At 37.7% G+C, this 72089-nt stretch overlaps 3 protein-coding genes and 2 pseudogenes across 3 annotated transcripts; all 5 read left to right on the top strand.

Annotated features, from left to right (window-relative positions):
• Positions 1-10915: 10915 nt before the first annotated feature.
• On the top strand, positions 10916-11485 carry LOC109689888 (interferon alpha-17-like). The gene has a single exon (XM_020168996.1). It carries the CDS (start codon positions 10916-10918, stop codon positions 11483-11485), a length of 570 nt encoding a protein of 189 aa, XP_020024585.1.
• Positions 11486-30064: 18579 nt separating this feature from the next.
• Positions 30065-34510, top strand: LOC109691136 (interferon alpha-21-like; annotated as a pseudogene).
• A 5515-nt stretch (positions 34511-40025) lies between these two features.
• On the top strand, positions 40026-49907 carry LOC141415643 (uncharacterized). The gene is made up of 2 exons (XM_074052640.1): positions 40026-40183; positions 45530-49907. The coding sequence occupies exon 2, from the start codon at positions 46419-46421 to the stop codon at positions 47373-47375; it is 957 nt and encodes a 318-aa protein (XP_073908741.1). The 5' UTR covers positions 40026-40183; positions 45530-46418; the 3' UTR covers positions 47376-49907.
• Positions 49908-66626: 16719 nt separating this feature from the next.
• LOC109689981 (interferon alpha-4-like) lies at positions 66627-67157 on the top strand. Its single transcript, XM_020169107.1, has one exon. The coding sequence runs from the start codon at positions 66627-66629 to the stop codon at positions 67155-67157; it is 531 nt and encodes a 176-aa protein (XP_020024696.1).
• Positions 67158-69683: 2526 nt separating this feature from the next.
• Positions 69684-70277, top strand: LOC109690055 (interferon alpha-8-like; annotated as a pseudogene).
• Positions 70278-72089: the final 1812 nt, after the last annotated feature.

The raw sequence follows: 72089 nt of genomic DNA, 5'->3' as shown, positions 1-72089 counted from the left end.
GCCCTTGTAACAATGACGTAATAGTAACTGTGACAAAAAAGGAAACAGAAAGCAGGATTCATTTTACCTGTAGGCTACTAAAATATTTACAGAAGATGAGAGCCACCTAGTGGACAAGATAGACAGGATGGGTAGCAAGTCTAGACAGTGGACTTGTCTGTTGTGTGCAGAATTCTGTCCCCTGGCAGATTTTTCTCCAGAGTTAAAATGGACTCTCTGGGGGGTAGGGGAAGAACAGACACTAATATTGGAAGAATTCAATTTCCTTAGCTCTGTATCTTACACATGAAAAATTCAGCCTTAAGCATAACATGCCCTCTTTCAACATAGGCAGCTATGTAGACAGAAAGGGTCAAAAATGGGTTCCTGGCCTCCGGCCCCTTGAGTCATCCCCTTTACATACTGTCCGTATACTAGAAGGTCAGTAAAACTTGTGAATCTGTGAGCCAACCTGCAGGAAAAATCTTGTGTCTGATAGTATATTCGCTTTTAAGGATAAGTTGCCAGTTTTACAAATCAATTCCTACTATCAGATGTGCTCAACTTTATAATCAGGAAAACGTTCTCACTTTACTTTGAATAATGACCTTGCATCTCTTCCAACTTTATCAATGAGAAAATCCACAGAGGCATATGTAAAAGAATAGCAGAGAATACAACAATTGCTAACTCATAGCTGTAGAATATCTATTAGAGACAGAGGTACTAATGTAATATATCTATAATATTGTAATTGAAGAAATAGTTAATCAGGAAGTGTGAATATATGAGACTCACTCAGGTATGAATTGGCTTCAATTTAAGAAGTATCCCTCAAATCTTTCCCTTAGGTAAAAGAAATCCCACTTTTAGATTGCTTTTCTTCAAATATAGAAGTCAGGAGATTAATTTTTATGTTGAATGATTTTTGCTCCTTTCCTCTTCTTCCTATTCCATCATGATGAACCAGTTTGGAAACAGGGAATCAAACATTTTGGTACTCACCTGTCTCTCTTTATCTCTTTCTGTGATTGCCTAAAACTTATATTCTTTGATTGCTGCTTTTTAAACATAACTTTACTTTTTATTATTTTTCATTCTAGTTTCAGGTTTTATATTTCTGTGATATAACCTTGTTCTGAAAAATCTCTATAGCCATATTCTGTGCCATACCCCAGAGTTATTAACCTGAAAAAGTGTTGAAGAACCAGTGTCAGTGCCCTGGATACCAGGAGATAGGTGGAAGAAATGATCCCTGTACCACTAACCAGATCATACAGGTCCCAAAGCATGACAGAACTAGACATCCACAGAGGCTCTCGTGGTCCACTAAAGAAGGTTAGTTCAGGAAGGCAGGAATTGGCACCCAGGTGCTGATGGATGAGCTGTGAGATAATCATGTAGCATCAATTGAAAGGAGCTGAGGTTTACCAGAGTCAGTAGTGAAACCGTATACAAAGCCAAGCCTCAAACTTTCCTGCTTGCCAAGCTCCAAATTTCATATTGTAGTGGTTGAGACTATCTTAGTAGTCTTAGAAACACAGTAAATAAACAAAGCCATGCCTATATGACTTCACCCTCTGAACTGGTAAAGATTCCATGAGCTCATTTGTGTATCTGTTTAGATGCGTCTGTGTTCTGATTTCACAGGATAAAACTGCTTCAAGAGTAGGACTCATTTGCTGGAATATAAGTACATATAGCAGAGCATGAAGAACTTAAAATTGCCAACAGCAGCTTGAGAACTTGGAGAACAGATATTTAAAGCATCAACTGGAACAACCCTAAGAAGATGGAACAATACCAATAGGTAGCACTGAGTCAACTGTTTCTTTAGGTCATTCCAATTAGAGAGAAGATTGAAGTGGATGCTGACAATGCACAGCTCTCCAATGGAGACATGACCAACCTCACTGTCTCCAGCATGAATAACATTGAGACCACAGCAGCATGCAGACTATTGGAAAATAAGGTGGTTATTTCACTGTCTGCTGTGAATTTGTATTTCCTCCCTAGGCTCCAACAAATCTTCACAGTGCAAGTGTCACCAGTTGTCTGAGGGGGGATTTTGCTCTGTTCAGATAGAAATCATAAATAGGCAAAATGCAGCTCTCTTAGTGACAGAAACTCTGAGCCTAGAGAGTTGGGATCCTCTGCTCTCAGTGTTACCACTCAGGGCTGTATCTCCAGTGGCCCAATATCGAGCAACAAGTGTCAAAGCTCTGAGCCAGGGGTGTTGGGATTCTCAGCACTTTGTGGTACTTCTTCAATATCGGGAGCTAGTAAATTTCAGCAGCTTTCTGGAACTCTTCCTGGGGCCAGGGCTTGTGGTCTCAGTTCTTTGAAGCCCTTCATCTTCTGCAGTCTCAGCTTTCTGCCATCTCTCACCTTCTCAGCACTCGGGAAGTCCTTTGCAATCTTGGTTCTTCATAGTCTCTTCTCATTTTAATGAATTTTGTATTTCAATTATTGTTCTTTTTACTTTCAGAATTTACTTTTGGTCGTTCTATGTTTTCTATCCCCTTCTTGATAGTCCACTTGTTCATGCTCCCTAACATGACATTCTACCTCAATAACAAGCCCAAAAGCAGTGATCCAAAACTGTGAGCCAAAAATGAGTCTTTCTTCCTAATTTAGGGTGATTTTCTCAGGTATTTTGTCACAGCAACAGAAAGCTTACTAACACAATATTTTATTGTATCTTTTGTGGTTTTCTTGCTTTGTTGAAAACTGGACATGTCTATTCAATAATGTGTACCTCTGAACAGCAGTTTCTCTCTCTTACCTAGGGTTTGATTTTATGTTTTTGTTTTTAGTTTTTCATTGTTGGGTCTATTCCTGTGTCACTGATCCAACTGAGCCACCAACTTAAGGTCTTACCAGGTTGCTTCTGGGCATGTGCACTCACTTTCTAATTTTCTCTACATAAGATGATGATTTTGAATGTTCCAGTCTTTAATGTCTGGTTCTCAATAGGGAAAAAAGAGAAAAATGTGGGGAGCAACTGATCTTTTAATACCCTGAAATTCACTTTAGGTAGGAAGGCAGGGATTTGTAGCAATGGAGGAAAACAAAGACAGCAATGGAGCATGGATCAATGATATTTGGAGAAAAGGGTGCTTTTTGCCCACTATTGCATGATAATTAATATGCAAACTGCTCCTGAAATGTACACATAGATTCCTGCCATGGGGCTATGGAGTGGAGGATATGTCAAAATAGTACTATGCTAAGAGCTTAAATTGACTAAGATTGACCACAATTTACTATCCATGCTTTCCCTTGAAAGTTGCAAGCTTCCACTAGACTCCAGAGTGCCAAAATACTTACATCACTCAGATTCTGCCTGAGCACCTGCTGTCTACATTGGGGGACAGATTCCTGGTGTCCCCCATTCTGTCTCCTCTCTGGAATACTCTACAAGTTTCCTCAGAAAACTCCATCATCTAGAAGAAGAAAGCATTTCATCTTTAGGGAACATAGACATTCAACTGTGTCTTTCTTGGAAATTAAAATGGTAAGTTTCCCTCAAAGCTGTTCATCACAAAAAGTAAATGCTGTATGTCTAGTCAATTGTCATAGTGTAAATTAGTAGAAACTTTCTTGTTCAGTGTTAAACTTAAAGAGAAAATTTGAATTTAAAAATAAGTGATGACTTGATGCAATTGTTAAGACTGTGTAACTACTCACCAAAAGAAGTGAATTATGCTGTATGCAACTTTTTAAGGCATAAAAACTAATCATATTGGAGCATAAACTAAGGTGGAACTTAAACTATGACAAATTAATGTAAAAAGTTTACACGGTAATCACTCTGAAAGTGACACCCTGACCAACCATATTGCCACTAGATACTGTAAGGCTAAAGGCAAAAGAATTGCACATAAGCACAATCCTACACTTGGTAAATTTGTTTATCATAGGGATTCCGGTTAGTAGTTATGAAACTACATATATTAATAGGCTTTGAGTAAATAAGTAATAATGTTACAGATAATAATAATAAGCCCGGTAACTCAAATATTTTTTGAAAGAAGTTTCAAATGATCAAAATGGAAAAAGTCAGAATGAACCTTATTTTTGTATCATACTTTTGTATCTCATTTATTTTAGGAATATATACCTAAATTCAGGTGTAGGAATATATACAAATAAATGAAATTGTATGTGTACATGTATTCATATACATATATATATATGCTTTTTTATTTCTGTGACTTAGAGGACATAAAGAAATGACATCCCAATAGTGATAAATTCATGCAGACCTCAGATCTTAGTTTATAAATATCAACGTATGATAAGAGGAATGAGAGTTTTGGAACAATGACTGATTCCAAGGTCTAGCTCATAGAAGTACAAGAATAACTTGTAGTGCACTCTGATATCAGAAAGTAGGGGAATGCTCAAAATGAAAGTATAGTTGCATGTTAAAAAGGACACAGGACCCAATCTGAAAGAGTTTTTAACAGCTAAGGTTGGGACTACTGCAGCCACAAAATAAGTAATAATAGTATTTGATTGTAACACAATGAATAAAGATCCATGATTTCTTACTAATAATAGTAAATGAGTGGATAAGTATATAAATTGGGGGGTGAAGGGTAACAATTTCTTTCATAATAATTACTAAATTCCAAATTATTGAATTAAAATTAAAAAATTGAATTAAAATTAAAATTATTAAATATAGAATCAAAGAAGAGTGCAATTCATAGAGGACCATAAAAATAATCACAGTAGGAAACGCTGTGAAATTTAGCATTTGTCTGTATATAATGGCTGGATTGGCAAAACTGAAAATAATCCCTGGACCAAGAAATGGTTTCCTGTCCTTGAGCCTACCTCTGCTTTTACATTTATCTACATCCCTCTAACAGTCTTGCATCTGCTCTGCTCCATCCCTTAATCTGTATCTTGTTTGGGGTGAATGTTCAGTCATACAAAAAATCCTTTTCTGTCTGGTGAGTATTGATTTCTTTATATTTTTATTACATTTATATGGAGTGTAGTCCCAATACAAATAAAAGCAATATTCTGAAAAAACAGGTCATGCTAAGGGGCGGTCACATAAGAGAGAGGGAGGGTAGAAGATGGAAGTTAAAAGGTGAATATGGTTAATGTGCTTTCTACACAAGAATGAATATAGAAAGTGTAAACTTGTTGAAATCGCCATAAGAAGTGAACTAAAGTAGAAAATAGAGGGGATGAACCAATTTGGGTTATAAGACCTATATACATGGAAATATCACAATGAAACATCCTGTATAACTATCTTAAACAAATAAAAATGTAGTTTTAAAATGGATAACAGTAAGACAAAACAAGACCTGTCTGGGGGTTGTTACCAGGGAGGGAGGGAGGATACAAGGAAAGGGGTATATGGTGGAAATATTCTGTACATATATATGAAAATGGAAAACATGAGACCTGTTGAAACTATTTCAGATAGGAGGAGGTAAGGACAAAGGAGAATGATGGAGGGGTTGAATTCAACTATGATACACTGTAAGAATTTGGGTAAATGTCATAAAATACACCCAGTACAACAATAATAAAAATGCAAAAACTTTCCACACAGAAAAATAAAGATGCATTTGTTTTCTTTTTATCCTTAGTCATTGGAATCCAAAAAAAGTGACAACTTTTGCTTTTTATGAAAAGGGCAATGACAATGAACATTATCAGGTGTCTTGCATGCTATATAGAACAACTGTGTAGCCCATTTATTTTACTGTATTTACATCCTTTACTGAGATTTAGGGAAAAGATGGTTTATTTTTGTTTCATAAGAATCAGAATTGGAAATTCTGAAGATTCTTTGAGAAATTTGAACCGCTATTTTTAAAAAATTAAAATAAAGTTGATGATAAGTTCTCAATTGTGATATTCTTTGTTTAACAAACTGACCACCAGAGTATGATAATTCGTACTCTGTGAATAAATTATAAGGATTCCAATGGTTTTTGGTGCTTGAACATATATCCATATCTAACAAATACTTATTCCTTAGAATTTTTCCTTTGTGTGTGTGTGTGTGTGTGTGTGTGTGTGTGACATGAGAAGTACTGATATTGAGTTCACAGGGCTAGGAAAAAAATGTATACAAGAGCAGTGCTACAACCTAAGGCAAATAGATGGGTGTGATTGGAGGGCTTTCAGAAGTGTGCTAGATCTCAAAGTCATGTGATCATAGGTGGCTTCTGCATGCATATGACCTGTCATGATCTGCCTTGTAAATATTGCTATTGCTCAATTCGTGGTGTTTTTTACTGTCTGTAGCCTTTGGGAGTTAAATATGAAAATCTTATTATTTAATTATACTAAAGTTCTTCAACATATCAATAGTTATGTCAAGTACTAAAGAGAAAATAATGCTTATCTGAATGAGTATCTGGCAGCTAGTGAAGTTGAAAAATTCCTCATATGAAGCAAAATTAACAGTCAAGTACCCTAAAAACAAGAAAAATGTCTTTTCAACACTTTTTAGTTATTATGTTTCACTGCATTGAAATTATTACATATTTTCATAACTTTTTATTTGCACATGAATTAGATACATTGAAATTTCTGTAAATAAATAAAGTAAAATAAAGTCACTCAGTAAATGTAGTTTTAAAGGTAAGTTAAATGTGACTGTATTTAAACTTAACTTTTAAGCTAAAATTCTGATTTAGTCATTTTTTAACTGCACTTTGTAACAAAATTAAACTAAACCCTTTTATGTATAAAGTAGAACTGTACGTGGGGTACATAAACAGTTATACAGCATATCTGTATTATTAAAAGATAACGGGAGTTTCATTTGGGAAAAAATAATGAGCAGATAGTTGAGAGACACTTCTCCAAACCCATGGTAGCAAATACATGAAGGAAACTAAAAACAGAAGTAGAGAATAATTGGGGTGACATACAAAAATGGAAAGTAATTTGTTTCCTATTTAAGAGGTATATACAAAACAAGGTCTTCAGAGACCTAGAGGCAAAGGTCCAGGATCACCCACCTCAGTTAGGCCAGCAGGATCTGCAATATTCCCAATGGCCTTGCCCCTTGCTTTACTATGGCCCTGGCTGCAGGTAAAGGGTATAGATATAGTTTATGGAATTGTTATGTTTATAAATCTAACATATATTAATGTGCTTCATATTTTGTGCTTTAAATCATGATATATTTAATTACAATGACAATTTATCATTACTTTGTTTAGTACTACGTTGGATAGTCATGAGCTCTCTGTGGATTGAAATCATCACTACATTTGGAAAACAATTGACAACTCACTTAATTCTCACTGATTCAGCTCTCACTGGATCAATGAGAATTAAGAAGAAACAACACTGGAGGTTATGGAAGGTGCACAAGAAAAAAGAACTCCCATTGAGCTTTTCTCTCCTAAGCAGTCACTTTTCTACTTTCACTGTCATCATATTCATGTATGTATTTGTAATCTTTTTGCTTAAGTATTCTGAACTGCAATGTTGGTTTTGCAGGAATGATGAATGGAAAAAAGTGATGCATAAAAATTATCAAAAATAATGCTTCACGACCTTTTAGTTTAGATTTTTTTTTTGTTTTTGTCCTCTCCTTGGTGGCCTTAAATGCCTACATACTAAAGAAACAATAAAGTGGGTACAGCAACAAGGACAGTGCATACCTCACATATACAAAGGAATATGTCTGTCTGGACTCAGGCTTCAGAGTGCCTCCTTAAAGCATCTTTGTTGTTGTTGTTTTTACTTTTTATTACCATATATTACTTGTCTTTGTGATGTTTACATATGTGATTATACTGTATCTTAATTAGCTTTACCCTTTCCATCATTGTCCCTCATCCCCCATCCTTTCTTCTTAGAAAAATTTCAATAGGTTCCATTGTTTTATTTTCATACACAGACACAAAGCAAATCCACCATGTTTGATGTCCTTCAGCCCCTCTTTTTATTCTGCCATCTAGATCATAATACAAATTAGTCTTTCCTTCATACAAGTGTTCAGTGCAGGAATTTCTGATTAGATGACAACTTGTTTGGCTGTCCTCACTGGAAGCCAACAATGTTTCAAGAACCTGAATACAATCATTTCTTTGGCTTTGCCATTCTTAACATATAACTTCAAATTCATCTGTGGTGGGTGAGCTCATTCTACTATGTCTCAAAGGGAATAAACTAGGTGACTCATATCAGATATTTAGGGGGTCAAGACCTACAGGAAAAAAAATCACTTCCATCTGCAGTTAATTTGTGTACACTTATTTTTATATGATACCATAAAGATGATGGGACAGGAAGTCCAGTTTGATTATTTGTAGGAAGAGAAGTTCTTGGAATGAGACACCTCTTTATTTTTACACTATTTGTACTAATTCATTTTAGGAGGAAAATTAACCAATTTTGTTGCTGCAAGTAAATTATTAAAAGTCCCATCCTAATATTTAATTTCACAATTTAACTTCAGGAAATGTCATTAATAAAAATACATATTATCATTCCTTCTTTGAAAGATGCAATAAGTTAGTTCACTATAGCATAGGTTAAAAAGTAATATGTGGCCAAGAACACAAGGAGAGTATCTTAAACCACATTATAAAGTTTAGGTTGTGTCCTTATTAACTGAAGAGAAAAGAAGAGAATTATCAGGTCACTCCTTGCAGGTCTTTGAAGATCATGAAAACAAAAGTGACGCATCAGTCCTCCATGTGTAAGGACCCACTCACCTTGATGAATAATCTAACTGAATACTAAAAATACAAACTTGAAAAAGTGTCCTAAAGCAAAAATAGTTTCTCTATTCCAAATTTCTCCACAAAATCTTCAATTATAACTTTCTTCAAGGACCATGAAGAATTTAAAATACCATTAGATCTATTGTCTTTTCAAATTGTATTTGTACCTTATGTTTCTACTAAACTTCCAGCATTATTACAATGATATTTCCATTCATTAAAAAAGCTGGAGTCCTGTGTCAGGACACAATGTTGAATAGGATGAGTTTTCTGCTCAAGGCATTTAAAAAATTCCTAAAAAGGTAATCCAAATACTAACTAGATCAAATATTCAAGGTCATATGTCTGTCTACATGTTTAATAGATAGAAGGGAGAGTGTACACAATGTTGGGATCAAAGACTCAAAACCCATTGATTTTTAAACCCAAAGTAGAACTCTAATTATTACATGCTAAGGTTTGACAATCAACCTGAAATGTAACCCATGAATGGACAGATAAAAGGGATACAAATGCTCATTCCCCATTTCTGTGTGTGTGCAAGGAGTCCCCAAATAATCAAATAAGAGTGTTCATGAAGTGAAGGATAAGGTCCACAAGAATACCTTCCAGTTGAAGAAAACCCGAAAAACAGATGGTATAAAATTTACTCTAGAATGATTATACTGGATGCTGAGGAGAACATAGTAAATAAGATTATTAAAATGTTATTAAAGATATGATTTGCTACAGATGTCTCCACACCAACCATTGTAAAAGAAGTGTTGTGCCAACCTAACTCCCTACACAAAATTAAAAAGTAAAATCAGAGTTCAGGATCAGGACTGAAGTTTAATGCTTCACATGAAAATACACAATGTTTACCCAGTTATGAACTTAAGGCAAAGATTGTTTCTTTTCTTTGATAGGAATACACTTTGGTACCATGAAATTCCTATGGGTAAGGCAAACCTTAATGCAAATAGACAAAGAAAGGATAAAATTGATGATATTATGTGAACCACATCTTACACTGGCCATGATATCACTTCCAAAGGTGCAAATATTTGTCCATGGGATTTCACAAATCTAAGATCATGTGATAGTTCGTGGTCCTCCAAAGCTCAATCCTATCTAACAAAATCTTGCTCGTTAGTGCTCTGTTTTCTTGTTGAGTTTTCACCTATGTCCCAAGAGAAGAACAGACATTGTCTTCATGTAAGAAAACCAAAATTTGCAGGATTACAATGTGTGGTGAGTACATGGTTTAAGGGAGATGCTCCCTCATTTTTTTTTATGTCAAAGTCATTTTGTCAATGGTAGTCTTTGGTTAATATGCACTGTCATTGACTTCCCTGTTGGTATTTCATATATGTGAACCTCAAAGTTTCTGAATGTAAGTTAGGTATTCAGAATTAACACAAATAGTTTATATGTTATTATTTAATCATACAAAAGATTTGAACACTTAAATAATTTTGTGAAATTGTGAAAATAAAACCTTGACAGTCTTTGGTTGAACATATAGTATCTAGTAAAGTTAAATATTATTTTCCCATATGAAACAAAATTAAAAGCAAATTATACCAAAAACAGTGTGAAGAAAATGACTTAGTTTTTTACCTTTAAAATTTCTTGAAGGATTTGGAAGCATATAATCCCAGCAGTAAATTACTTTATACCTGAAATATTTAATTTCAACACAATTTTATACAATAAAATTTATATATATATGACCTGAACTAAAAGTCACTCTGAAAAATTACTTCTAAAATTATATTAAGATTGAAAAGATTTTAAGGATAATTGTTAGCTTAAGTTTTTGTCATTATTAACTCTGCTTTGGATAAGAAGACTAAACTTCACACATTTGAAGTGTAAAAAGTAGAGTTATAGATATAATACATAGATGTGTAGCATGTATGTCAAATTAAAATAAAGAAATGGCCACTTAGGAATAAATTCTTCCAAGCGATTTGGAAGAGGGAAGCAGGGGGAGGAGAAGAAATGATGAAAACCAAAATGACTGGGAAACACTGTGCAAAATGAAAGTAGAAAATGACTAAAGGAAAAGCAATAGGAGAAACAGGGGTAAAGGGGAGGGCAATCAGAAAATGGAATGTGGAACATTCCCTATTTAAGTCAAATGAACACATCAAGTTTTTCAGAGAACCTAGTAGCAAAGGTTCTGGATCACTCCCCTCAGCCAGGCAGCAGCATCTGCAGCATCTCCAATGGCCTTGCCCACTGCTTTCCTGGTGGTCCTGGTGGTGCTCAGCTGCAGGTCAGCGTGCTCCCTGGACTGTGACCTGCCTCAGAACTATAGTTTGGGTAACAAGAGGACCATGACACACCTGAGAGCCATGAAGAGAATCTCTACTACCTTCTGCTGGAAGGACACAAGTGACTTTGGACTCCCCCAGGATGTGGTTGAGGGCAACCAGTTCCAGAAGGAACAAGTCATGTCTTTCATCTATGAAATGACCCAGAATATCCTCAGTCTCTTCTGCACAGAGGACTCCTCAACTGCTTGGGAGAAGACTCTTCGATACAAATTCTGTGCCAGCCTCTCTCAGCAGCTGAAAAACCTGAAAGCCTGTCTGACACAGCAGGTGAGGGTGGAAGAACCTTCCCTGACCCATGAGGACTCCAAACTGGCTGTGAGGGACTACTTCGACAGGATCTCTCTCTACCTGAAGGAGAAGAAATACAGCCTTTGTGCGTGGGAGGTGGTCAGAACAGAAATGATGGGATTCCTCTCTTTCTCAGTAATCTTGCAAGAACAATTAAGGAATAAGGAATGAGACCTGGTTCATCATGGAAATGACTGTCAGTGACTAATCTGCTGATCACTTTCACAAGTTCTGCCATTACAAAGACTCTCATTTCTACAGTAACTGTGACATGAATTCAATTTATCTGTCAAATGGTTTCAGGGATATTAAGCAACATTTTGTTCAACTCTATAGGCATCAGTTCCCAATGTTCATACAGAAGTGTTTATTTATGTGTCTGAATATTTATTTATTTAGAAGATTTATATGCTTTTATCAATCTATCATGTGTACCTTTACATTTCATTTTATATAATAAAAAATTTTGTATATGTGTACTTAATTTATTTTGCTTTATTCACCAAATATTTACTGTAGAGAACATGGGATCATTAATTCTTTCCATCATTTTTAAAGTTACTAAATTTATTTTTATATTCATACACAGTAGAGCTGAAAAGTATTGCATGCTGTATATGTATCATATTTTCTTTACCTATTCACCAATGGATGACACTTAGTTTGTTTCCATCTCTTTGGCTTCTTTGAATGATGCTGCGCAAACATGGGAGTACATATGTCTCTCGGATGGAGTGATTTAATTTTTGTTTGGATATGTACCCAGTATTGATATTGCTGGATCATATGATGGTAATTCTACTTTTAATGTTTTGAGGAAACTCCATAATATTATTTATTACTTAGTAATATCTATCCCATCAGTAGTGTGCAAGGATTCCTTTATCCTTAACAACACTTGTTTTTATTCTTTTTGGCTCTTGCCCTACTTAGTGATTTGACATGTTATTGTTACTTTGATCTACATTCCTATGATGATTAATAATCTTGAGCATTTTTCTTGCACCCATGCGATTTTTGTTTCTTCTCTTGAGAAATGCCTACTTTGACCTAGATTTTATTTTTATTTATTTTTTTAGATTTTTTGCAGTTAAGCTTTGGGTCTACCTTACATATTCTAGTTATCAACTGTATGGTAATTCTTTAAAAAGACATCCTGATATTGCAAAAATAAATAGTACTGCTTATTTGCCCATCTTATTATATTTAAATAACAAATAAGAGTAGACTTTCTCTAAGCTAGGATGTATGTTGTCCTTGGGGTACAGACGGTGAACATAACTAGTACAGTTTCTGCCTTTTGTGCCTTTGACTTTTGTAAGAAATTAGCCTTAAAAGAATAGTGATACTTTAAAGAATAATGGGAGGTTAGGGCTATGCACAGTGGCTCACACCTGTAATCCTTGTTACTTTGGAAGCTGTTAGAGGACTTCTCAGGAAAAAAGGTATTGAATTAGGCATGGTAGTATGTCATCCCACGTATGGGTATAAATAGGAGGATTAAAGTCCAGTCCAGCCCAGGCTGGACATTAATGTGAGACCTTATTCAAAGATTAATCAAAGCATAAAAGTTTATAAGTTTGGCTCAAATTGGAGAGCACCTGCTTATCATGTAGAAGGCACCAAATTCAAACCCCAGTACCACCAAAGAGGGGGCAAAAAGACATGCATTGAATGAATAATCTAGGAAAGAATAATAGCTACTTCAGTATATAAGTCTATGATGGGAGAAAATCATCATTGATTCGTTTGTGGCCAGTTCAGAATCTTAGAACATAATTACTGTTCAACAGCTGAACATAGAAATATTGATTTGGAAAAATGAACTATCTATTGGTAATTGAGATAAAAGTGGAAAAATAATTTACCTAACCCTCTGCCTACAAGCACACATATTTAGCAAATTTTTTGTTCCTGTCATCTGTACATTAAGACAACATTTGACACGTTGTTACACAATCAAAAGAAAAGGGGTCACAGCTGCCTAATCATTGGCAGATGATTGTTTGGAAGAAAAAAAGCAATCAACCTACAATAAAAGTTTAATTTGTGGTGAGCTGACTTGTGCCTACTTGAAGAGTGAGTTAGTGAGCATTAAATTGGAACATTGTAGCTGTGAGCACCTTGAGCCAGAGGGTCAGATGAAACAGTACTGTCTAAGTGGAGTGAGGAGGGATACAAGGGAAAGAAGAAAATACTGTGGATTTTAGAATTCACAAATCCATGAGTATCAAAAAGTGAAAGATAGCATTTTTGGCAACAACTGAAATTGTCATCAGTAAAAAATTTTTGAAAGATGGAAACACCTGTTACAATTTTGTTCACCAGGCCTTAGGGAAGCACAGCACATGGTCATATTTGAAAGTAGTCTTTTATGAGAGAAAATGTGAGATTATTATGTATTAAAGATTGAGGAATTGCTATCAACTCTACAAATTTGTAAAATAAAAATATAAATATCTTTCTCCTAAGGAGTTTGTCAAACAGGTCTAACTTTCCTTCATCATGGAGACAAATCCAGAGGTTAACCTGGAAAATAAAGGGAACCAAAAAGATCTCATGATCAGACATGAAATTTTGGTTTTAGATCACTATGTACCTGGGTTTAACTTTAACATAAAGATTTTATCACTGAAAGACTTAAATCCATTGGATAGAACACCTGAAGTTTTTTAAAGAAAATTAAACTCAAATTGAAAATTAGAATAGAATAATTTGTTTGATATTCTGTGTGGTTTGAACTCAGGGCTTCATGCTTACTAGGAAAGCCCTATACTGTTTGATCTCTGCCTCCAGCCCTTTTTGCTTTAGTTAATTTTGAGACAAAGTCTCACTCTATACCTGGGCTCACCTGAATCACAACCCTCCTATTTGTGCTTCCTTGCATACCTAGAATGACAGGCCTTCACCACTATGCCCAGCAATTTGTTGAGATGGGGTATGACAAGCTTTTTTTGCCTGGACTGGCCTAGAATTGTGATCCTCCTGATCTCCACATACCAGGCACCTAGAATTACAAACTTGAGTCACTATTCCTGTCCACTATTCTTACTTTTATTTAAACAAACATACCTCACTTTCTACTAGAGATAGATGTGTCAATAACTTGTCTCCATTGCTTCTTTTAACCCAACTAAATTAAGATTTGATCTATGTCTAGGTAATGATTTCATAAAAACCATAACTCTGAAGAGTAAAGTAAACAATTTGCAATTAATATAATATTCTTGGGTAATTCTTTTAGAAGATAGAGAAGCGAAACTACAATAAAAATTTTCTCATCAGCAATATAAAGGGAAATTGGGTGAAACCATTTTAAAGAAAAAAAGTTCAAATCATGGCATCCATCAATAAAAGACAGAAAGCAAAGTAGCATGTAATTTTTAGATTAAAAAGTCAGAATTACAAAATATGAGACTTAAATAATTGCTTATAACATATAATATAGGATTCTACATTGACTCTAAATTCAACCAGCAAATATATTTGGTCCTGGATAATTCACTTAAGTTCTCTGAGGCTCATTCTCCACAAATGTAATCTGGAGTGGAATTATTCCCATGGTATCAGTATCAAAACATTTAAAGGCAAAGGCATAGTATCTCCCACTGAGTGAGGATAACAGATGTGACTATTTTCTTATTTTTTCATAAGGACTATAAGAGAATAGTGAGCTGTCATATTATGCTCTGACACTAAAAGGTAAGCAGTCTAAAAAGAGTAATGTGAGTTGTCCTGAAGAAGACTCACATATTACAAAACATAGTATAAACTATGCAATAAGTAATATATTATACACAATATACACACATATGTGTACATATGTGTGACTATAGGCAAGTATTTAACTTGCAGATTCCTATTGTGCCATACTCCCCCTCCTGGACCCCATTCTTCCACACTCACATCACAACAGTGTCCTCCCTCCCCAGTGCACAAATCCCAGGCCCTCCTCACTCCTCATTAACCTGCCCTGATCATTCAGACAGCTGCAGCTTTTTCCCTCTTGGTTTCTCACTGACAATTTTCTTAAAGTGTATATAACCACCAAGTGGAAGCAGAAAATGAAAGTTTTAGGTTTGTCAAAAACTCCCATATGAGGGGCTTTTTAACCAGCCTGGTAAGTATTTTTAGAAATGAGGAAGTATTCTTGTTAGGATGATGTAACAGTAGCTGTGACAAAAGGGAAACAGGAGTCAGCATCCATTTTTACCCTGGGAGCTATTGGAACATTTAAAGAGAATGAGAGCCACCTACTGACCAAGGCAGGCAAAGACAGAGTCTAAGTATGGCAATTAGGTTTCTGTTCTGTACACAAGTCTGTCTGCTGGCAGACTTTCTCTAGAACTAAAATAGGTTCTTTCCTAGACAGAACTTACCCCAATATTGGAAGAGTTCATTTCCTTCTCTTTATACCACAGAGAATGAAAATCCTCCCAGCTTCAGTCAGGTCCTGTCCTTTTTTGGTCAATGAATACCTCTGTGGGATAAAAGGTTCAGCATTTGTCCCTTGCCTCCTTTGTGCTATGAACTGAAGTTCTCTGAAGAAGCCACCTCTGTGTTGAATAGCCTAAGTTCTGGTTGACTGACTAGAACTGCCTGACTGTGGAGTGATGGAATTTTGCAAATGAACAAACAAAATTACCCTGTGTTGTCTAAATACACTTAATAGCCATTTACTATCAACTTCTCTTGTGGGGCTAACATCTTTGTGACTATCAGGTAAAACCTTTGGAGTATACTTTTAGTTATAGCACTACACTAGCTTCCACCAGTCATAAAGCTAAGAATGTTATAAGTTCTGAAATCTATAGAAAAGATTTCCTTGTGTGGCTATTCCCTGCATAACTGATACTCCCAACAATGTCTTTGACATAGTAATACTGGGGTCTTAAAAAGGTGTAGGAAATATTTGACTCACAGGGCTTGCTATTTGAGGTGGAAAAATCCACACCAGCATGAGCTATACACTGGAAACAGTGTAATCTGCAAACAAAGCACAAATGAGGTAAGGGAACAATTAGAATAGCTAACAGAACTTAGAGTTCCTGTACAATATGCTCCAAGAAGTTCTCAAGTAAGCAAGAAGCAAACAAGGGAAAGAAGTCAAATCCTGGAGATTCTGCACCCTTCCTCATTGATCTAAAGTCACCTGCTAAGTTCACATACAGTGCTTGCAAATAAAAGGTCCATGTGTACTCTGTTCAGGGCTGTGGTTGCTTGATAGCCACAGCCCTGCCTGGTCACCTGCTTCACATGCTTCTGTGTCAATGTATTCATTCTCAATCACTTTAGAGCCTTCATGAAAAAGATCACACAAAAAGACCAAAACTCATTTCTTGTCTTTTTAAAGGAAACTTCAATGAAGACTATAAAGAGTCATCATGAGCTCTGCTTATGTGATTCCCTGTAGAGCAAGCACATCCAGTGCCAAGAGCTTAGGGCATTTCCCCAATACTCCAGAGTCATGTACCCTGGAAAACACCGTGTTACCTAAGCATGATGGTCTTTGTGATACATGTGCTGTGAGCAGGCTGTCTGGGGACTGAGGAAAAGCTCTCTGTAACTCTGTGTTTATGTAGGTCATTAGTGTTGTATACACAGGCAGGCAAGCAAACATGTCAGTATGACAGTGGTTTTCATTTCAGATTTTTAAAAATTTTTCAACAAACAAAATCAAGTATTTTAAAGCTAAAGATACATAGGCAACATAGAGGCCAGGTTGTGAGTTGATCATCTATTTTGATTCCAACTTTAGATACCCATAGATAATTATATTAATGTGATGGATTTCAGTGTGAAAGGCTTTGTTGAGGAGCTCTTTCAAAATGCTCACTGCTTTCTCACAGAAAGTTCAAAATGTTCTTTCTCTGAGTCATACTAAAGGTCTGTTTGCACTGACAACTCCATCATGGGATGGAAAGGAGAGAAGAGTTTCTTCCCAGGGATTTATCATAAGGGGATAGGAAACCCACTAGTTTGGAGGTGAGAAGCTGATTTGTTGTCCTTGGCAATGAGAACAGTTGGCTGGATGGAAGAGGTCTCTTATGGAATTACTAAAGCCGAAAGAGGATATCAGAGTCCACATAGCTGGAAAATGGGTAGAAAGGAAAGTCCTGGGTGTTTATGTTTATTCTTAAACTCATAAAAATTAAGAGAGCAAACCTCAAAAAAATTTCAATGAAAGGAATCCAGACAACTATATTTAGTGATTTAAGAAAGTGGTTTTAATATGTTTTTAGAATCACTTCTTAAATTTTAGACTATTTTTACTTCACAGAAAAAGTCACTCCCTTAGAACGTAAGCACATAAGTTAGTCAGTTCAATTAACTTACATCACATCCCTACTGCACCTAAGTTGGTTCCCAAATAACATAATGTTGAAAAGTGGCCAAGAGTATGGGAGGAAGTCTTGGACCACAATGTAAAGTTCAAGTTGTGTCCTTATGACCTGAGGGAAGGAGGAGAGAGAGAAAGGGAAGATCATCACAGGTCCTTGAACATCATGAAAGCAAAAGTGGGCCGTGAATTTCCATTTACCCAGGCCCTTCTTTCTCATACTCATATTATGAATATTAGAAAAACAAGCTTGAAGAAAATATCCATTCTGCTAAATGATGTTCTCTTGATGAAATTATCCACCAAATCTTCAATTATAACTTTTCTTGAAGGATCATGAAGAATTTAAAAATATAATTAAATCTATTGTGCTCAAAAATCATAGATGTACCATGCATTTTTTACTGTTTCTACAGTTGTTACAATGATGCATTCATTCATAAACATTGAGACTGATCTCCCAAAATGTTAGGGACTGAGTAAGATCTAGAACACAAAGTTAGTAAAATGATTTCTCTGCTTAAAGTATCTTATAGATTCCTGGATAGGTATTCCAAGGAGAAAATAGGTCAGGTCTTTAAAGTCAATATCTGTGGTAGTTTGAAGTGAGAATATAGACATGCAGAGAGAAGAATGAGAACGTTTGCAGGCAAAAACATTGACCAAGGTCTTAAATCTACTAGCTTTTCAACCTCAGGTAGTGCACTAATTATTACCTGACAAATGTTGCAAATAAAACTTAAATGCATCCAATTTTCCCATAGAAAGGATACATATAAATGAAGCAAATGATCACGCCCACTTATGTGTGTGTAAGGAGACCCAGAGAAGAAAAAGATGAGTTGGTAATTTATAGATCAGTCAAGACCCACCTAAAAATGGGAAACCAGAGCCAGTTCTTCCTCCATAGTAGGCTGTTTTGTCAAAATAATTATTTTATTTTAAAAAATAATGGTTTCATGATGGCATTTTCATACATGTACACAATAAACTTCATTCAAATTCAACCCCCCATGACACTCTTGTTCACATCTTGTCTCTCACTGGTTCCCCCAATGAATCTCCCTTTTACATTCATTTCTTTTCTGTTTTGTTTTAAATCTACATTTTCCATATTAGAAAAAATTGCAATATTTTTGACACAGGCTTACTTCACTTAATGTAATGATTATCAATTCCATCCATTTACCTAAAAATTTCATTCTTCCTTAAAACTGAATAATACTCCATTGTGTGTGTGTGTGTGTGTGTGTGTGTGTGTGTGTGTATACCAAAATTTCCATCCATCCATGGGCACCCAGGCTGATTCCATAATTTCTCTGCTATGCATAATACCACAGTAAACATGGGTGTGCAGGGATCCCTACAGTACGCTGACTTTGATTCCTTTGGGTAAATATCCATGAGTGGTTGAACAGGATCATATGATAGCTCTAATTTTAGTTTTTGAGGAACCTCCCTACTGGCTTCCTTTATGAATGAACTATTTAAAATTCCCACCAACAGTATGTAAGTGTTCCTTTTTCCCTGAATCTTCCCCAGCACTTCTTGTTGTTTCTTTCCTCAATGACACTCAGTGTGACTAAAATGGAATCTCAAAGTAGACTGAATTTGTGTTTCATTCCTGGAAAAGGATGTGGAACATTTTTTTAATGTAGACATTGGTCATTCGTACTTCTTTTGTGAACTGTCTATTCAATTCATTTGCCCCACTTATTGCTTCTTTAGTGCTAAAATTTTTACCTCTTTGTATATTCTGGATATACATCTCTTGTCAGATGAATAGTAGCAAAGATTTTCTTCCATCCTGAAGGTTGCCTCTTCACCTTGATAATTATTTTGTTGCTGTGCAGAAGCTATTTAATTTAATGCAATCCCATTTCACAATTCTACCCTTTATTTTCTGAGCTATTGAAATACTATGTAAATTAATCTCCTCAACTGAAAATATGTTCTTTTTCCAAAACCACTCTTCTCTACTTCTGTCCTGGCATTTAAAAAGTTTAGCTCAGTTCCTCTAGTCAGTCTGTATGATCAACCCATCAGCCAATTCTGCAAATAAAAGGCATCAAGAAGTTGGCCAGGTAGGTGGTTCTGTGTCTTTTGTTATCTCACTCCCCCTCCTCTGGTATGCTGTAATGTCCTCATGTCTCCAGAACTCTTCCTACTTCCACACCTGACATATCCTTTCATGGAGCCCTTCCAAACATAAGCTCTGAGCCTTAGTACATTAGTTTATTTCTTCTTTAGCTCATTCCTCTAGGATGATCATGAACCTGATGCTTAAGTTTTCAGTAACAAGAATGTAAAGCCTTATGGAATATAAATAAATGGATAGACATATGTATCTTTCAATGAGTTATATGTACATATACCTCTCAGTTCACAATATGTGTTAAAATACACTCATCCTTATCAAGGATCATTCTAAAATACAAAAATGAAAATATAGCATGTAACTAAAATGGAGCCAATTAAGAGATTATGTAATATTTCTAGTATAAGTGTATGCACTATTTTAGTAAAGGAGAGGAAAGGGAACTGGAGAGGAAGACTCTACCATTACTTAGGCAAGATTCTACTGGAAAAGACTGATTAGTCTCGAATCAACTCTGGTTCATATGGCCAGGAAAATACCCAGAGATCTCAGAAGAGTTGAGGACTTAGGGTGTAATTTTCTAGGTGCCAATGGAGACTCCACTTGTTTTTCTAAGAGGGCATTATAAGAGAACACCATGCAGTCTGCTCTACTCTCTGCTATTCTCAATGACTAAATGAGACAGAGCACATAGTAGATGCCAGGAGTATTGTTTATGAAAAACAAGAGTATTGAAATTATCATAATGTTGTACTAGGGATAAATTATAACACTTACAAAAATTCTTACAATATATCATGGTAGAATTCACCCCCTCCATCATTATCCTCTATCACTCCTTCCCATTCCTAGAAAAGTCTCAACATCTCAGTTTTACATTTTTATACATGAGTACATAATATTTCCATTACCTTCACCCTCCTGCACCCTTTCCTTACAGCCTCCCACTGGTACCAGTCTCCAGACAGATTTTTTTTTATTCATATGAGCATACAATGTTTGGGTCATTTCTTCCCCCTTCCCCCACCCCCACCCTTACCCCTCGCCCCCTCCCTCTCCCCCCAACCCCCTCGCTGCCTGGCAGAAACTATTTGCCCTTATCTCTAATTTTGTTGAAGAGAGAGTATAAGCAATAATAGGAAGGACCAAGGGTTTTTGCTACTTGAGGTAAGGACAGTTATACAGGGAGTTGACTCGCATTGCTTTCCTGTACATGTGTGTTACCTTCTAGGTTAATTCTTCTTGATCTAACCTTTCCTCTAGTTCCTGGTCCCCTTCTCTTATTGGCCTCAGCTGCTTCAAAGTCTCTGCATTGAGGGCAACAAATGCTATCTAGTTTTTTAGGTTCTTACCTATCCTCATACCTCCCTTGTGTGCTCTTCCTTTACCATGTAATCAGAGTCCAATCCCCTTGTTGTGTTTGCCCTTGATCTAATGTCTGCATATGAAGGAGAAAGTACGATTTTTGGTCTTTTGGGCCAGGCTAACCTCACTCACAATGATGTTCTCCAATTCCATCCATTTACCAGCAAATGATAACATTTTGTTCTTCTTCATGGCTGCATAAAATTCCATTGTGTATAAATACCACATTTTCTTAATCCACTCGTCAGTAGTGGGGCATATTGGCTGTTTCCATAACTTGGCTATAGTGAATAGTGCTGCAATAAACTTGGATGTGCAGGTGCCTCTGGATTAACCTTGTCACAGTCTTTTGGGTATATCCCCAAGAGTGGTATTGCTGGATCATATGGTAGATCAATGTTTAGCTTTCTAAGTAGCCTCCAAATTTTTTCCAGAGTGGTTGTACTAGTTTACATTCCCTCCAGCAGTGTAAGAGGGTTCCTTTTTCCCTGCATCCTCGCCAACACCTGTTGTTGGTGGTGTTGCTAATGATGGCTATTCTAACAGGGGTGAGGTGGAATCTTAGTGTAGTTTTAATTTGCATTTCCTTTATTGCTAGAGATGGTGAGCATTTTTTCATGTGTTTTTTGGCCATTTGAATTTCTTCTTTTGAGAAAGTTCTGTTTAGTTCACTTGCCCATTTCTTTACTGGTTCATTAATTTTGGGAGAATTTAGTTTTTCAAGTTCCCTATATATTCTGCTTATCAGTGCTTTGATGTGTAGCTGGCAAATATTTTCTCCCACTCTGTGGGTGTTCTCTTCAGTTTAAAGACCGTTTCTTTTGTTGAGCAGAAGCTTTTTAGTTTCATGAAGTCCCATTTACCTATGCTATCTCTCAGTTGCTGTGCTGCTGGGGTTCCACTGAGAAAGTTCTTACCTATACCTATTAATTCCAGAATATTTCCTACTCATTCCTGTACCAACTTTAGAGTTTGTGGTCTGATATTAAGATCCTTGATCCATTTTGAGTTAATATTAGTATAGGGTGATATACATGGATCTAGTTTCAGTTTTTTGCAGACTGCTAACCAGTTTCTCAGCAGTTTTTTTTTGAAGAGACTGCTATTTCTCCATCGTATATTTTTAGCTCCTTTGTCAAAGACAAATTGGTTATAGTTGTGTGGCTTTATATCTGGGTCCTCTATTCTGTTCCACTGGTCTTCATGTCTGTTTTTGTGCCAGTACCATGCTGTTTTTATTATTATTGCTTTGTAATATAGTTTGAAGTCAGGTATTGTGATACCTCCAGCATTGTTCTTTTGACTGAGTATTGCCTTGGCTATTTGTGGACTCTTGTGATTCCACACAAATTTAACGGTAGATTTTTCAATCTCTTTAATGAATGTCATTGGAAATTTGATGGGAATTGCATTAAACATGTAGATTACTTTTGGGAGTATTGACATTTTTACTATATTGATTCTACCAATTCATGAGCATGGGAGATCTCTCCACTTTCTATAGTCTTCCTCAATCTCTTTTTTCAGAAGTTTATAGTTTTCCTTGTAGAAGTCGTTCACATCCTTTGTTAGGCTTACACCTAGGTATTTGGGTTTTTTTGAAGCTATAGTAAATGGAATTGTTTTCATATATTCTTTCTCAGTTTGTTCATTATTAGTGTATAGAAATGCTAATGATTTTTCTATGTTGATTTTATATTCTGCTACCTTGCTATACCTATTGATGGTGTCTAGGAGCTTTTGAGTAGAGTTTCTTGGGTCTTTAAGGTATAGGATCATGTCATCTGCAAATAGGGATATTTTGACAGTTTCTTTACCTATTTGTATTCCTTTTATTCCTTCTTCTTGCCTAATTGCTCTGGCTAGGAATTCCAGTACTATGTTGAATGGGAGTGGAGATGGTGGGCATCCTTGTCTAGTTCCTGATTTTAGAGGGAATGTTTTCAGTTTTTCTCCTTTAAATATAATACTGGCTGTAGGTTTGTCACATATAGCTTTTATAATGTTGAGGTACTTTCCTTCTATTCCAAGTTTTCTTAGAGCTTTTATCATGAAATGGTATTGGATCTTATCAAAGCTTTTTCTGCATCTGTTGAGATGATCAAGTGGTTTGTCTTTGCATCTGTTAATGTGGTTATTTATGTTTATTGATTTTTGTATGTTGAACCACCCCTGAATTCCTGGGATGAAGCCTACTTGGTCGTGGTGAATAATCTTTTTGATGTGTTGTTGGATTTGGTTTGCCATTATTTTGTTGAGGATTTTTGCATCAATGTTCATTAAGGAGATTGGCCTATAGTTCTCCTTTTTGGAGGTGTCTTTCTCTGGTTTTGGGATAAGTGTAATATTGGCTTCATAAAATGTGTTAGGCAGTTTTCCTTCCCTTTCTATTTCGTGGATCAGTTTAAGGAGGGTTGGTATCAGTTTTTCTTTAAAGGTCTGATAGAATTCAGCAGAGAATCCATCAGGTCCTGGACTTTTCTTTTTGGGGAGACTCTTGATTGCTGCTTCAATTTCATTTTGTGTTATAGATCTATTCAGGTGATTAATTTCCTCTTGGTTCAGTTTTGGATGATTGTATGTATCTAGAAATCTGTCCATTTCTTTAAGATTTTCAAATTTATTTGAATATAGTTTCTCAAAGTAGTCTCTGATGCTTTCCTGGACTTCAATGGTGTTTGTTGTTATCTCCCCTTTTGCATTCCTGATTCTACTAATTTGAATTTTTTCTCTCCTCATTTTAGTCAGGTTTGCCAGGGGTCTGTCGATCTTGTTTATTTTTTCAAAGAACCAACTTTTTGTTTCATTAGTTCTTTGTATGGCTTTTTTTGGTTTCTATTTCATTGATTTCAGCTCTCATTTTTATTATTTCTCTCCTAGTTGTTTTGGGGTTTGCTTGTTCTTGTTTTTCTAAGAGTTTGAGATGTATCATTAGGTCATTGATTTGGGATCTTTCAGTCTTTTTAATATATGCATTCAGGACTATAAACTTTCCTCTCAAGACTGCCTTTGCTGTGTCCCATAGGTTCCAATAGGTTGTGTTTTCATTTTCATTGACTTCCGGGAACTTTTTAATTTTCTCTTTTTTTCTTCAATGACCCATTGTTCATTAAATAAGCTATTCAGTTTCCAGTTGTTTTCATGTTTTTTGTCTTTACTTTTGTTGTTGAGTTCTAGTTTTATTGCATTGTGATCAGATAGAATGCATGGTATAATTTCTATTTTCTTATACTTGCTAAGGCTTGCTTTGTGCCCTAAGATATAATCTATTTTGGAGAAAGTCCATTGGCTGCTGAGAAGAATGTATAATGTGTAGAAGTTGGATGAAATATTCTGTAGACAACAAGTTGGTCCATTTGATCCATTGTATATTTTAGATCTAGGATTTCTTTATTGATTTTTTGTTTGGATGACCTATCTATTGATGATAATGGGGTGTTAAAGTCTCCCATGACCACTGTGTTGGAGTTAATATATGCTTTTAGGTCCCTCAGGATATGTTTGATGAAACTGGGTGCATTGACATTGGGTGCATATAGATTGATAATTGTTATTTCCTTTTGGTCTATTTCCCCTTTTATTAGTATGGAATGTCCTTCTTTATCTCATTTGATCAACGTAAGTTTGAAGTCTTTTTTGTCAGAGATAAGTATTGCTACTCCCACCTGTTTTGGGGGGCCATTGGCTTGGTAAATCTTCTTCCAGCCTTTCATCCTAAGCCTATGCTTATTTCTGTCAGTGAGATGGATCTCCTGTATGCAACGAATTGTTGGAACTTCCTTTTTAATCCATTTTATCAAATGGTGCCTTTTGATGAGGGAATTAAGTCCATTAACATTAAGTGTTAGCACTGATAGGTATGTGGTGATTCCTGTCATTTAGTTGTCTTAGTTGTTTGAAGGTTTGATTATGTGTACCTAAGTTGAGTTTACTCTCTACTTTCTTGCTTTTTCTTTTCCTGTAGTTTGGTTCTGCCTGTCCTTTCATGGTTATGTTGGGTTTCACTTTCTGTGTGCAGAATCCCTTGAAGAATCTTTTGTAATGGTGGCTTTGTGGTCACATATTGTTTTAGTTTCTGCTTATCATGGAAGACTTTTATTGGTCCATTTATTTTGAATGATAGTTTTGCTGGATAGAGTATCCTGGGGTTGAAGTTATTTTCATTCAGTGCCTGGAAGACCTCATCCCACGCTCTTTTTGCTTTTAATGTTTCTGTTGAGAAGTCTGCTGTGATTTTGATGGGTTTACCTTTGTATGTTATTTGTTTTTTCTCTCTTACAGCCTTCAATATTCTTTCTCAGGTCTCTGTATTTGTTGTTTTAATGATAATATGCCATGGGTTAGATCTATTTTGGTCTGGTCTGTTCGGTGTTCTGGAGGCCTCTTGCATCTGTATGGGAATAGATTTCTCTAGATTTGGGAAATTTTCTGTTATTATTTTGTTGAATATATTACACATTCCCTTTGCTTGCACCTCTTTCTCTGATGCCCATGATTCTCAAGTTTGGTCTTTTGCTGGTGTCAGTGAGTTCTTGCATTTTCTTTTCACAGGTCTTGAGTTGTTTAACTAATAGTTCTTTGATTTTTCCTTTAATTACCATTTCATCTTCGAGTTCTGAGATTCTGTCTTCTGTTTGTTCTATTCTGCTGGACTGGCCTTCCATTTTGTTTTGCAATTCTGTTTCATTCTTTTTTTCTGAGGTTTTCTACATCCTGAGTTGTTTCCTCTTTAATGTTGTCTATTTTTGTCCTGAGTTCATTTATCTCTTTACTAATCGTGTTCTTTGTTTCACTTTGGTGTTTATGCAATGCTTCTATGGTTTCTTTTATTTCCTCTTGTGCTTTTTCAAATTCTGTATTTTTGTTGTCTTGGAATTTCTAGAGTGTCTCCTGTACATTTTGGTTGACCATATCCAGTATCATCTCTATAAAATTCTCATTGATTAACTGTAGTATTTCTTCTTTTAGATTATTCTTGTGGGCTTCATTGGGTTCTTTGGCATAGTTTATCTTCATTTTGCTGGGGTCTGGATCTGAGTGTCTGTTGTCTTCATTTCCCTCTGGTTCCTGTACTAATTTTTTGCTGTGGGAAAACTGTTTTCCCTGTTTTTTCTGTCTTTCCATCCTTGCCCTTGGTGTTGTTATTGTCCCTGTGCTGTGTGCAATTAAGTATTTTCTAGCTTGTAATAATAACAATGGTGATATTTACAATGGAAGGGTGAGAGGAGATGGAAAATAAGGAAGTTAAAGAAAAAGGGAAAAACAAATAAACAAACAAGTAGAAAAAACAAAACAAACAAAAAAGGTTTCAAAGATATAAACAGGAAGAGATTGTGTACTAATCAACAGTAAGCTGAACAGGCATTAAAGAGACAGAGATAGGACTGAAAATAAATAAATAAATAAATAAAATTTTTAAAAATAAAAAATAAATAAATAAATGAAAAAGAAAATCTCCAAGTTCAAATGCATTAAAGTTTCAGTCTTAATAATTTTGGTGTTTGTCCCTCAGCCTCCAATCCTGGAGATGGTATCTCAGAAGTAGTTCTGTCATTGTCTCATCAAAGGGGAAAAAAAACAAACCAAGCAAAACCAAACAAAACAACATGAAACAAAAAAAAAAACCACAAAGTGTCCCAAGTTCAAATGCAGTACAGTTTCGGTAAGTTTTTCAGCATGCAGGTGTAGTTCAGTTGTTGTCTCATCAAAAGAAGAAAGAAACAAAAAAGTGTCTGGAGACAAGTCTGTGAATGAGTATCTGAGGCTGTGGCTCACCTGCCCACTGCTGTCTGCCTGCTGTTGCTGGAGGCTTTATTTATGTAGATCTCAGGAGTGAGCTTAACACTTACCTAGCCCCTCAGGCTATGTTTACTTAGAGTTCTCCTGGGCGCAACCGCCACTGCTACAAGCTTTCCCCTTTCCAAGCACACTAGGGGAAGTGACACTGCACCTGCTTTCTCACTGTTGCGTGTTTATTTACAGCTCACATGGGAAGTGGGTCTTCCCCGCTCTCCTGTGGAGTTTTCCTCTCACTGCCACTTTTACAAGCTTTCCTGCTCCTGGTTGCTGGGTGTTTGCCACTGCTCCTGCCTTCTCCAGCTGGCTTGTTGTGAGGGATTGCCCCTCTCCCTCTCTTCGGCACTCTGGATGCCCTGCCCTCTTTGCTACATGTCTTTTTTGTTGTTATTGCTTTTTATTTAGTTTTTTTTTTTCCCATGGGTGGTGTTTGGTCTGTCCAGGGGGCTATGCTGATCTGGCCCAGGATTGTCTGTGGGAGTACCACATGCTGCTTAGCTCACCTTGTGGTCCATGTCTTCCCAAGCCATCTGGGTGCTGCCATTTGGTGGCAGCTTGGGAGCCCTCCTGGTTTCTCCATTTAACATGAAGTGGAGATGCTATGCACAGGCTGGAGCTGTGGAGGAGTCAAAGTTTTGCCTCTTCTTGGTGGTTTTTCCTGTAAGGTATATCTCCAGCATCTCTCCAAGATTTTACTTTAGGAGGCATGCTTTCTGCTTCCTCCCTCTAGCCACCATCTTGGAATCTCCCAGATTTTTTAATGCTAGGAACAGTACCTAGTCTACAGCTATACTACTATAAACACACCTGATCTGGGAAGGTAAGCAGGGATGTAGCTGGTTGGTACTTGATAAGAAAACAATGTCTAACTGACAAGCAACACCTTACACAATTTCATTCCTTTATTAGCATTTTCCTTACTATTGAACTCTAATAAATTGGGTGAAATGTCCCAAAAATCACCACTTCCTTGCTTCTTGTCAGACACAGAAAGATGATATTGACATCTGAGTTCATTTTCTCCATAGAGGAGACCTTAATGCAATGAAACCTCATCCATTATCCAGGAAGAACAACATGCTCTCCAAAAGTTGACCTCTAGAGCTATACGAGTTGGTGCACAGCTAACATCCCTATACTCGGTGACATAGGCAGGAGGATCACAAGTTTGAGGACAGCCTCAGAGACACAGTGAAACCCAGACCAGTTTGGGCTACCCAAGACCTTGAAGACAAATATATATATATATATATATAGAGAGAGAGAGAGAGAGAGAGACTCTCTTCATTATAAACTGTTCCAAGTTGGCTTGTGACTTTCTTGATTCTCTATTGAAGTCTGGACTCAGCAAAGCTGGAAACAATCCCTGGACCAGGCATGTTAGGACATAAAACCAAAAGGAGAGGTATCTATCCTATAAATTATTGACAGACATTAAGGACAAATGTCCTTTGCCACTTGGATACTGAGTTTGCAATCAACAAGAATTACAATGCCTAAGTCTTCTCATATGGTTCCACTGTGTTCCTATGAGGAGAGAGCATTCAGAGAAAAATCTTGGTGACTATCAGCAAGCTGCTCTGTGTATTGGATCAATCACTAAAGTGGGAAAATAGATGGAATTATAAGCCTATAGTGAGAGCTGTGTATGTAGAATTAAGAAGCAAATGACACTGGAAATTGTGAAAGATGACTAGCAAGAGAGAACTCCCTTCTTTTCTCTTCCAAGAGCTAATCACTTTCCTGCTTTCACTTTCATCACATTCAGACTCACAGTTCTTTTCCATTTGCTTCAGTCTTCTGAACTGCAATGCAAGATTTCCAGGAATCTTGGCAGGACAAAGAAACAAAAAAATCCCTCAAAATTATCGAAAGAATGTCTTAGGACCCTTTTCTTTACATTTTTTACTTTGCTATTTTAGTTCTAACATTAAGATGAAAAAGTAAGTAATTCCCGAGCAGCAATACATGCTTTGCCTAGAAAAATGTTAAATCAAAACTATGTATAAAACTTTTTTAAAACCCTTGGATCATAAAAAAAATGTGCAGATTAACTGTATTTAGCATCATATTTGGATCTCAAGCACCACATCACATCTGTGAGAGGAAGTAGCTGACCCAAGGAGCTCAGCTGAACTGCTTCACCCTGGGCAGAGGGAAGAGCCAGGACTGGGGGCGTGGCTCCAATGACAGAGGCCTGAGCTCCAACCCTACAACAGCAGAGAAAAAAAAAACTTTAAAAAAGTTAGTGTATCAGAAGTAGAAAGGGAAAAGAAAGAGATTCGGAAAAGCATGTTTGTTATTCAGTCCATATTCTTTATGCAACCAATGCACTTCAAAAAACCATGTTAATAAAGAGGTTTATATTAAATCATCACATACAGTAATACAATACAGTAACTAGTACAATATAGTTCGTCATGAATTTAATTAGTAACATTTAAATATTGGCAAGCAAGACAGTGGTTAATTCTTCAGGCAGAATAGACAAGGAACTCAGTCCTTTATTGACATATCTCACTACGAATTATGATATGATGATTCTTGGAAATAATCGGTTTTAACAAGTTTTGAATTTGTTTCCTCACACTACTTTACTGCAGCAGATTTACAACTTAATTCATGGAGACAGCCGATAAGAATGCTTTTACCTATCTCCTTGTAACTTTCCTCTTGGTTTTATGAATATTACAATCTCATGCAGATCTAAAAATCTGCAATTTATCGCGGACATAAGGCTGACACACTTCCCATACAAAATAAAAGTAGGAAACTGGATCAGGAAGAAACAGTTTCTCAGGACATGAAAGAATCAAAAAGAGGCCACCACCAGCTCTCCTGCTGCCAGACTCCCTAATCCTGAAAGCTGCCAGCTCGCCCCCTAGAGGCCGTAGAGAGAATCGCCAAATTCACTGTGCTCCACACCTGCTCATGGCAGGAGTGATGCTCAGCTCCAGCCTTGCCTGCTCCCTTGGGGGCACACGCCTTGGAGGCGTGGCCTGGAAAACAGGGATACCCTTCAGCTCTTAAGTCAGCTGAAAAGAATCCCCTCTCACAACTGCCTAATTGACGGATTCGTTTTCAAACGTCCTTGGAAAATGGGAATATCATCCAAACCAAGAAGACAGAAACCACTTATTTTAATAGGCAGATGCTACAACAGATCTTCATTCGTTCAGGGAACAGGACAACAGTGCTGCTTGGGATTAAATTGCCCTGGATAAACTCCTCTCTAGGCTTGGTCAGAGTCTTAAACGACGGAAGTCAAGAAATGAAGAAACTTCGTTTTGTTGGTCCTGGTGAGTTTCTGTCCAGAGCTATTTCCACGCAATGCTCCACTATCTGCAGGAAAAAGAAATCAGCACGTGTGCCTGGGAGGTTGCCAGGGGGAAAAAGAAGCCTCTTTTCCCCTCCTCAGCAATCCTGAAAGAAAAGTCAGCAAATGAGAACAAGTTATACTCATGGTCCTCTCTAAGCAGAAACATCACTTTTTCAAACTCCAAAAAAGAAAAACTCAGATTTTTTGCACAAGAGGCAAAATAGTATAAAACAAATCCATGAGATTATTTTATAAGTACGTACATTGTGCATTATATATTCACATAAATTTTGAGAAACAACATGATTTATATTACAAAATAAACAATGTTATTTATTTTCTTAAATTCATAATGTTAAATAATAATGTTTCATGTATTCCTTTTTTTTACTTGAAGGTAACTTCAACTTCCAAAGCGTGAAATGAAGTTTTTATAGGAAAGACTTTTAACAATGGTATATATTAAAAATACTTTTCAGTGGGATTGAGGCTAGCTTTGGTAACTGATAAATGAGACACCATCAGTAATTAGATCTCAATGCAAATTTATCTTTCCTTCAAAAAGGGATCAAGAGCAGGAATTTCTGATCAGATGACTGCTGGTTTGGCCATCCTCAGCAGAGTCCAACAGTGTTTCAAGGACCAAAGTACTATCATATCTAAGGCTTTGCCATCCTCAATATATAACTCCAAATGCATCTTTGGTGGTTGAGCCCATGCTACTATATTCCAGAATAAAATAAGTAGCGTGACTCACATGGGAGTATATTGAGGAGTCAAGACTGTACAACAAAAATTCACATGCACCAATGTTTAATTGAAGTAGATTTATTCTTATAACACCTGCAGGTAAAGATGATTTGAAGGAAGTATAGTTTGAGACACATTCCTTGAATGAGACTACACTCCATTTTGACAATTTGTTTTATCTTTATTGGGAGGGGGCAGTCCTTGGGTCTGCTTGCTAAGCAGATGCTCCACCACTTGATCCCCACCCTTAGTCCAGTTTTTACTTTTACACTACTTATGGTAATGTATTTTAGGATGAAAACTAAGTTGCTTTTCTTGCTGCAAACACATTATTTAAAAATTCCACCCCAACATATAATTCCATAATTTAACATCAGGGAATATGTCATTAAGAAAAATTCCTAGCATCATTTACTCTTTGAAAGAAGCACTTACATTTGTTCCCAAAATCACAGGTTCAAGGTTAAAAATTGCAAAGAATATAGGGAAAAGGTCTTGCACCACATGGCAAAATTCAAATTGTGTCCTTAGTAACTGAAGAATGAAGAGTGCATCATCAGGTCACTCCTTGCATGTTCTTGAGGAGCATGAAAACAAAATTGGAGAGTCATGTGTCCAATGGGTACCAGATCCTCTCATTCTGATATTGAAAATATTAAAAATACAAAATGAAATAATATGTCCCAAAGGAAATTGGTTTTCTTTTCCAACTTTCCTGCAAATTTTTCAGTGCTAACCTTTCTTGAAGGACCATGAAGAATTTAAAGTATAATCAGATCTATTGTTCTCTCAAATCATATATGTGGTCCATATTGCTATGAATAGTTCCATAACCATCATTATTACAATGATGATTCACTCATAAACACAAACTAGCCTCCTGAAGTGATAAACACCTGATTAAAATGCCAGGACACAAGGTTGAAAAACTAGTTTCACTGCTCAGAGGTATTTTACAAATTCCTGAAGAGGTAGTCCTCAGGGTAAATAAATCAGGTTTCCAGGCTGCATGTCTGGCTATATGTCTGCTGGGTAGAAGTGAGAGTACATATATGTATAAAGAAGAATGAGAACTATTAAGACCATAGACTCAAAATCCATTGATTTTGATTCTGAAGTAGAACTCTACTATGCCAAGGTTACAAAATCAAACTAAAATGGAATGCATTTTCCCATAAAAACAGATGGACATAGAAGAAGCAAATGATAGCTTCCCATTTCTGTGTGTATCTGAGTAGAATCCAAAGAATGAAAGGGTAAGAGTTTTCATAAATTGAAGGATAATGTCCACATGAATAACTTCCATTATGAAGAGAATTCTGGGAAGCAGCTACTGTATAAATTACTCTTGAATGATTACACTGAGTAGTAATGATAACACAGTAAATAAGATTACTAGAGAGTTCTTAAAGAGCTGATTTGTTAAAGATGTTCCCATACCAAGGAGGGAATTGGATCTAGTGGTAGAGCACATATCTAGCAAGCTAGAGTTACTTTATTCAAATCTCAATACCAAAACAAAACAAAAGAAACAAAAAACCAAATGAAAAACAAGGTGCTCCCATTTTCTACCCCAACCAATGCAAAAGAAGGTATCTAACAGTCTGAGGCCACCTAACTCCCAAAAAACATTTGTCCAATTATGAACATACCACAAAGGTAATTTCTTTTGTTTGATAAAAATCTACTTTATTTGGATCCTGTGCAATTCATTTGATTTGGGTAAGTTGTACTTTAATTCAAATATGAAAAGAAAGATTCAAATTGATGATGTTGAAAGAATTACATGTTATTATTGGTCATTATATTACTTCTAATGATGAAAACATTTGTTCTTCAGAATTGCACAAATCTGAGAAGGTATGATGGTCTGTTTTACTCCAAAGCCCAATCATATCCAACAATATTGGGTTTTTTACTATTCCTTTTTCTTGTTGGGTTAGTATCTGAGTCACAAGAGAAGCATTGACATTGTCTTCATGGAATAGACAAAATATTTGCAAGATTAGAACATATGATAATTGAATGAGTTAAGGGAAAAATTTCCTCATTTGTTTGATCTCAAAGACCTATTCTTGTAGGTGGCCTTCAGATAGCATGGGCTGTCACTGGCCATCTCCTTGTTTCTGGTGATATTTGAGCACCAAAGCTTTTGAATATAAGGTACGTTTTTAAAATTAAAGCAAATAGTTGCTACACTATCATATAATTCTACTAAAGTGTTTTTTAATAACACATCAGTGATTCTGTGAAATCCTAAAAGAAAGCTGGTGACAGTGCTTGGACAAATAGCTGCTAGTGAAGTTGCAACTTATTTTCTCCATATGAAACAAATGCAAAAGTAAATTTCAACCAAACCAGGTGATGAAATTGATTTAATTTTTCACCTTTAAAATAGTTTTCATAATTTTGAAGTATATCAGTCTATCAATTAATTATGATGTATTTAGAATTTTTACTTTCCACATATTTTGATACATATAATTTACATATATAAATTGAATTAAAAGACAATATTTAGTTATAAAATTAATGTTCAAAATATTTTAAGGATCATTGTTGGCTTAAGCTATGTTATTCTTAACTCTGCTTTTTATAAGAAAAGTAAATTTCACTCTTTTCATGTGTATAGTAGAGATACAATATATACATGTCTGTTAAATTTGGTAATAATTTCAGTAAGAAATAAATTCCTCCAAAAGATTTGGAAGAGGAGAACAAAGGAAGCAATAATGAAAACCAAAGTGGATGAGAAACACTGTGCAAAATGCAAGTAGAAATGCATAAAGGAAGTAAATGGAGAAGCAGAAAGGAGAAGGCAATCAGAAAATGGAACATGGAACGTTCCCTACTTAAGTCAACTGAGCACATCAGGTCTGCAGAGAACCTAGGGCTAAGGTCTAGGATCACCCACCTCAGCCAGGCCAGCAGCATCTACAAAGTCCCCAGTGGCCTTGTCCTTTGCTTTACTAGTGGTCCTGGTGGTACTCAGCTGCAGGTCAGCTCATTCTCTGCGCTGTGACCTGCCTGAGACCTATGGTCTGGGAAATAGGAGGGCCTTGATACTCCTGGGACACATGAGGAGAATATCTCCTTTCTCCTGCATGAAGGACAGAAAGAACTTTGGATTCCCCCAGGGGGAGTTCAGTGGGAACAAGGACCAGAACGTTCAAGCCATCTCTGTCCTCCATGACATGACTCAGCAGATCTACAACCTCTTCAGCACAAAGTCCTCCTCTAATGCTTGGGAGAAGACCCCTCTGCACAAATTTTGCACCTGCCTCTCAACAACTGGAAGACCTGGAAGCCTGTCTAGCACAGGAGATAAGGGAAGGAGAGCCACCCTTGATGCATGAAGACTCCACACTAGCTGTGAAGAAATACTTGCACAGGATCACTCTCTATCTGAAAGAGAATAAATACAGCCTTTGTGGCTGGGAGGTGGTCAGGACAGAAATCATAAGAGCTTTCTCTTCATTAGAAAACTTGCAAGAACGTTTAAGGAATGGGACCTGGTCCAACATGTAAATGGTTCTCAGTGACTAATACACAGGATCCAATTTCCACAAGTCTGTGATCACAAAGACTCATTGCTGCTGTAATTGTGATATGAATTCAATCCATATGTCAAATGGTTTCAGCAGTATTAAGCAACACTTTGTTCAACTCTATAGGCATTTGTTTCTAATATTTATATTATATTTATTATCTAAATATGTACTTATTTAAGCATTTATAAGACTTAAATTATTTTATCTATATAATATCCTGTGCAACTTTGCATTTTATTTCATAAAGCATTTCCTTATATGTAATCAGTTTATTTTATTTTGCTTTTTCCATCAAAATTTGAATATAGAAAACTTGTAATTGCTAATTCTTTCATTCACTTTAAATTTTTAAAATTTGTGTTTAGTCTCATCTGAAAACAAAAATTAGTGCACATGAATGGATTACAGTGCACTGTCATACACACAACACACACACACACATACACACATATGTTGTATAACATTTACTTCAGGGTTAACAAATTTTCCCTCCATTATTTATGTTTCTGTTAAAACTCCTCAAAATCCCTTCATGCAGCTTTTTGAAGCTCTTTGAATACTAATAGCACATTCCTGTTATGTATAATCACCATATTCTTCAACAGTACACCAGAGCACCTTGCTTCTATCAGATTTTACCTTACGCACTTTGGTCAGCTTTTCCCCAGCTTTCCCCTCCCTCCCATTCTTTGACACCTTTGATAACTACCCTTCTACTCTCGTCTTTTAGGAGATCAAATTGTTAGATTCCACATCTGTGTGTGAACATGTGGTACTCATTTGTCTTTTCCTGACCTATTTCACTTAAAATCATGACCTCCAAATCCATCCTTGTTGTTACAAATGGCAGTCTTCCATTCTTTTTAATGGCTGAAGAGTATTGCATGGTATGCATGCACCACATTTTCTTTATCCATTCATCCATCGATGGGTGGTTAGGCTGATTTCATAATTAGTCTATTGTGAATAATGCTGCAATGTACATGGGTGTGCAGGGATCTCTATAGTATGCTGACTGATCCCTTTTGGTATATTTATGAGTGAGTACAGCAGGATCATATGGTAGCTCTGATTTTAGATTTTGAAGAACCTCAGTACTGACTTCATGGTGGCTGGAATAATTTACATTCCCACCAACAGTATGTAAATGTTTTTCTTTCCTTGCATCCTCTGCAACATCTGTTATTGGTTTTCTTTTTTTATTAGGATGTATTTGTTGTGCATAGTGTATTCATTGTGACAATTCCAAATAGGCTTATATTATAATAAGCTAGATCATCCCAACTGTCTCTTTACCACTAACACTTCCTCACCCCACTTAAAGCATTTGCAAGAGGGTTTTGTTCTATTTCATATAAGTATATGAAGTCCATCCACCATATACTCCCAAGTTAATATCCTTCATCTACCCTTCCCCCCACAAATACCCCCTACACACACTGTACCTATTTTACAGTCTTGTTTTTCATTATTATTTAAGTAGTTGTGTCTCCACTGTGAGTCTACTTCACTTTGGTAGCTCAACCCTTTCCATTGCTTTCCCTTAGCCTTTTACCTCTCACCCCCCATTTTTCAATAGATTTCAATACATATCCTTATATCCTCTGTCTTCACAAATGTTATATTTTCTGATATTGCTGATGCTTTATCCTTCTCCTTTCCTTTTCCTCCTTTCCTGAGTCCCATAGAGTATTTCCACTATTACACACATGTTCTACATATGAGTGTATATTATCATGTTTGTTATCATGTATATGTTTGTATTTTGGATCTATCTTCCACATATGAGAGAAAACATGTAGCCTTTGTCTTTCTGAGCCTGGCTTACTTCACTTACATGATGTCCTCCAATTGCATCCATTTACTTTCCAACCACATGTCATTATTCCTTATGACTGAGTAAAACTTAATTGTGTATATATACCATGTGTTCTTGATCCATTCATCAGTTGTAGGGCATCAGGACTGTTTCCATAGCTTGGCTATTGTGAATAATGCTGCTATGAACATTGGTATACAGGTGTCTCTATTGTATCTTCTTGGCTTATGTTCCTTTGGGTATATGCCCAGAAGCAGTGACACTGTTCTATCTTTGGCTTTTTGAGGAATCTCCATACTCCTTTCCATAATGGTTGTACTAATTTGCACTCCCACAAACAGTGCAAAGAGTTCCTGTTTCACCACATCCTCACCAGAATTTGTTGTTGTTATTGCCCTAGAATATGGCCATTTTAACTGGGGTGAGATGAAATCTAAGTGTAGGGTGAACTGCTTGGGTAGGAGGAAGGCACTTCAGTTGGGATATCTGTCATCTCTAATTCAGATGTGAAATGATTTTTTGTCGCTTGCCTTCCTTTCTCCTCCACTACTTTGTGAGGGAATTAGTTTAGGAGCAGGGCTACCTGGACATGTTTAGATAAATGTGACAGTCTTCATGATTGCTTAACACCTTTCAAATATTAGGACTCTTTCTGCTGTTTGCTTACTGCTTACTTTTTAACATAATTTTAATTATATAGAGAGATATGTTGATATTACATTAAAAATTTATTTTTTTGCAAATAATGCATCAAAGTTTTATTTTAATATATAACACATACATTGTCAATTTGTATATGCAGCTGCTCAGTTTTATTTCTCTAAAATACAAAGTTAATATCATTTGGTATGCTACCTTTATTTTCAACATAATTACATGTAAGTAACTGTAGGAGCTAGCAAACACAATACACATATGTACATATACATGCATACATACTGCTATTAAAATAAAAAAAATGTTTCTTATGTGAAATCATAAATAATTTTATATAACATGTTAGAATTGATAACCCTCTGGTACTGAAAACAGACACACAAGAAACAGAAAATCTTAACAAGGCAATTTTCTCTTGATCAAGATGGTGCAAGCACTGTGCTCATTCCTGTTAAGCAAGCATGCAGGCACAAAATGGCAGACAGTGGCTCCTCCTCATTTCCCTGACACAGTTGTACCTGCCCCTCACCTGTGATTTGTCCAGGTCAAAGGTTCACAGTTTTTCCCAATTGGCTAAAAGGCTTGGGGGATGGGTTAGGGTATGCAGTTTGATGGGCAATGGAGTTGTATAGGAATTGGAAAAAGAGGCAAGGACCCTTTAAATATGCAAGTCACCTAAGATGACAAACTGAAGAATTTTTAAGTAATCTAAGAGGGTAACAAATACTTTGATAGAAAAGATCATTTTTCTTACAATTTCCCCCTCTTTTAATTTAAATTCTTCTCTTCAAACTCATTTAGGATCTGTTGGTTCTCATGTACCTGTGTTTCTAATAGAAACAAGTTATTATGGTAGGGCAGAGGGTGATTGTTTGGTAAGGGCTGTCTCAATTAACCTCTGTATTAGTCCTCAGACACAGGAGTTATGCAGTATCCTACTAAAATTAAAACTCCAGCCACTACGATCAAGGAGGTTAAGATTGAGGTCATCCAGCCCTATCACCTTCCAAACCATTTTTCCATTAAGTCAGTGAAGGGATCATTGATACCTGAGTTTTCAGCTAGCTCATTAGATAGGGTAGTTAATCCCTATGGGGCCTTAGTAATAGTTCCATCAGGCGCTGTATTATTTGATATATATGTGCAACACGAAACTCCAATCATTATGTAAACCCCTCCCTTTTTGGGCAACATCATGTCTAATGCGAGCCTGTTCTCCCAAGCCATCTGGCTAGTTGGTCCAATTGCTCTGCTATTCCTTTGATGGCATCCCTGGTATAGTTAACAAACCTTTGTTGTTTATAATAAATATAATTAATCCAATCTACATTTTTATTTATAGTGGACCACCAGAAAAGTACTGATTCTAATCTTACTTCACTTTGATTTCTGGCTTTAAATTTGTTTGGCACCCTCTAAGAACCCCAATGGCATCAATGTAAACATGGGGATCAAGGAGCCTCTGCAGTTGGCTGCAGTGTCTATGTCTATGTCTCTCCTTTTTCTAGATGTTGTGGCATGGGCTGGGGATCTAAATGTTAGGATGAAAAGGATTGCTAACTGCTCCAAAGCACAGGTACCTGCCCAGTTACCTGGGAGAATCTCAAATAAAAGTATTCCGCAGTACTAACAGACATTGGCTCTGCCCACCAAGAGTGTGGACTTGTTTGTGAAGCTGTTGAGGGACCAGCTTTCACTGCATACAGTCAGGTTTCCCACATTTGTCAATCACCCCCCCCATCTGGTGAGACTTGGGGTAATGGTGAGTGGCCTAATAATCCTTGGGGGTTGACCCATACAACCCCTGACCTGTGGGAACAGTAGTGATAGCGTCTGGCAGGATTCATTGCCTCAAGCTTTGGCATCCTGAAACAGAGCCAACATGCAATACATTCCATCTAGATCTGAGGACCATCCTAATGATAACAGGACCACCTGAGACTCTGGCCTCCCAGTAGTTCGACCATAGCAATTGCTCTTGTTTAATGTGCAGATAGCATTTTATCCATTCCATCCAAGCATTTATAGCCCTGTACCCAATTTCAATAGCAACAGTTTGTCTTAGGTCCTTGATTTCTACTACAGCTACCTGAGTTCAATTATTGTACAAATGTGGAGGTAACATTGGAGTGGAGGTAGAACAGGGTGTCACCTAGGAGGGGCTGGGAGCTAGATGGAGCTTAAAGGCACCTAACAGGTCTGTCCCTGAGGCATCTGCCCCAACCCATATCTATGAAATATAGATGGTTCTTGTGTCATACTTCAAGGGCTTTCTATGACTAATCTAAGTGGGTTACATTGTTTATCTTTACAAGTAGGAGAGGGGTGTGTCTGAAACAGCTGTAATTTTTACTGTAGTCTGTTAAAAAACTGTCGATTTTTCTGGATGGTAGAAATTGGAGTCTTTCCAGTGCCTTGGGTCTGGCCCAGCCCTTAGGATTGTCATAAAAGGGAGAAGTGTATCCTTTATACCCAGTGTTTCACCCTACATCCATCCACTCTGGACAGATATCAGCTTCCCTGTGGGTTCAGGGATGGGGCACATATAAAAGGAATATCCTTGGAGCTGGAGTTGGGACATAAGGCCTCCACAAGGAAGGATCTGGCATGTATTGAATTCAACAATTAAGGGAAAAGTACTCTGAGTTACATTAATAATAAGCATACCACTTCCTAAATGAAAGGAAAAGAATATTTTAACTATAGTCTTTTTAAAGTCACTTTGGTGTTGCCTGGATGTGAGAGCTGTTATGAGTATTATGTTTGCTGTGCATTAAACATATTGAAAAAATATATAAAAATATAATACATTATAAAACCTATAGGAAAACAATATTGTGTGCACTATGATGTAAACAAACACCATATGGTGCCCGATATACAAATCAGCTAACCCCCAGCTGGTACTGATATGCAAATCAGCTAACCCTAAGCTGGTGCTGATAAGCTGGCTTGCTATGGACGTTTAAACCCCACTTACCACAAAACCAATGCCACTTCCTCCTGATCGGCAACACACATTACGCTGGTCAAGAGCAGCCCCCGGACAAAGTGGACCAGACACTCTGCATGGTCCATCAGATTCCCTGGGCATCCTGGAGGCTTATCGAGACTGAGAACTAGCCAGGACTGGTTCGGAGTCAGCTGCTGGTGGACTAAGATTCACATCACAAGGTGAGCACAGCTTGGGGAAAGCTGAGGTGCTATCAGGCATAGGTTGTAACCCCCTGCAATAAAGTGTGTGTATGATCAACTTAGTTCCTGCCTAAGTTAATTCATTTAGTGCCAGACTGATGGTCAACTCTGCACCATCACCTGCTAAAGACAGTTGATGTAGTCGGCAGGATATTTTAGGAATAGCAGAGTTCCATACCAAATTATAAGAAATTGGCTGTATTTCTATTTCCCAGAGAGGATTAGAAAAACTCACCTCCCACCCTTGTAAAGGAATCTAGACATACTTCCACAATTAGCCTCTGTTGATAACTCCCATTGTGCTATAATGCCAAGGAAGGCAAACCAGTGTCACTGTGCCTCACGGGGCCTCTGTAGTTTGGTGAAGACTGGGTAACTGGTGCTGGCACCAGGAGAAATCAATTACCATAATGCCTACAAAGGCAAGCCAGGTACATAGAGCCACCTACTGGCCTATGCGCTTGACAAAGACCAGTTAGCTGGCACTGGCTTTGGAGGTGAAAATGGAAGTATGAAAGATTCGGGACCATGGTCAGGTTCATCCACCTATGAAGGCAAGCCAGGCACATAAAGTCATATATGGCTTATGTATTTGGTGAAGACCAGGTATCAGGTTGGAAGGATGATAGTGGAACCACAAGGATATGAGGGGGTGGTGTTCCAAAAGACTCTATAGATACACAGATGACCTCCTGACCAAACAAATTAGTAAAGTAAATTCTTCCTCAACTTTCTGCTGGTATTGCAGAAAGAAGATGATTAAAGCCTTATACACACTTGCAGCCAGGATTGCTCCCTAAACACCATGGTGCCTCAGTGGGTGGGTTAAACTAAAGTCTAAATGTGGCAAGGTACCTGACAGGGTGGAGTTAGAGCCAGGGTCCCCCTGGAAATCATTACAGAAAGTGGTACAGACTAAATTTAAATATGTATATGAAAAGGGGACAGATATCCTGATCCCCTTATCTAACCCAAACACTGTGAATCCTATCATTGCTTGAGCAGACAAATCAGAGGTACCAGCTATTTTATGCAAAATTATAGATAATAAAGACATAGATAGATGCAAAGGCAAGCAGCTAGCTTAATCCATTCTTGCAAGATATTGAAAAACCCCAACAGTCCTGCCCATGTACCACCAAGAAAGTTATGTACACGCCCTCCAAGGGTGTGTATAGAGATGAACAGGAAAGCATAGATCATGATGGGGAAGGACTGGAAGGACATAAACTTGAAAATATTATCATAGAACACAGAGCTTTTACTAGACCAGAAATTCATCAATATAGACAGGAATTTTCACAAAAAGGAGAAAAAGATGTTACTTACCTTGAGCAAGTCTGGTCTTCAGGGGCAGACTCACTCGAACTCTCAGATAATGAGATGAAACAGCTTTCAGGGATAAATGAAAATGCCTGTATCTTTGAGGGATTACTGATAGCCATGGAAGCATGCCCAAAGGCAGTCATGTCTCTCATTAGATGGCTATCAGAAGCATGGCATATAGCCATCAGGGACTTAGACTTCTCCACCCTTGAGGTGAATGTCTCATGGAAAACATTGGATGATGCTATCAAGCTCACCAGAAAATTGGGAATTCTATATAAGATATATCATAACAAATACCTGATGCCAGTGGCAGCACCACCACAACCAGAAATGAAAAAGATAATTATTAATGGGGCTCCAGCCCACATGAGACTCTCTAACCACTTCCCTAGCACATGCCCAAACCCTCCAGGATGTAGTTGATTTCCTTAATGAAGCCAGAAATCTGGAGACCTCTAAGGTAGTGTCCCTCACTGCTTCCACTGAGGCCCCTACTAAAACCACTAAGATTCCCACTAAGGCCACTAAGGCTCCTACTAAAGTTCCCACTGAGGGCAAACGTTGGCCTTTACTACAACTAGTATCCTTTCAGGCTCCACCCAACTGAAACCATTAAAATGGTGTGGAAGATGTGAGAGCCTGTGGCATACTTGTAAATGCCAGGCAAAAAATAGGAGGACACCCCCCAGCCCATTCTAGTGTTGGGGGCGGAAAATTCAAATATAACAAGGAGAAGACCACAGGGGGTCCCAAACAAGAGCAACAGACAGTGGAGATTTCCAAATATAAGACTGTTTGGAGATACCCAATTCAGAGCCCCACCAGACCCAAACAGGCCCAACAGGCTATGGGGACAGCCTCTGACAACAAGCCCTACATACAATTATCAATGCATGTCTGAGGGACAACACATGTGCTAACCTTTCTGGTTGATACAGGGAGCCAAATAACTATTATATCTTCCATATCCCCAAAGTCCATGGGCATTAATGTAGATATTCAAGGGGTAAATGGTTTGACAAGGGTTCCCAGGGAACCTATTGAAATTTTGTTGTGTGATAAGCCCCCTATTCCAGTTTTAGCAGCTTTTATGCCAGCCCCTATAGACATTTTAGGAATGGATTCTATTCCCCTCTTGTTTCCTTTATGGATACCTTAAAAATGACTTAAGAATATTCAGACAGCAGGAGTAGCATTATCTTCTGTCTATACCACCAATAAAATTGCCCCCATCCCACCTTCTTTTACCAAGCCACATTCTATAAAAGGTGGTCACAATGATATTACTTTGTGTGTCCAGAGATTACTTGAGGAAGACATTGAAAAGTCACAATCCTTCAACTATAATAGCCCAGTATGGCTAGTAAAGAAACCTAATGGAATCTAGAGATTTACAGTTGATTACAGGAAGATTAATGAGCTAACAACCCAAATGCCAGGTAACCTACCAGAAGTTGCCGAGTTATTTAATAAACTACAGGCTGAGGCATATACATGGTTTTCAATTATTGACCTCTCGGACATGTTTTTCGCTATCCCACTGGATGAGGAATCAAGAGAAGTTACCACATTCACATTGGATAATAAACAATACCAATTTAAACGTGTCCCACAAGGATATAAAAACAGCCCTATCATTGCTCATATGACATTACAGTGGTCTATTGACCAATGTAAACTGCATCCCAAAACATTAGTATTGTCATATGTGGATGATATAATTATAGCTGGCAATGAGGCTGAGGAGGTTAAATTATCATTGAATGCACTGGTAGAGACTTTAACCAGAAATGGCTGGACTATTAATCCTGATAAAATCCAACAACCTGCCCAACAGGTCAAATTCTTAAGTATTATCTGGACATCAACTGGTCCTAAGGTTCTGGAGCCAGTAATAAATAAAATTGCTAACTTAAAACCACAAAAAATAAGACCCAGATGCAACACTTAATTGGCTTGTTTGGATATTGAAGAATACATATTCCATATCTCCAAATTATCCTGCAACCTCTATATAAGGTAACTAGGAAAGCCTCAGACTTTCTATGGGGCAAAGAGCAAAAATTAGCCTTCCAAACAACCACAAAATTTATTTCAGAGTTCAGTCAATTATATGTTATTGGTCCATCAGACATGGTAACCTTGGACATTTTATTTGTCAAAGGGTGTGGTAACTGGTCAGTTTTTGCCAAACCACCAGGTGGCACTAACAGACCAGTGGTATTCTATTGCAACTGCTTTCCCTACTCTCAGGAAAAATACAGCTTATTTGAAAAACTGACATGGACCCTGTATGAAACGTTGAGGACTATATGCCTAATACTGCAAGATCAATGCATTATTATCCAAAATATGCTACCCCTCCTAGATTGGATCAACATTCCAGGTGAACAATTAGTGGGTACACCCACAGAACCAAAGGTTCTAAAATGGAAGTGGTACCTACAAGAGCAATTTAAGAATCACAGGGCATCAGCTAAGGGGCAGACACCCACATGGATTGAGGACATAGCCAATGCTCCAACCATTCTATGCCCTGTTACTATTGCCCCTCCCCAGAAGGTGTCACCTATTGGAAATTGGGGGGCAGCCCTCTGGTCACCCACCCAAACAAATGCTTGATTCACTAATGGCTCATTGGCTGTTAAAGGAGGCAAGCTGCACTGGAAATCAGCAGCCTGGAGACCCTCAGATGGCCATATCCTGCAGGACCAAGGCACTAGTAAATCTGCGCAACATGCCGAGGTCCATGCAGCTAGATTAGCTATATGTTATTCCTTGAATGAGGGCCATAAAATTGTCAGAATCTACTGATTCTTGGTGCCTTTGCAATGGTATTGCCATTTGGTCCCCTAAATGGCAACAATCAGATTGGAAAATTAATGGTAAAGATATTTGGTCAAGGGAAGATTGGATGGCCATAGCAGAAGCCTCCAAAAACATTAAAATTTATGTTACCCACATGGATGCTCACAAATCCAAAACTGACCCTACCCATGCCCACAATGACAAAGCTGATAAATTGGCTGCATTAATGACTTCAAAACTGATAATTTCCAATAAGACTCTGTGGAAAGTGATCAATACTTCTGATACTAAGGTCACATTACAACATGACCCTAATTGGCATGTCTGCACTCCAATACCTAAAACTAAATTAATGAATAAACACCCATGGTCTGTTAAGAACTGGGAGGATACTAAAGTTACATTATATCTCAAGCCTATATGGAATTCTCCTAACCCTCCACCAAGTTCTAACTTCTCCAATAGTGAAATCCTAGAACTACATAAAATGTTAGGCCATGTGGGCACACATACCTTGTTTTCTTGGGCAACCTTTAGGAATATACCAATAATGGCATCAATATAATGTAGCAATCTCCAAATGTCCTGACTGCCCACAAACAATCACCAGATTCAAGTTTCACCCTCCCAGCTCTTCCTATAAGCCAGATTTATTTAACTACTTAGTTCAGATGGATTTTATTGGCCCATTAAAAACTCATAAGGATTACTATGCATGTACTATTGTGGATACCCATACGGGTCTCCTCCTAGCAAAAGCACACAAAGCACCAAATCAAATAGCTACCATCTGTACTCTTTGGTGTTGAATAGCTAGATATGGCACACCAATAATTATTCAATCAGATCAAGGCACTCATTTTACTGGTGCAGTCATTCGAAAATGGGCTGATATTATGGATATACAGTGGAATTATCACCTACCTTATAACCCCACCGCAGCAGGGAACACTGAAAGCCATAATGAATTACTCAAATTAAAACTGGCACACTTAAGTGACACACCAATTCACAAGGCATTGGAAATAGCATGCTTTGAACTTAATTCAAGATATAGACTATATAGAAGAAGCCCCCTTGAGGAAGCATTTCCAGACAAAGTACTGGGCAATCCTGTAGAAACTACAACAACATGTTTTACTTTACAAGATACTAAACAAAGACCATAACAACCTTCTCTCTCCACAGAAAATCATCTGCCACAACAAGGGCAACACTGCCTGGACCACAAATGGTAAAAGTACCTTAAACTTTACCAAACTGGATCAGACATCTCCACGATGACATCTCATATTGTCAACTGCAGAAATTGGATCTCCTCACAAATTTGCCTTGTCAAGTCCATCATCCTTTCTTTGTTCATAATTTGGATTCTTACAACTATGGTATCACACCACACCATCTGCCATACAAGAGACTGTGGTAATAACTGTGATACCAACAATACCAGGATCTTTATTTGCAAGAAATTCACCAACTATACCATCTGTCTTATGGACCACTTTTTCTAAATGTTGTGGTCATCCATTTTCCAAAGTAGTTCATGGAGTGCTTTTTTCCAACGGGTTGCTAAACTCATTTTACATCACACACGAGCACATGGAACTTGCCCAAAGACAACAACAATGAAGACCCCAACCTTACAATCTTGCTGGCCACATCTAAAACCATTCATACAAATACTGCTACTCCAACTACCACCACCACAAGAAGACCAGCTAACATCACTGTTGCCTATAATGATGATAGACAACACTTTGATTCCATCAACACGAGTACTATCATTGGGTATTGGAAATCTTCAATCCCTGGAAAACACTTCACCTATGCCAAGAACTCTTTCTTTGCTCATTATGCCTTTTGTCACACTCTCAACAAGCTCAACTACCTGAAAGCATGTGAAGAATACTATAAAGCCAAAGAACTCTTTAATATAGACACCGGACTATTCACTTACTCATGGGTGGAAAATGCCCATGAGGAGGACCCCAGTGCTTGTGTACAATCGGACTTATGGAGAAACGTCACCACTGAGGCAGCCATCTATGTGAGCTACCTTTGAAGAGTACACATTGGCATGATGTTACAGTCATCAATCACGTCAAGCTTCAAGAACACCAGTGACACCACAACGGAATTAACCTTGGAGAACATACCCATGTTCTCCTGCAAAACAGCAGCTACTTCAACCTTCTTGAACTTATACTTTTACCCATGGATCTTTCAGGAATTGCAATGTGAGGGGAAATATAATGAGACCACACAGATATGTGAGGAAGAAGACTATGATGACTATGAGGGTGACTACGTGGTAGACAAGGATGAAGAGGAGGAGGAAGTAAAGGAAACCCCTTCTTCTGCTGCTGCTTCTCCTACCTCTCCTTCTCCTCCTACTCTTGCTACTAACCCTATCCCTATAGATCTAAGAAAACCATTCTCACAATTTCATACAATTAAGACACCATCCCACCCTTATGGTGATATGTGCCCATTTGAGCACTTATATAGCCTATACCCAGAACATAACAATACTAAGTACTCTATTATCCTTGCAGCAGACTTCCCCAATTTACCAGTCTATGGTGTCTTGTCCTGTTGGAATACATACAGGCATGATTATTGGATTAGGAATATCTCCTTTCCAACAGTACTCACTTGGCTAAAAATGTTACCATTGGGGATGAAACATTATAGATTCCCAATCATCCTCACTGATCCATTGCCACAACCTTGGGCTACTATTGATTCTAGACTCCCAGACAGAAACCTACCTGACCCTCCCTTTTTAAAAGGTCAGTCCTATTTTTGTGCATTTATGAATATCCTCCAGCCATATAATTCCACTAACAACTCATTGAATCCTATTCACTTTGACAACACCCACCTTCATGGGTCCACACAAGTGGTGGCCAGTAGTAAACTTGCCTTTATTGCACCATCAAGATTACCTTTATTAATGTTACTTCCTCTGGCCATGCAATTACCATCACTAATTCTTCTGCCTCAAACTGGACTGGCCTCCACAATAACTTAACAATTGCCTTCCAACAATTAGATTATGATGCCACCACTGTTACTGTAAAATGGGGTACTATAATAAGGAAGGAACCCAAACTTTATTGGCTAATCAATAAACCCAATATGACCATTCCAGGTAATATTCCAATCTTTATTAATGACTCATGGCACATTACAGTGCACATGAGTCCTAGATACTATCAGCTAAGGAAACAATACTATTATTTTCGTATGTACAACACATTACTCCCTAAACTAGAATATATGAATATGTGTTTCCAATATGAACAGGTCAATACCACCTCATGGTGCTAAATACAAACATATTGGTGACACCATGGGCCATGAGGATTCAGATTGTGAGTTAGAAGTGATATCATTTCAGGGCGCATATATATAACCTCCCAGGTCATTGACATACTTCTTTTCAGGAATTTCCTATCCCTCTTAATATATGTGTCAAGTCTCCCAGTCCTCTTAAGTATAACTATACTGCTCTTTTACAAAGAAGAGCCAATAGGACTGAATACCACTGGAATGGAACTACATACCACCCATTTTGAAGACCGACAGCTTCATCACAACCCATTGCAAGGACATCACCAACAATATCAAACCCGTCTACAACATCTCAGAGGCATCCAATAGGACCATATGATGGTGGCATACTGCTGGAATGAAGTTTGGTGAAGGCATCCATATCCACACTCACACTGGTGTACCTTAAAACTTTTATATGCTATTACCAGTTAATGAACAATGGGGCATTGTGGACCTTATAGCACAGAAGCTATATTTTTTTGAAAATCCCAAAGATGGCTACTACCCCATTGAGTGGGACCAAATATATATATTTCCAGCCTCTTTTCACAGCTGTCATATTCACGACTTCTCAGATACACCATGTATTATGGACCAAGGAGGCTTTAATGAAACGCATAGATTCCTTTCAGTACATTACAGACCAGAATTACTCTTTGCCCCTAAGATGAATGCATCCAGGATAGAGATATTACACCTACCATTGGTATACCCTATCTTTTCCTCAGGTGTTCGCATTCTACCCAACCCCAGAATTAGGGAAATTACTATGATCCTTAACCTCCAAGCACTGGCACCGCTGCCTTTTATCTGCCCTAACATTAAGACCCCTGCCTTTACTTATGGAACTAGTGTTCATGCCAGAAAACCGTTACCAACTAGCAGCCGATGCAGCATTTTTCCTAGGAGTCACTCTCACATCTACTATCACTGCATCCTTGACAATACCCCTCTATGTCGCCATGAATGATCTCAAGAAAGTGACAGTCAAAGAGACACAAGCCATCCATGCTCTGTCAGATGGACTTACTACTCTCAACCACATTGTTCAGAATATACATTTGGAAATGCTTGCAATAAAAAAAATGCATTGGTAAAATGGAACAGCATAACTTAGAAATGTTCCACAAAATGTATGTTGAGACCTTGAAAAATGTACATGCTATCCAGTGCCTTCAAGCTGAACAAACCCTAGACACCATGATGAATGACCTCCATACCCTATTCATCACTGGCCAAGGTTGGGAAACACCAACGTTCAAGACCATCATGGACGATAGATACCACTCTGAATGTTCTAGCGGAATCTGCACTATACATCTTCTGCAAATTTTCCTGGACAATGTCAAGACAGCTCATTTCACTACCACCATCCCAAGGAAGTTAGGTAATACTTATGTAACTTCACATACCCAGCTCCTCTACATCAATGATACCAAGACCTTCTATTGTCCACAGGACAGAATGATACCTATCACTCAAGGACTCTATGTTTTGACTGAGCCATTAAAACATGAACTTAATGAATTGGAGCTCATCCCAATGAGTTTGGCTGACCCTGTACAAGCTCTGGGCCACAACAACTTTGTAGTATGTTCACCAGACAGCATGACTGTTTGAAGTTTCCTTTAAAAATTGGAACTTTTCCAACTGGGGATTTAAAGGCTTCAATTCTTCCAAGCAAAGACTTGATGATGGATGTTATCTCATTCATGGTCCATACAAATTAAATGTCACCTTTTCCCACATGCTGAACAAGTATTTCAATACAACTTCTTATTCTAAACAGGTTTGGGACAAAATTCGCCATGAAACCTGACATTACTTTAAGTCCTATGATGTAAACAAACACCTTATGGTGCCCGATATACAAATCAGCTAACCCCCAGCTGGTGCTGATATGCAAATCAGCTAACCCTAAGCTGGTGCTGATAAGCCAGCCTGTTGTGGACATTTAAACCCCACTCGCCATGAGACCAACACCACTTCCTCCTGACTGGCAACATGCATCACGCTGGTCAAGAGCAGCCCCCGGACGAAGTGGACCAGACATTCTGCATGGCCCATCAGATTCCCTAGGCATTCTGGAGGCCTATCAAGACCAAGAACTAGCCAGGACTGGTTTGCAGCCAGACTAAGATTCACATTGCAAGGTGAGCACAGCTTGGGGAAGGCTGAGGCGCTATTGGGCATAGGTTGCAACTCCCTGCAATAAAGTGTGTGTATGAGCAACTTAGTTCCTGCCTAAGTTAATTCATTTAGCGCCGGACTGACAGTCAACTCTGCACCCTCACTTGCTCGAGACAAGAGCATAACCCATTGTTCCTTCTGGTAAGGTGTGGGGCACCTTCTTTACCCATGTGTGATGAGTCCATCCCCTCACCACGGTCTGGGCAGGCTGTCTCTGTAGTCAGGAGGACCAGGAGGTGTCCTTCCTAAGCTGGCTCAAGCTTATTTTCTTTCCAGGTCTTGATTAGCACATAATCGCCAGGCTGGTGTGGGTGAACAGAAAAGTCAAGTGGAGGAGCCTGTACTAACAATCTTTTTTTCCTAAGACAAAGTAGAGGACAATCCAAGTATATATAATTTTTGAGGAAATAGGCTTTGGTTTCAAAGTAAGGTACATCAATAACAGAGCTAAGGTAAGGAAGCCTATAAAGCATTTCATAGGAGGAGAGGCCAATGTCCTTCTAAGTGGCCATACTAATTCTGAGTAGTGCTATGGGAAGACATTTAGTCCAAGGTAATCTTGTCTCTAAAACTAATTTAGTGAATTGTTTTTTAAGAGTCTGATTCATTCTTTCAACTCTCTCTGAGGAAGGTGGATGCCAGGGAGTATGATATTCCCATTTGATCTCTAGAGCCTTCGTAAGTCCCTTGACGACATTGGCAGTGAAATGACTCTCATTGTCTGAGTCTATATTTTCTATAATCCCAAATCTTGGGATTATGTTTTCTAGTAATAACCTAATTACATTTGTTGCAGTGGCCCCTGGCAGAGGGATGGTCTTGACCCAGTGAGTGAGATGGTCTACAGTAACCAAGAGGTATTTAAGATGATCTATTTTGGGCATCTCAGTGTAATCTACCTGAATGCTTTGGAAAGGTCACAACCCAGAGTTTCTACCCCCAGCTGGTCTCTCTCTCAGAGCTTGCTTGTTAATCTTTCAACAAGCAAGACATCCTTCTGATATTTGTTTGGCTAGTGTATAGATCCCTATATACCCATAGGCTCGCAAAACTGCATCACACATGGCTTGGAGTCCCCAGTGGCTCCCCTGATGGAGATAAGTAAGGAGTTCTCTCATTAGGGACTTTGAGATCATTTCCCTCCCATTGGAGAGAACCTATTTTCTCTGTTCAGTCCTAACTGCCCCAAGTTTTTTTAGTTGTTCTTCCTCAGAGGTGGTAAAGAGAGTTGTGACATGAGGAGCAGGGAGGTGTGGGATGAGACAAAAGACCAGTGCCTCAGAGATGAGAGCAGCCTGTTTTGCTGTCTCATCTGCCAAGAATTTCCACAAGTCTCAAAGTTTACCCCCTTTTAGTGACCTGACTCATGGACTATGGCTATTTCTTCAGGTAGTTTTAGGCTTTCTAATATTTGTTGAATTAATTCTCCATGTACCGAGTCTTGGCACTTGCTATTGATTAAGCCCTGTTCCGTCCAGATTTTTCCAAAGGTATGGACCACACCAAATGTATATTTTGAATCAGTGTACATGGCCCCTCTTTCTCCTTTAAGTGTTTTAAGACCTGATTTAGGGCAAACAATTTGCAAGTCTGTGCAGACCAATTGTTAGGGAGTTGGCCTGATTCTATAATAGTCATGGCCTCCCCATATACTATAGAATATCCATTATGCCTTTTTCCCCTTGATTACACAAGAGGATCCATCCACAAAGTAATGGAACTCGGTCTGGAAAGGAGTTTTCCCAAGATCTGGACTTACTTTTGGTTGATATTCAATAATATCTAAACATTTATGTTTGAGGGCTCCTCCCTCCTGCCTTCCTGCCAAGAAAGTAGCTGGATTTAGGGCCTCATCAGTAGTTAAAGTTAAGTCATCCTTTTTTAGCAAGATAGACTCATACGTTAGGATCCTGGAATCTATTAGCCATCTATTCATCTTCTGATTTAAGATTGTCCTAACGTGATGGGGAGTGCTAATAATTAGGTCTCCCCCAAAGGTGATTTTTCTACTTTTTTCTGTTAGAATGACTGTAGCTGCTACTGCCTGAATGTATTCAGGCCAACCTTGGGCGACAGGATCTAGGAATTTAGATAAGAATGCCATGGTTGATGCTGACCCCCATGTTTTTGGATTAGCACCCTGAGGGCAATTCCCTTATTTACATTACAGAGAGGTGAAAATGCTGTTCAAGAGAGGGCAAGGCTAGCACCAGAGCTGTGATAAGGGCTTGCTTGTCTTTTATCTCTTTTTTATATGTAAACTGATTCATAATCCGGTCATTAGATCTCTTCCAAATAGGTTGGTACCTGCCTCAGAGACTAGGAGAAATTGTATCTTAATGGCCCTGTCTTAGAAATAAATATCTGTTTCTTGTAATATTTTAACTGAAAAGCTTTCTCCCTTTAGCCCGGAAATTAGTACCCTCTCCAGGGACTAGATTAAGCCCCTGGGCATAAGACAGAGGGAGGATCTGGAAGTGCCTTAGTCAATCAAGAAGGTGACAGTTTCATGTTGTGGTCCCATTTCTAAATTTATCAAATGCTCTGAGTGGGACCCTTTAAGATAGAAGAGCCCCTGGCCCCCTATGCTTCATCAAAGGTCATTATAGGAAGTCTCTCTTTCCCATTCTGGACACTCTCTCTTAAAGTGTCCAGTCTCCCCACATTTAAAGTACTTATTTTCCCCTCTTCTTTGTTTCATCTTCTGACTTTCTGGTCTCTTATACCCCATGAGGGAGGCCAGGTTGGTTGAGCTCCAATAGGATATTGGTTTGACCTTTCCCTATTAATCTGCTGGATTGTAGATAACATAATCTTTGCTTTTTGTTTTTGTTTTTCGTCCTCTCTCCTTACATATACCTTTTGTGCCTCTCCTAATAATTCCTCCATGGATCTATTTTTCCAATTTTCTAGTTTTGTAATTTTGAGCAGAAGCCTGAGGGGCTTAGAATTGAAGGGGGGTAAAGGTAGAGGAGTGGAAGCCTTTAGTGTAGGACTGGGGCCAGCTCTAGTGTCTGAGCCAGAGGACGAGCAGGCAAAAGGAAGAGGGAAGGGAGGAGAACAAATCCTAGTTAGAAAGGATTTTTTTTTTTAGTGGAAACAGGACTCCAGGACTCTGTCTCCAACAGAGGACATATTCCATCTCCTCTTTAGTGACTGAGCTTTTGTTGTCAACATGCTCAATTAATAGTTGACAGACCCAGTCCTCGTCAGACCCAAGTTTTGGCCAAAAAAAAAAAAAGGCTTTAAGATCAGTTCTTTGGTCCAGATAAAACAACAGTTTTTACATGAAAAAATTCTCACCATCTCTAGCCATAAAGGAAATGCAAACAAAACCACACTAAGATTCCACCTCACCCCTGTTAGGAAAGACATCATTAGAAACACCACCAACAACAGGTGTTGGCAAGGATGTGGGGAAAAAGTAACCCTTATACACTGCTGGTGGAAATGCAAACTAGTACAATCACTCTGGAAAAAAATTTGGAGGCTTCTTAAAAATATAAACACAGATCTGCCATATGATCCATCAATACCACTCTTGGAGCTATGCCCAAAGGAATGCAACACAGGTTACTCCAAAGGCACTTGCACACCCATGTTTATTGCAGTACTATTCACAATAGCCAAGTTATGGAAACAGCCCAGGTGCCCCACTATTGATGAATGGATTAAGAAAATGTGGTATTTATACACAATGGAATACTACTTGGCCATGAAGAAGAATGAAATCTTATCATTTGCAGGTAAATGGATGGAACTGGAGGACATCATTCTGAGAGAGGTTAGCCAGGCCCAGAAGACCTAAAATCATATGTTCTCCCTCATATGCGGACTTTAGATCAAGGGCAAACACAATAAGGGATTGGACTTTGATCACATGATGAGGTGAGCGCACACAAAGAGGTATGAGGATAGGCAAGAAACCCCCCCCCCAAAAAAAAGAACAAGATAGCATTTGATGTCCTCAATGCAAAAGAACTAATGCAGAAACTTTAAAGTAACAGAGGCCAATAGGTGAATGGGACCAGGAACTAGATAAAAGGTTAGTTTGAGAAGAATTAATTTAGAATGTAACATATATGTACAGGAAAGCAATGCAAGTAAACTCCCTGTATAGCTATCCTTTTCTCAACTAGCAAAAACCCTTGGTCCTTCTTATTATTGCTTATACTCTCTCTTCAACAAAATTAGAGATAAGGGCAAAATAGTTTTTGCCTGGTAATGAGGGGGTAGGGAGGGAGAGTGAGGGGGTGGGGTAAGGGAGAGAAATGACCCAAACATTGTATGCACATATGAATAAAAGAAATAATAAATGTAAAAAAAAAACCAGTGTTTAACTATTCATTGTTTTTGTCTCCTTTAGTATGGGGGCTATCCCAATATTTTAACATCTTCACTAGGGGGCTCCCAGAGGGTATTTTATCCTGGGCCTTTGTTTTCTGGCCCCCCTCTTTGCTGCCCATTTCTCCCTTCTGATTGACTGTGCTCTGTTTATCAGGAGATCAACCCCTCCTTTGCCTTGGAGGTTTCTTGCACTCTGATTCTTTTTCACTTTGTCCATCTCCACCCACATCCTTTGTGGAAGCTTGAGGCACCTCTTGGTAGCCTGCAGGTCAGTATAAGCTGCTGACCTGGATTAGATTCAAGAATCTAATTCCACCTTAAACAGTAAGATTTCACTTCAGAACTGCAGATCAACACTTTGCTTTCCCTGCGTGTCACCCGACACATCTCATTTACCCACCACACAGCCTCTAGTATCCCAACCACCAAGACATTACCTGGTCACTCCCATGATGTTTCTTGTCCTGGTTTGTGCACAAAATTTATGTGGTCGCCACGGTCCCTGTCTTCAGAGCCCTTTTACCTGCATTGTCAAGAAATTCTGCAGTCTGAGTTCATTAACAGATTTGTAAAGTTGTCACCCTCAGACAAACCACGGGGCTGTGGCAATCAGGCAGCAGGAAGCAACTCCCTGGGGAAGGGCCAGGACCCCCTTCATGGACAGAATGTAAAATCCTGTACAAGTCACCAAATTGTTGGAATTGATAACCCTTCAGTGCTGAAAACAGACACACAAGAGACAGAAAATCTTGACAAGGCAATTTTCTCTTGATCAAGAGTGTGCAAACATGTGCTCACTCCTCCTAAGCAAGCATGCAGACAAAAAGTGGCTGACAGTAGCTCCTCCTTATTCCTCTGATGCAGTTGTACCTGCCCCTCACCTGGGATTTTTCCAGGTCAAAGGTTCACAATCTTTTCTGATTGGCTAAAAGGCTTCAGGGATGGGTTAGGGTATGCAGTTTGGTGGGAAATGGAGTTGTACAGGAATCCAGAAGAAGCCAAGACCCTTTAAACATGCACCTAAGTGCATGTTAGTTTGCACCTAAGATGGCAAACTGAGGAATTTTTAAGTAATCTAAGAGGGTAACAAATACTTTGATAGAAAAGATCATTTTTCTTACAAACATTAGTGATACATCATGAAGAATGTGTATCACACTTTGGGGAAAACTGTATTGTATGTACTCCATATTTATTTTAAATTCTCAGCCTGTGGGGTAACAAATACGTTCTAAATCTTGAGTGTATGTCCATTCAATGTGTGTGTGTGTGTTCACATGCATATTTGCTGTAATGCTTCCTTCATCTCCTGGGAGGATTAACATACCACATCACTAATTTATTCCTTGGTGAGAATTGGTTAAAAAGATTTGTTCTAATTAATTGACACTAGTTTTCCTAAGATCATGGGAGTTTTGATGCAATAATGAAATAGAGTGGGTTAATGGACTGGCTTTGGGAAGTCAGAGAGATTTCTTTAGAGTATTGCTTGTTGGGTGTGAGGAACAAAAGACTGTGAGAACTCAGATCCACATTCTTTAGGACCACATTATTCAAACTTGGACAGAAATTATCACTTTTTTCTGGCCCTGTTTGCCTAGTCTTTGCAAACAAAATTTTTGTGTATGTACATATAATGTGCCTACTCATTTAGTTTAATTGTATTTTGTGTTTACTTCCCCAATTGACTGTACCAAAATTCTTCTTTTTCTGTTTTCCTCCCTCCACTTCTCTCATCCATTCCCCTTCCCCTGATTCCTCGAACAGTTTAAACAGGTATCAGTTTTGCATTTACATATATATGTACACATTGTGTGTATCATATTCATCCGCCTATCCCTTTCCCCACCAACTCCCCCACCCACCACTGCCAACCAGCCTCTACTTCTCACAGAAACTGTTCTTCCCCCCCATTCTCTGATTTTGTAGAAGAAAAAAACATAAAAGATAGAATTAGAAACACAACATTTTGCTAGTCTGATCTAAAGATAGCTACACAGGGAGTCCCCTTGTGTTATTCCCATGCATATGTGCTTATAGCTTCAATTGATTTGCCTGTTCCAGTGCTCTTCACTCCTCCCTAGTCCACTTCTCATGATGGCCCCAGAGAGTTTAAAATTTCTATATTCATTATTGTACAGTGACTATGTCAACCTCATTCAAGAATTTGGTTTCCTTCCCTTGCCCTCTCCCTCCCTTGCACAGCCTCCCTTTAGTGTGACCCATGCCTCATAATATTGCTGCATTTGTTTTAAGTCTACAATCCACATATTAAGGAGAACACCCATCAATTTACCTGCAAATAACAAAATTTCATTCTTTTTTGTGGCTGAGTAAAATTGCATTATGTATAAATTCCACATTTTCTTAATCCATTTGTCAGTAGTGGGACATCTTGGCTGTTTCCATAGCTTAGCTATTGGGAAGAGTGCTGCAATAAACACGGATGTGCAGGTGCCTTTGATGTATCCTGACTCACATTCCTTCAGGTATATCCCTAGAAATGGTATTATTGGATCATATGGCAGATCTATTTCTAGTATTTTAAGGAGCCTCCATACTGTTTTCCATAGTGCTTGTACTAGCTTACATTCCCACCAGCAGTGTATGAGGATTCTTTTTTGCTCACAACATCACCAACATTTGTTGTTGGTGGTGTTCTTGATGGTATACCTATTCTAATAGGAGTGAGATGGAATCTTAGTGTGGTTTTGATTCACATTCCCTTAATGGCCAGGGCTGGTCATGTGTTATTTAGCCATTTGGATTTCTTCTTTTGACAAAGTTCTGTTCAGTTCAGTGGCCCATTTCTTTATTGGGTCATTGATTTTGGGGGAGTTCATTTTTTTGAGCTCCCTGCATATTCTGGTTATCAGTTCTTTGTCTGATGTATAGCAAGCAAATATTTTATCCTATTATATGGGTGACCTCTTCAATTTAAGGATCATTTCTTTTGCTGGGGAGAATCTATTTAACTTCATGTAGTCCCATTTGTCAATCCTTTCTCTCACTTGCTCAGCTGCTTGCGTTCTACTGAGGATGTCTTTGCTATGCCTATTGCTTCAGGTGAATTCCCTGATTTTTCCTGAACTAGTGCCAAGGATTCAGATCTGATATTAGTGTCCTTAATCCACTTTGAGTTGATACTTGTACTGGGTAACAAACATGGGTCTAGTTTCAGTTCTCTGCAGGCAGATATCCAATTTTCCCAGCAATATTGTTGAAGAGGCTGTCTTTTCTCCATTATATATTTTTGGCACCTCTGTCAAAAATTAGGTGGGCATAGCTGTGTGGATTCATATTGGGGTTCTCTATTCTGTTCTACTAGTCTTCGTGTCTGTTTTTGTGTCACTACCATGCTGTTTCTATTGCTATGACTCTGTGGTGTAATTTTTGAAGTCAGATATTTTGATACCTCCAACGCTGCTCTTCTTGTTCAGTATTGCATTGGCTATTAGCAGTCTTTTGTGTTTCCAAATGAACTTTAGGCTGATTTTTCAATCTCTTGATGAGTGTCATTGGGATTTTCATGGGAATTACATTGAACATGTAGACTGCTTTTGGTAGTATAATCATTTTTACTATGTTGATTCTGCCCATCCATGAGCTTGGGAGACAATTACAACATCTGAAATCTTCTTTGATTTCTTTCTTCAATGGTTTGTAGTTTTCCTTGTAGAGGTCATTTACATCCTTTGTTAAGGTTATTCCTAGGTATCTGATTTTTTTTTTAGGATATTGTAAATGGAATTATTTTCCTAGATTCTTTCTCAATCTGTTCATTGTTGGTGTATAGAAATGCTACTGATTTTTGTAGGTTGATTTTGCATCCTGCTACTTTGCTGAAGCTATTTATGGTGTCTAGATTTTTTTTTGTGGAGTTTTTCAGATCTTTTAGATATAAAATTATGTCATCTGTGAATAGGGGTAGTTTCACTTCTTTACCTATTTGTGTTCCTTTTATTTCTTCTTCCTGCCTTATTGTTCTGGATAGCAATTCCAAGACTATCTTGAATAGGAGTGGAGTGAATGGGCACCTTTGTCTTGTTCCTGACTTTACCCCTAAAGTCAGGAAATGGTTTCAGCTTTTCCCCATTAATAATGATGTTGGCTATAGGTTTGTCATATATAGCCTTTATTGTGTTGTGGTACATTGTTTCCATTCCTAATTTCATCAGAGCTTTTATCATAAAATGGTGTTGAATTTTATTTAAGTCTTTTTCTGCATCTATTAAGATCTATTCTGTCTTTGCTGTATTACATTTAATGATTTGCATATATTGAAACATTCTTGCAACTCTGGGATGAAGCCAACTTGGTAATGGTGAATAATCTTCCTGATATGTTGTTGGATTCAGTTTTCTGTTTTTTTATTGAGGATTTTTACATCAATATTCATTAAGGAGATTGACCTGTAGTCTTCTTTTTTTGAATGTGTCCTATGTGTTGGGGATGAGTATAATACTGGCTTCATGGAATGAATTAGGCAGTGTTCCATCCCTTTCTATTTCACGGAAAAGTTTATGGAGTGTTGGTATTAGTTCTTCTTTAAAGGTCTGATAGAATTCAGTGGAGAATTCATCAGGTCATAGACTTTCCTTTTGGGGAGACTCATTATTGCTGCTTCAATTTCATTGTGTATTATAGGTATATTTAGGTGATTAATATCCTCTTGGTTTCAGTTTTGGATGGTCATATGTATCTAGAAATTTGTCCATTTCTTCTACATTTTCCAACTTATTTGAGTATAGGTTCTCAAAAAAGTCCCTGATGACTCATTGGATTTCTTTGGTGTTTATTATTGTCTCCTCTTTTTTGTTTCTAATTTTATTAATTTGGGTCTTTTTCTTCCTCATTTTAGTCAAATTTGCCAGGGGTTTTCAATCTTGTTTATTTTTTTCAATGAGCCAACTTTTTGTTTCATTTATTCTTTGTATTTTTCTTTTTTGGATTCAATTTCATTGATTTTGGCCCTTATTCTTATATGTCTGTCCTTCTCCTTGTTTTGGAATTTGCTTGTTCTTGTTTTTCTATGAGTTTGAGTTGTAGCATTCGGTTGTTTATTTGAGATTGTGCTGTGTTTTTCAGACATGCTCTCATGGCTATAAACTTTCCTCTTAGGACTGCCTTTGCTGTATCCCACAGGATGTGATAGGTAGTGTTGTCATTTTCATTAAATTCTAGGAATTTTTTGAGTTCCTCCCTCATTTCTTCAATGACCCACTGATTATTGAACAATGTGTTGTTCAGCCTCCAATTTTTAAGTATTTTCTGCTGCTGCTTTAGTTTTTTTGTATTGTAATCTAATAGTATGCAGGTGGTTATTTCAATTTTCCTGTATGTCTAGAGACTTGCTTTGTTCCCTAAAATATGCTCTATTTTGAGAAAGTTCCATGGGCTGTTGAGAAGAATGTATATTGTGTTGTTGCAGGATTGAATACCCTGTAGACATCTGTCAGTTCCATTAGATCTATGATGTCATTTACTTCTAGAATTTCTTTTTTGATGTTTTTTTCTGGATGACCTATTTATTGTTAATAGAGTGGTATTAAAATCTACCACTACCATTGTGTCAGGGCCTATATGTGGTTTTAAGTCCATTAGCATATGTTTATTGAAGTTGGGTGTATTGACATTGGATACATATAAGTTGATAATTGTTATTTACTCAGGATGTATTTCTCCGTTTATTAGTATTAAGTGACTTTCTTTATCTCTTTTGAGTAATTTATGTTTGCAGTCCATTTTATCTGATATAAGTATTGCTACTCCTGCCTGTTTTAGGGGGCTATTAGCTTTTCATCCTAAGCCAGTGTTTGTTTCTGTCAATAAGGTGAGTCTCTTGTAACAACAGGTTGTCAGTTCTTCCTTTTTAATCCAGTTTGCCAAATGGTTTCTTTTGATGGAGGAGTTGAATCCATTAACATTCAGTGTTAGTATTGATAGGTATATGGTGATTCCTGCCATTTAGTTGTTTTTGTTGTTTAAGGATTTGAGTGTGTTCAACCAATTCAATGCTACTTTCTGAGTGCTTGCCTGTTCTTCTCATGAGATTTAATACTTTCCGTCCTTTCATGGCTTTGTTTGATTCATCTTCTATGTGTAGGATTCCTTTCAGAATCTTCTGTAGTGGTTATTTGGTTGTCATATATTGTTTTGGTTTCTGTTTATCATGAAAGAATTGTATTCTTCCATCAATTTTGAATGATAGTTTCACTGGATAGAGTATCAGTGTTTGAAATGCCTCACTCTGTGCCCTTCTTGCTTTTAAGGTTTCAGTTGAGAAGTCTGCTGTTATTTTGATGAGTTTACCTTTATGAGTTATTTGTTTTTCTCTCTTATAGTCTTCAATATTCTTTCTCTGTTCTCTGTGCTGTTTTAATGATAATATGCCATGGAGAGATTCTATTTTGGTAAAGCCTGTTTGGTGTCCTGGAGGTTTCCTGTACCTGAAAGCACAACTCTTTCTTGAGATTTAGAAAATTTTCTGCTATTATTTTGTTGAATATATTATCTATCCCTTTGGCTTGCACCACTTCTTCCTGACATCCATGATTCACAGGTTTGGCATTTTGATGGAGTCACCCTGTATTCTGTATTCCTTTCACAGCTTTTGAGTCTTTTCTAAGAATTCTTCTGTTTTTTCTTTAAAACTTAATTTGTCTTCAAGTTCTGAGACTCTTTCTTCTACTTGTTGGAGTTTGCTGGGGTGGCTTTCTCCTTTATTTTTTATTTGATTTAAGGAATTTTTATTTCCAAGGTTTCTGTTTGATTTCTTTTCTGAGGTTTTCTATGTCTTTGTTAAATTCTTCTTTCATATCTTCTGTTGTCTTCTTTATTTCATATGTCTCTTTTTTTATAGTCTTCTTTGTTTCACTTTGGAGTTTGTCATAGTCTTCTTTGTGTTCATTTAGTTGTTTCTGTGTCTTCTCAAGTTTTTTAGTTGTTGTGTGTTGATTTTTCCTGAGTGCATCTTGTACTTTCTGTTGAGCCATGTCTTGTAGCTTCTCCATGAGTTTCTCAGTGATCTTGTCTATAATTTCTTCTTTGAGGGATTTTTTTTGTGGACATCACTGAGCTCTTTGGTGATATTTATCATTGTTCTGTTGGGGTCAGGAACTGAGTATTCATTTCCTTCACTTCTCACTAAATCCTCTGTTGAATTGTTGATCTTTTGAGGGGTAAGGATTTCCTGGCCTCCTACTCTCCATGCTTCTATGATGTACTGTGCTTCTATGCTGTTGAGTGGCTAATTAAAGATTTTAATCACCTGTTATCTTCCACTTGACTCACTTACTGTGCTATGACTGGCTTAGTTGTTAGCTAGGTTAATGTGTTACTTCTGTTCCCTGACTATGTGATATAAATTAGCAATAACAAATTCGCTGATTCAATGCCAGACCAGTTATTTACAAAATATGTAGTGAGCTTCTTGGTGATATTATCTGTACGCAATGGAGATTAGGAGGATAACAGTTGTTTGGGTAGAGGTGGATACTTAGGTATTGAAAGAGCTGGTGCAGGAGGAAGGGGCAGGAAAGGGGGATGGTGTGAGGGGTGTGAGGTGTGGGAGTTCTAGGGTACTAAGTCCCTAGTGTGTGTTGAGGTGCAGTTCAGTCATTGTGGAAGAGAGGGCTATAAATTGGGGTATTGAAAAGAAAGTGGGGCAATAGAGGGCTGAATGAGTTAGTGTTAGTTCAGAATGGAGAAGGGAGTTAGGTAACAGTAAAATGGAAGAAAAAAATGAAGAAAATAAAAGTTAAAATAAAAAAATTGAAAACAAAAAATGAAAAATAAAATAAAAGATCAGTTCAATGAATGTTCTAGACTCTTTTCTCTGATTACAGGTTGAGGTGGCAATGCTTTTATTTTTTATAGGGCTTTGGCCAACACTGTCCCATCTTAAGGTTGGTATGTTGGGTTGCATGCCCATGAGTGTTGTTTTTCCCTATCAGGCAGCTTTGGGTGGGTTCCGCTCTGGGTGTTTGAGCCCGGACTTCCTTAGTGGGGTGGAGCCTCTGGACCAGGCAGGTTCTCAGAAGTGGTCCCATGAGGGGTTGGTAAATGAGCTGTCACCAGCCCCTTCCACTCACAGGACAAGCCTGTGAGTTAGAAATGAGCTTTTCTCTTGGTGAGACTCTCAGTTTCAGCTTGCTCCCAGTTCCTCCAAGGTAATGCACTGCTGGCTTTCCCCACAGGGGCTGATGAGATGCTTTACCCCAGTACAGGCTTTTTCAGCATCATGTTCTGCCCCTCACCCCCAGGCAAAAGGAAAATAGCCCCTCCATGTATCTGGCTGTCAGTTTTGTCCAGAAGAGGTACAATCAGCCCCCCAGCTATGCTAGATCAGGAAAAGCATGTTGGTTAGTCCTTCAATACTCTTTTCGGTTTGCAAATAATTTCCTTAGTAGCTTTTATGGAACCAATGCAATTCAAAAAATCATGTTAATATATCAAAGATGTTCATATTAAATTACAGTAATACAATACGATAAGTATTGCAATTACAGTTCATCATGATTTTAATTAGTAATACTTAACCACTGGTAAATTACACAGTTGTTAATCTGTTGGGCAGAATTAGTTAAGGAACTCAGTACTTCATCAAAATATCTCACTACGAATTATGATATAATGATTCTTGGAGATTATTGGTTTTAACACGGTATTGAATTTGTGTCCTCACACGAGTTTACTGCAGCAGATTAACAATTTAGTTCATTGGGACAGCCGATAATAATTCTTTTACCTATCTCCATGTAACTTTCCGCTGGGTTTTATGAATATTACAATCTCACGTGGATCCAAAAATTTCCAATTTACCACAGACATAAAGACAGACACATTTCCCATACAAAATAAAAGTAGGAAACTGGATAGGCGAGAAACAGTTACTCAGGACATGAAAGAATCAAAAAGAGGCCACCACCAGCTTACATACCACATAAACTATGGCTCCCCTCCGGACAGGACCCTCTGGCCTCAGCAAAGCCCCCATCACTAAACCCCAAGCTCCCCTCCCTGACCTTGGAGTCCTTTTCTACAACTCAGCCTCCTGGGTTTCCCCGCAGTGGCAGCCCAAAGCCGCGGACGTCCCCAAAGTGCGGCCCCGCGCTGCTGCCCACGAACACGCCGTCCCGGGCGCTGGCGGAGCCTGGCTGCTCTGACGTCCGGAGCGGCCGTCCTGGAGGATTAAATATGAAAGCAGCACAGGGCGACATGGCCAGCTGCCAGCGCCTCGCTCTCCTGCTGCCGGACTCCCTAATCCTGAGAGCCGCCAGCTCACCCCCTAGAGGCCGTAGAGAGAATCGCCAAACTCACTGTGCTCACACCTGCTCATGGCAGGAGTGATGCTCAGCTCCAGCCCAGCCTGCTCCCTTGGGGCACACGCCTTGGAGGCGTGGCCTGGAAAACAGGGATGCCCTTCAGCTCTTAAGTCAGCTGAAAAGAATCCCCTCTCACAACTGCCTAATTGACGGATTCGTTTTCAAACGTCCTTGGAAAATGGGAATATCATCCAAACCAAGAAGACAGAAACCACCTGTTTCTGTAGGCAGATCTTTAATTTGTTCAAGGCACAAGACAACCATCCATATTTAGTTGGGGTAAATTATTCTCGTGACACCAGTATGTAAAGATGGTGGGAAGGAAGTCTATTTTTAAAGAACTTCCTTGCATAAGACCACTCTTCAATTTTGCATTTTGTTTTTCTTTATTGGTATCAGAGCAGTAGTTGAGTCTGCACTTGCTAGGCAGGTGCTCTACTACTTGAAATACACCCTCACTCCATTCTTTACTTTTACACTGTTTGCACTAATGTATTTTAGGAGGAAAACTAACAAATTTTCTTGCTGCAAACACATCATTCAAAAATTCCATCCCAACGTCTAATTTCACAATTTAATCCCAGGGAAGATGTCATTAAATACTTAGCATCATTTACTCTTTGAAAGAAGCACTTATATTAGTTCCTGAATACACAGGTTCAAGGTAGCAAAGAGCAAAGAATATAAGTAAGAGGTCTTGCACCACATTGCAAAATTCAAGTTGTGTCCTTAATACATGAAGAGTGGAGAGTCCACCATCAGGTAGCTCTCTGTAGGTCCTTGAGGATCATGAAAACAAAATTAGAGTGTCAGAATTCCATTGGGTACTAGACCCACTCATCCTGATATTATAAATAATAAAAGTACAAACTTGATGAAAGTGTCCCAATGCAAAATGGTTTTCTTTTCCATATTTCTCTGAAAAACTTCAATGATAACTTTCCTTGAAGGACCATGAAGTATTTACAATTAGATATACTGTCCTCTCAAATCAGAAATGTACTATGTATTCCTATTTCTCCGATTATCACAAGGATGATTTCTTCATAAACATAAACTAAGCTCCTAAAGTGATAAACACCTGGCTAAAATGCCAGGACACAGGTTGAAAAAACAGCTTCCCTGCTCAAAAGTATTTTACAAGTTCCTGAAGATGTAATCAGGTATTCCAGGTCAAATGTCTGGCTGTATATCTAGTAAACAGAAGTGAGAGTATGTACATGTATGAAGAAGAATGAGAGCTATTGTGCCCATAGGCACCAAATCCATTGATTTTAAACTTGAAGTAGTATGCTATTTATTATATGACAAGATTTAAAATCAATCTGAAATGGAATTCATTGTCTCATAGAAACTGGTAGAAATAGAAGAAGCAAAATTCCCTTCTCATATCTGTTTGTGTCTGGAGACCCCAAAGAATCAAAGGATAAGACTATTCATGAAATGAAAGATAAGGTCTATAAGAATACCTACCAGTATGAAGGGAAAATCTAAGGAACTGCAGCTGTATAAATTACTCTTGAATGATTACACTGAATACTGATGATAACATAGTAAGTAAGACTATTACAGAGTTTTTAAAGAGCTGATTTGTTAAATATGGTCCTATAACAGTTAGGGAATTGGCTCTAGTGGTAGAACACATGCCTGAGACCATGGGTCCAAATATCAGTACCAAAACAAAACAAACAAAAACCAACCACCCCCCTAAAAAACCCAACATATTCCCATTTCCCATTCCGAACAATGAAAAAGAAGTTATCTAATGGGCTAAGGATACCTAACTCCCCTCACAAAATATTTTTCCATTATGAGCTTACAACAAAGGTGATTTCTTTTGTTTGATAAGAATCTCCTTAACTTAGATCCTGTGAAATTCACTTGGGTAAGTTATGGTTAAATTCAAATATGCAAAGAAAGATTCAAATTAATGATATTGAAATAATCACGTTATTGTTGGTCTTGACATCACTTCTAATGATGCAAAAATTTGTTCTTCAGAATTGCACAAATCTGAGAAGGTATGATGGTCTGTTTTACTCCAAAGACTGATTCTATCCAACAAAGTCAGGTTCTTTTTTCCTGTTGGGTTAGTATCTGAGTCACAAAATAAGAATTGACATTTTCTTCATGGAAGATAGAAAAAAGTGTTTGAAAGATTAGAACACGTGATGAATAGATGGGTTAAGGGAGAAATTTCCTCATTTGTTTGATCTCAAAGTCATATTCTTACAGGAGACCTTTAAATGATATGGGCTGTGATTGGCTATATTGTTGGATCTGGTGATAGTTGAGCATCAAAACTTATAAGTATATGGCAGGATTTTAAAATTAAAGCATACAGTTGATATACTATCCTATAATTCTACCAAAGTGTTTTAATAACACATCAGTAATTTTGTGAAATCCTCAAAGAAAGCTGGTGACACTGCTTGGACAAATAACTGCTAGTGAAATTAAAATTATTTTTCCACATGAAACAAAAGTAAAAATAAATTCCAACCAAGCTAGGTGAGGAAAAGGATTCAATTTTTCACCTTTCAAATAGCTTTCATGGTTTTGAAGTATATTATTCCATCAATTAATTCCACATAATTTGATACATATAACTTACATATATAAATTGAATTTAAAAACTCTAAATATTTAATTGTAAAATTAAAGTTCAAAAGACTTTAGCTTTGTTAGCTTAATCTATGTCATCCTTAACTGTTCTTTTATAAGAAAAGTAAACTTAACTCTTTTCATGTCTATAGTACAGCTGTAGATACTATATATATATATGTCTGTTAAATTTAGTTACAATTTTAGTAAGAAATAATTTTCTACCAAAGATTTAGAAGGGGAACTGAGGAAGTGATAATGAAAACCAAAGTGAGTGAGAAGCACTGTGCAAAATGCAAGTAGAAAATGCATAAAGGAAGTAAAAGGAGAAGCAGAAAGTAAGGGGAGGGCAATCAGAAAATGCAACATGGAACGTTCCCTACTTAAGTCAACTGAGCACATCAGGTCTTCAGAGAACCTAGAGCTGAGGTCCAGGATCACCCACCTCAGCCAGGCCAGCAGCATCTGCAACATCCCCAATGGCCTTGTCCTTTGCTTTACTAGTGGCCCTGGTGGTACTCAGCTGCAGATCAGCTTGTTCCCTGGGTTGTGACCTGCCTGAGACCTTTGGTCTGGGAAATAAGAGGGCCTTGATACTCCTGGGACAAATGAGGAGAATCTCTCCTTTCTCCTGCATGAAGGACAGAAATGACTTTGGATTCCCCCAAGAGGAGTTCAATTGTAACCAGGTCCAGAACGCTCAAGCCATCTCTGTCCTCCATGAGATGACCCAGCAGATCTACAACCTCTTCAGCACAAAGGCCTCCTCTGCTGCTTGGGATAATACACTTTTACACAAATTCTGCACTGGCCTCTCTCAGCAGCTGAAAGACTTGGAAGCTTGTCTGACACAGGAGGTGAAGGAGGAAGAACCTCCTCAGATGCATGAGGACTCCACACTGGCTGTGAGGAATTACTTCCACAGGATCACTCTCTACCTGGAAGAGAAGAAATACAGCCCTTGTGCCTGGGAGGTTGTCAGAGCAGAAATCATGAAAGCCTTCTCTTAGCAAACTTGCAAGAACATTTAAGAATGAGACCTGATCCAACAATTAAATGACTCTCAATGACTAATGCATTTGAAACTATTTCCACAATTCTGCAATTACAAAGACTCATTTCTGCTGTAATTGTGACATGAATTCAATCTGTATGTCAAATGGTTTCAGCAGCATTAAGCAACATTTTGTTCAACTCTATAGGCATTTGTTTCTCATATTCATGTAGTTATATTCATTATTTACATAAATATGTATTTATTTCCACATGTATAAGATTTAAATTATTTTATCTATATAATATCATGTACAACTTTACATTGGATTTAATCTAATAAAATATTTTTAATATATACCATTAATTTATTTTGCTTTCTTCATCAAATTTTTAGAATAGTAGATTGGGAATTGTTACTTCTTTCTTTCCTTTTTAAATTTCTTAAACTACTTTTAAACTCATACATAAAAACTTAAATTTTTACACATGAAAGGATTACATTACAACATCTATACACATATTCATTGGGTAATATTTAAATCAGGGTAAACATATTTTTCTCCTTCATCATTTACCTTTCTGGTGAAAATCCTCAAAATCCATTCCTCTAACTTTCTGAAGTGTGCAGTATATTACTGCATATTGTATTACTATATGTAGTCACGAGATTGTTTGACAGTATACCCGAGCATTTGGTCCTATCAGATTGTATTTTTTGCCCTTTGGTAATGTTTTTCTACCCTTCCCCTACCTTCTGTTCTCTCAGGTCTCTGACAACCACCCTCTATTTTCAACTTGTACGAGATCAACACTATTAGATTCCATATAGGGGTGCAATTATTAGGTACTTGTATGCCTATACCAGACCTAATTCACTTAACAACATTTCCTCCAAATCCATCCATGTTGTTGCGAATGTTAGGTTTACATTCTTTTTACAGCTGAACATTTCATGGTGTGTATATCCCACATTTTCTTTATCTGTTCATCTGTGGATGGACACTCAGAGCATTTCCATCTCTTGCCCACTGAAAATAGTGCTGCACAAACATGGGAGTGTGGGTGTCTCTGCCCCAGGATGATTTCATTGTTTTTGGATATATATAAACAGTATTGAGATTGCTGAATTTATGGTAATTTTACTTTTAATGTTTCAATGAACCTCTATACTGTCTTTTCTTACTTACTAATTTCTAAGCCACAAATAGTGTGCAAGGATTCCCTTCTCCTTGGCAAAACTTTCTCTTTAGTCTTTTTTGACAATTGCCTTTCTTTCTAGGTGACATGATATGTTCATGTTGCATTGTTCTACATTTCCTTGGAGATTAGTAATCTTGAGCATTTTCCATGTACCTGTTGACCATTTATGTTTCTCCTCTTGAGAATTGTGTTCTTAGATCTATTGCCTATTTTTCATTGATCTTTTGGCATTTTGCAGTTCAGGATTTGGAGATCCTTACAAATCCAAGTTATCAACACACATTAATTTCCCCCATAGAATCTCCATATTGATTTTGCAAGAATAAATGAAACTACTATCATGCTAATTACTATTAAATGTAAGAAACAAGTAAAAACAGACATCCTCTATGTAAGGATGTTTGTTGCCTTTTGGATACAGAGGTGACCATTAGATGCACAGTTCCTGCTTTCTGTGGTGTTGACTTTTGTATGAAAACTGACCTTAAAAGAATAATCATACATTAAGAGTAAGGAGGAGTGAAGCGAGGCACAGTGGCTTATGCCTGCCATCCAGCTACTTGGGAGGCATGGACAGGAAAAAAAGTTTTCAAGCTGGGTGTGGTGACAAGCACATGTCATCATCCTAGATATGGGGGAAGTATAAACAGGAGGGTGGGAGAGAAGTCCTCACTGCACAGCAGAAATTATTCCTGGGACCAGCACCACCAAAGATGCACCTTAAATTGTGGTCACGTGCATCCTCTCTTTAAAACAAATGATATGAAATCATTTGTTTTAAATGGCTAATAGGCAGATCTGTGTATATTTAGCAAAAATTGAGGAAGAGAGTCAGGCTTGGTGGCACACACCTGTAATCTCTGCGTTCAGGAGGCTGAGGTGGGAGACTCATAAATTGGAGGCCAGCCTAGAGTATTATCTTTATTATTTAACTTTATTTACTTGGAGGAAATATACTTTGAAATATCAATTCTTTGCTTGTTGTCAGAGACAAGACAAGAATACTGATCTCAGTTTATCAGCCTATAGAAAAACGTGATGCAGTGAACATTTGTCCATTACCCTGGAGGGATATTATACTCTCAAAAATTTACAAAAATGAAAAAATGGTTGAGAAATGCTGTTCAAAACTCCCGTAGCAAAAGTTTTTAATGCAAAAAATTTCTGTTCTTGCATTAAAAAAAAAGCAAAAACAGAAGGAGAAATTAACAGGGTTGACATTTGGAAACATCAAAGTTCTTTTGTTTTCACAAAAGAAGTATGAACAAATGCAGGTCTTCAGAGAAGTTAGAGGCAAAGGATCAAGATCACTCACCTCAGGAACACCTGCAACATCCCCAATGGCTCTGCTCTTTGCATTATTGGTGTCCCTGGTTGTGATCCGCTACAGATCAACCTGCTCTGTGAGCTGTGGCTTACCTCAGACCCACAGGCTTGGTCACAGAAGGGCCTTGATAATTCTGGGACAAATGAGGAGAATCTCTATTTTGTCCTTTCTGAAGGAAAGGATTCCCTTAGAATCCCTTAGGAGGAATCCCTTAGGATTCCCTTAGGAGAAGTTTGATGGCAAGCAGTTTCAGAAGGTTCAAACAATCTCTGTCCTCCATGAGATGACCCAGCAGATCTACAACCTCTTCAGCACAAAGGACCCATCTACTGCTTGAAAGAAGACCCTTCTGGACAAATTCTGCATTGGCCACTGTCAGCAACTGGAAGACCTGGAAGCCAATCTGACACAGGAGGTAGGCGGAGGAAGAGCCTCTCCTGATGCATGAGGACTCCACACTGGTTGTGAGGAAATTCTTCCATAAATCACACTCTACTTGAAAGAGAAGAAATACAGCCCAAGTTCCTGGGAGGTGGTCAGAGGACAAATCATGAGATCCTTCTCATCCTCAGCAAACTTGCATGAAAGGTTACAGAGTAAGGAATGAGACTAGATCCATCATGGAAATTACTTGCAGTGACTAATATACTTCCATAAGCTCTGCCATTACAAAACTCATTTCTGTTGTAACTGTGACAGGAGTACAAAACAATATTTTCCTCAAAATTGACCATTCAGAAATATTTGCTCATCTATTTACTGAAATATTTCTTAATGAAGCAACATACAAAATCTGAATTATTGCCATTCACATAATTGCTTGTGTATATTCCCATTGTAGATAATGTAATAAAAATACATTCTTTAGTTTTAGTCAGTTTCTTATTTTCCTTTGTTCATTGAAGTTTTAACATAAAAGCTTGTTGTATGTGTTTATTTTTTTAAATAACATCAAGCCTGAATAGGCAACTTGTTTAAAATTGAGTGCTAGAATTGATATATCTATTGTTGTTAGATTGAAATTAAGAGTAAAAATTCACTTAATCTATGTCAGATTGCATGTGGTTGTCAGACTATAGAAGTAAACAAATATACTTCTTGATCTCCTTTGTCTTTGATATTCACAGAGAAAGAAACAAAAAAAAAACATAATCACACTTAAGCAATGCTGTTTTGTTAAATCCTATCATAAGGAAAAAAGAAATTCTCTTGCAAAAGGTAGAGTGAAGCATGTTAGGACATAAAACCAAAAGGAGAGATATCTGTCCTATATATTCATTGATATGCATTATGTGCAAATATCCAATGCCATTTGGATATTGAGTTTGAAATTTACAGGTGCTACAATGCTTAAGGCTTCTAATGTGGTTGCACCGTGTTCATTTGAAGAATATTCAGAGAGAAAATCTTCTTGATGCTATGTTGACTATCAGCAAGCTGCTCTGAGGACTGAAACCATCAATACAGAGGGAAAATGGATGGAACAGGTGGTGTGTAGTGAGAGCTGTATGTGTAGAATTCAAGAGCAGATGACTGGAAGTTATGGAAGGTGAATAAGAGAGAACTCCCTTGATCTTTTTCCTCCCAGGAGCCAGTCACTTTCCTGCTTTCACTTTCATCATTCTCAGACTCTCATTTGTTTTCCTTGTGTTTCAGTATTCTGAACTGCAATTGAAGTTTGAATGTCAATGATAGAAAGAGAAAAAATGATCCCTTAAAATGAAATGTCCTAAAAACTGTTTTAGGACATTTTCCTTTACAATTTTACTTAACTAGTTTACTTCTAGCATTAAGAGAAAAGAAAGTAATTGCCAATCACCATGATACTTCATGGTGATTAATATTAAAAATATTAAGGAGAGTATAAATTTTTAAAACCCCAAAATTCAAAAAAAAAAGCATAAATTCACTACATTTAGCACCATATTTGATCTCAAGCACCACATCTCATCTGTGAGAGGAAGAAAGCTGACCCAAGGAGTTCACCTGAACTGCCTCACCTGGCCAGAGAAGAAGAGCCAGGACTGGGGCCATGGCTCCAGTGACAGAGGCCTGACAAGCAAGGTCAAGGCTGAGCCAACCCCAGACTGGAAAAAAATGAAGTTAGCATCTCAGAAGTGGAGAGGGAAAAGAAGAGAAGTGGAAAAGCATGTTGGTTATTTCTTTCACACCTTTCCTGTTTGTGTAAATATTTTTCATGGTAGCTTTTATGCAACCGATGCACTTCAAAAATCATTTTAATATATCAGATATGTCTGTATTAAATCATGGCATATGGTTATACAATACAGTAACTATTACAAAAATAGTTCATCATGATTTTACTTAGATCCCATTTAAACACTGAAAACCCACACAGTTGTTAATTTGTTGGGCAGAATTAAACAATGAGCCCAGTCCATCACCAACATATCTCATT

This window comes from Castor canadensis, chromosome 13 (genome assembly GCF_047511655.1).
Source record: "Castor canadensis chromosome 13, mCasCan1.hap1v2, whole genome shotgun sequence".
NCBI classification, from domain to species: domain Eukaryota; kingdom Metazoa; phylum Chordata; class Mammalia; order Rodentia; family Castoridae; genus Castor; species Castor canadensis.
The sequence above is the reverse complement of the archived record's forward strand: the minus strand, read 5'-3'. Positions and strand labels throughout refer to the sequence as shown.

Excerpts from the sequence above, each read along its gene's own strand:
- LOC109689888 (XM_020168996.1), top strand. The coding sequence starts at position 10,916 with ATGGCCTTGCCCACTGCTTTCCTGGTGGTCCTGGTGGTGCTCAGCTGC.
- LOC141415643 (XM_074052640.1), top strand. The coding sequence starts at position 46,419 with ATGATGTTACAGTCATCAATCACGTCAAGCTTCAAGAACACCAGTGAC.
- LOC109689981 (XM_020169107.1), top strand. The coding sequence starts at position 66,627 with ATGGCCTTGTCCTTTGCTTTACTAGTGGCCCTGGTGGTACTCAGCTGC.